This window comes from Zea mays, chromosome 2 (genome assembly GCF_902167145.1).
Source record: "Zea mays cultivar B73 chromosome 2, Zm-B73-REFERENCE-NAM-5.0, whole genome shotgun sequence".
NCBI classification, from domain to species: Eukaryota; Viridiplantae; Streptophyta; class Magnoliopsida; order Poales; family Poaceae; genus Zea; species Zea mays.
Window position 1 is genome coordinate 159,629,247 of NC_050097.1, and position 71,590 is coordinate 159,700,836.

At 49.9% G+C, this 71,590-nt stretch overlaps 1 protein-coding gene across 4 annotated transcripts; it reads left to right on the top strand.

Moving 5' to 3' along the window:
- Positions 1-7,711: 7,711 nt before the first annotated feature.
- LOC100304346 (E3 ubiquitin-protein ligase UPL1) lies at positions 7,712-37,447 on the top strand. Of its 4 annotated transcripts, none has more exons than XM_008670006.3 (16): positions 7,712-8,097; positions 12,513-12,608; positions 12,692-12,898; positions 13,044-20,876; positions 20,978-21,289; positions 22,415-22,613; positions 22,753-23,018; positions 23,102-23,394; positions 23,861-24,965; positions 25,047-25,193; positions 25,280-25,360; positions 25,454-25,679; positions 25,772-25,911; positions 26,062-26,168; positions 26,270-26,435; positions 37,113-37,447. In XM_008670006.3, the coding sequence occupies exons 1-15, from the start codon at positions 8,065-8,067 to the stop codon at positions 26,370-26,372; spliced, it is 11,148 nt and encodes a 3,715-aa protein (XP_008668228.1). In that variant the 5' UTR covers positions 7,712-8,064; the 3' UTR covers positions 26,373-26,435; positions 37,113-37,447. The 4 variants fall into 4 exon arrangements, with proteins under 4 accessions (XP_008668228.1, XP_008668230.1, XP_008668229.1 ...); XM_008670008.3 differs by having other exon boundaries at positions 23,174-23,394; positions 37,121-37,447; XM_008670007.4 differs by having other exon boundaries at positions 7,721-8,097; positions 13,047-20,876; positions 37,121-37,447.
- The last annotated feature ends 34,143 nt before the right edge of the window (positions 37,448-71,590 follow it).

A 71,590-nucleotide genomic window follows, 5' to 3' on the forward strand; every position in this document is an offset into this window, starting at 1 on the left:
CAACGAAACCGCAGACGAGCTGGCTAAGATAGCCTCGGGGCGAACGACAGTCCCCCCGGACGTCTTCTCCCGGGATCTGCATCAACCCTCCGTCAAGCTCGACGACACGCCCGGGCCCGAGGTACCCTCGGCTCAGCCCGAGGTACCCTCGGCTCAGCCCGAGGCACCCTCGGCCCAGCCCGAGGTACCCTCGGCCCCCGAGGGCGGGGCACTGAACGTCGAGGAAGGGCAGAGCGGGGCCACGCCAGATCAAGATTGGCAGGCCCCGTACCTGCAATATCTCCGTCGAGGAGAGCTACCCCTCGACCAAGTCGAGGCTCGGCGGGTAGCGCGACGCGCCAAGTCATTCGTCTTGCTGGGCGACGAAGAGGAGCTCTACCATCGCAGCCCCTCGGGCATCCTCCAGCGATGCATCTCCATCGCCGAAGGTCGGGAACTGCTGCAAGAAGTACACTCGGGGGCTTGCGGCCACCACGCAGCGCCCCGAGCCCTTGTCGGAAATGCTTTCCGGCAAGGCTTCTACTGGCCAACGGCGGTGGCTGACGCCACTAGAATTGTCCGCACCTGCGAAGGGTGCCAATTCTATGCGAAGCGGACGCACCTGCCCGCTCAGGCTCTACAGACAATACCCATCACCTGGCCCTTCGCTGTATGGGGTCTGGACCTCGTCGGTCCCTTGCAGAAGGCGCCCGGGGGCTACACGCACCTGCTGGTCGCCATCGACAAATTCTCCAAGTGGATCGAGGTTCGACCTCTGAACAACATCAGGTCCGAGCAGGCGGTGGCATTCTTCACCAACATCATCCATCGCTTCGGGGTCCCGAACTCCATCATCACCGACAACGGCACCCAGTTCACCGGCAAAAAATTCTTGGATTTTTGCGAGGATCACCATATCCGGGTGGACTGGGCCGCCGTGGCTCATCCCATGTCGAATGGGCAAGTAGAGCGTGCCAACGGCATGATTCTACAAGGGCTCAAGCCTCGGATCTACAACGACCTCAACAAGTTCGGCAAGCGATGGATGAAGGAACTCCCCTCGGTGGTCTGGAGCCTACGGACGATGCCGAGTCGTGCCACGGGCTTCACGCCATTTTTCCTGGTCTACGGGGCTGAAGCTATCTTGCCCACCGACCTGGAATACGGCTCCCCGAGGGCGAGGGCCTACACCGAACAAAGCAACCAGGCTAGCCGAGAGGAATCGCTGGACCAGCTGGAGGAAGCTCGGGACAGGGTCTTACTACACTCGGCGCGGTACCAACAGTCCCTGCGACGCTACCACGCCCGAGGGGTCCGGTCCCGAGAACTCCAAGTGGGCGACCTAGTGCTTCGGCTGCGGCAAGACGCCCGAGGGAGGCACAAGCTCACGCCCCCCTGGGAAGGGCCATTCGTCATCGCCAAAGTTCTGAAGCCCGGAACATACAAGCTGGCCAACAATCAAGGCGAGATCTACGGCAACGCTTGGAACATCAAACAGCTACGTCGCTTCTACCCTTAAGATGTTTTCAAGTTGTTCATATACCTCGCACCTACGCAAAGTTTAGTCGTCAAGGAAGGGTCGGCCTAGCCTCGGCAAAGCCCGACCCTCCCTCGGGGGCTAAAAGGAGGGAGACCCCCTCTGCGTTGAATTTTTCCTCGAAAAAGGATCTTTTTAGCAGGATTTCTTTCGTGCTTCTTGACTACTTCGGAAAGCGGATCCTGGAAACGACGAGGTACACGTAAGCAGCCAAGGCTGACCGAGCCGAGGGACTCCCACGCCTCCGGGATACGGATACCTCACTCATCACCTTCTGCGATAAGTAACTTGCGCTCGGATAAAGCGACTCCGTGGACCGAACAAGTCATCACGTTCGGAAGCTCTCCTGCCGAGGCAGTCCTTCAAGCTCTCTCGGCTAAGTCGGGGACAGGGCCTCGTGGGCGGGTGAAAGTACGCGTAAGCGGCAAGGCCGACCGAGCCGAGGGATTCCCACGCCTCTGGGATACGGATACCTCACTCGTCCCTTCCGCGAAAAGCAACTCTCGCTCACACAAACATCCCTGTTACCCACAGAGTCCAGATGCTCGAAACAAGAGGAAAAAAGACGCAGCTTCGCAAGCGCGGCGAGGGTGTGTCCTTCTGGCCTCGGCGGCCGCAGAAAGCACACGCTATAAGATGATCTGATCCTGCAGGCTCGGGTCTTCACGCTGAAGGGAGCCGTAGCACCCTCGGCATCGACGACGTCTTCAGCAAAGCCCGACCCAGCCTCGGGTGGCGCCGCGGTCCAGGGACTCCTCCGGGAATCCGGCCCGAGCAGACGGCTCAACCGGTTGCCCCTGGGGCCTCGGTCAACCGGCTTCCAAGGGCGCCAGCCCGACCCGAGGCCTTGACTGATCGACTTTGGCGTCGGCTCCGCTGACGGACAACACGGCTAGGCTCCGGCCAACCAGGTTCCCATTCTCGAGCCAACTCCGCCTCTGTTCATACTGATATCGCTACCCCTGGCCTCGGTCCACCGAAGGGCGGCCGAGGGGTCTCTTTAACTAAGCTAGAAGAGCCCCAGACAACAAGGCCGAACGGGCCGAGGGATTCCTACGCCTCCGGGATACGGATACCTCACCCGTCACCTTGACACGGGGCGACTCATGCTTAGTAAAGCGGTTCAGATAATCAACAGGCGAGACTTAGTGCTCGAAAATGAGGAAAAAACACGGCTCCGTGCTGAAATTACATACATGTTCAGGCCCCGACAGCCGCAATGAACAAAAAACACTGGCATTCGAGATGCCACTACCAACGGAACTCCGGTTCCCACCTCCGCAGGTACGAACAACCCCCCTCCGAGGGGGAAGGCCTGCGGAGTAACTGAAGAACGATGGGCGGCTCGCTGCCGCCCGTTCCAACCGCGACGGCAACCACCCCTGCCCTAGACAGCGAAGCGGCTTAGGCAGCAGCTTTGGGGCAGGTGTCACGGTAGAAGGGCTCCCCCCCGCTGAGGACGAGAACCAGCCATTCAGGCAGGGAGACGGAGACCCAGGGCCCCTAGCGCCCTACATATCCTGGCATGGCTGGAGGAAGTCTCCGTGGGGCTCAAGGACGCCCTTCACCCCCGGGCGCGGGGGGAAGAAAGGGGCAGCCGACCCACGCAGGGGCGGCCCCCCGACTCGCCTCATCTTCCATCTTGGCCTGGATGACGAAAATCCTTGAGGCCAAGGGAGGAGTAGAGGCCGCGTCCTGGCCCGCTTTCCCCACCGTCGAACTAGAGGTCACCATCTTGGGTGACCGCCGGTGGCGGGGTGTGGCCAGGCTGCGTGATGAAAATCCTTGAAGCCGAACGATGGCTGAGAGGTACCAACTCCCATGGAGTTGCGTTCCTCCAACGAGGAGGCGGAAAGGCGGCGGATACCCCACATCCGGGGGCTTGGAAGATGGGAAGACACGACGCTTAAGGGAGGAAGAAGACATGGTTGCCTTCCGAAAGGAGTCTCCCTCCTTTTAAAGGCAACTCTCCCTACGTGTGCCCCCAGGCGCCGCGGGCTGAGTCTTCTCCAACACACTCCAAGGCCCTCCCCTGCGACTCGGGGGCTGGGTCCCGCATGTCATGCAAGCCGGCTCAGGGCAGAAGAAGCCAAACCGCCGCGCGGGATGCGCACGACCGTCCAGCGGTTACAAGCGACCCCCCATTTTCGCCCAGACCAACGGGCAGAAGGGGCGGGCAGCCATGCAGGCGGCATGCAACCGCGCCAGATGGACGCGCTTCTCCGACTTCTGACACGCCAGCTTGGGAACCCAGGCCCACGCGTCGAGCAACCGGCGCGCCAGTTGCTGCATGCAAGCAACCGCACCGCCACTTGTGCCACCATCGCGCCTCTTCGGTTGCGGAGCCAATGTCGCGACTCGAGGCGACCCAACAGCGCCAGACTGGCGCGTCGGTCAAAGCGACCGAAAGTGGGCCGGCAGTAATAGCGGTGGCAGGCGGGCGGGCGCAGCGGTCACGTCGTCAGCCAGGCTCACGTCCCATCCTGGGACAGCAAGAGAGCCTCCTCTCAAGGCATGGAGACGGTGCACCCGTGACCCGTTCCTCGAACGGATCGCACGCGCGCGACGGCCGCCCCGCCAACCACTCGCCCCGTCGCATTAACTCCGTGGCGGGACACGCGGCGCCTCTGGCAGGAGGAGCGCGCGACGCTTCACCTTCGCCGTAATAACCGCGTCAGAAAAGGTACGCCACGTCGTCCAATTTCGTATCCTTTTCCGTTTTCCTCTTTCTCTATCTCTTGCAACAGGGACCGGGAAAGGGGGATACCCCGAAAGGGATCCTTCTCCGCGAAGGAACCAGGCTCTGAGCCCCCCATTACTGATCAGGGGTTCGAAGGCTGGCCCTCCGAAGGGTTCAACAGTCGCCTCAGATCGCGTGGGCCCGACACCCACTACTGGTCAGGGGTTCGAAGGCCAGCCCCCCGAAGGGCTCCATGGCCGCCTCAGGCTACTCGGGCTCCGCGCCCATTACTGATCAGGGGTTCGAAGGCTGGCCCCCGAAAGGTTCACAGTCGCCTCAGACACCGAGCGAGGGATAACCAGGGGTACGTTCGATACATAACCGAGGCTCGGGCTGCGCTCCCGAGGTACCCTAGGACATTTCCGAGACCAGCGGGAACGATCTTGTAACGGAATCCCATCGGAGGGAGGCATCGAGCCCTCGGACCCCGTCGCCAGGGGACCGGGTCCGGCAAATCACCCGCAGGTACTTTTGGGCGTGCCTCTGGGCCCCTAGCCGACCCCAACGAACGGGGCACGGACGTCCACTCGGATTACCCACTTGCAGCTCACCGGAGACACCATGTTCGGTGCCCATCGAGGGTAACATGGCGTACTCCCCCCCTCCTCCTTGCGGAAAGGCGACGTAGGGGCGTATGTAAAAAGTCGAGTCTGTCCCTGATCGTCCTCTCGCCCTGTGCAGAGGCTCGGGGGCTGCTCTCGCAAAAACCGGCTCCGGCCAAATCGTTGACAGCGTCAACATACCAGCCCGAGAGCTTGGGCCCCGACCGTGCACCCGGGCTACGGCCAGTTCGCATGAGGGAACGACCAGACCAGCCGAAGCGTTAAGCGAAGTATTAAGACCTCGAAGGAGTGTAACCACTCCTCCGAGGCCTCGGGGGCTACACCCGGCGGGTGCGCTCGCGCGCACCCACCGGAACGAAATGCAACCGAGAAAGGCTGGTCCCCTTGCAAAAAAGTGCGACAAAAGCCTCCAAGCGAGTGCTAACACTCCCTTCGAGGCTCGGGGGCTACTGTCGGGGACCATAATTAGGGGTACCCTCAAGACGCCTAATTCTCAGCTGGTAATCCCCATCAGCATAAAGCTGCAAAGGCCTGATGGGTACGATTAAGTCAGGGATCAGTCCACACGAGTGACTCGATCACGCTTCACCCGAGCCTAGCCTCGGCCAAGGGCAGCCGACCTCGAGAGACTTCCGTCTCGCCCGAGGCCCCCTTTTTATGGCGGACACATCACCGGCTCGCCCGAGGCCTTGGCTTCGCTCAGAAGCAACCTTGACTAAATCGCCACACCGACTGACCAAATTGCAGGGGCATTTAACGCAAAGGTGGCCTGACACCTCTATCCTGACACGCGCCCCCGGCAGAGCCGAAGTGACCGTCGTCACTCCACCGCTCCACTGGCCAGTCTGACAGAAGGACAGCGCCGCCTGCGCCACTCCGACTGTAGTGCCACTCGACAGAGTGAGTCTGACAGGCAGTCAGGCCTTGCCAAAGGCGCCACGGCGAACTCCGCTCCGCCCGACCCAGGGCTCGGACTCGGGCTAAGACCCGGAAGACGGCGAACTCCGCTCCGCCCGACCCTAGGGCTCGGACTTGGGCTAAGACCCGGAAGACGGCGAACTCCGCTCCGCCCGACCCCAGGGCTCGGACTCGGGCTAAGACCCGGAAGACGGCGAACTCCGCTCCGCCCGACCCCAGGGCTCGGACTCGGGCTAAGACCCGGAAGACGGCGAACTCCGCTCCGCCCGACCCCAGGGCTCGGACTCGGGCTAAGACCCGGAAGACGGCGAACTCCGCTCCGCCCGACCCCAGGGCTCGGACTCGGGCTAAGACCCGGAAGACGGCGAACTCCGCTCCGCCCGACCCCAGGGCTCGGACTCGGGCTAACACCCGGAAGACGACGAAACTCCGCTTCGCCCGACCCCAGGGCTCGGACTCCGCCCTGGCCTCGGCCGAACGACTTCCGCCTCGCCCGACCCCTTGGCTCGGGCTCGGCCACGGCAACGGAAGGCAGACTCAACCTCGGCTTCGGAGGAACCCCCACGTCGCCCTGCCTAGGGCACAGACCGCCACGTCAACAGGAAGCGCCATCATCATCCTACCCCGAATCGACTCGGGTCACGGAGAACAAGACCGGCGTCTCATCCGGCCAGCTCCGCCGGAGGGGCAATGATGGCGCTCCACAAGCTCTATGACGACGACGGCCCCCAGCTCTCTTACGGAAGCAGGACGACGTCAGCAGGGACTCGACCGCTCCAACAGCTGTCCCTCCGCCAGGCTCCGACGCACCTCCGACAGCCACGACATCACGCCAGCAGGGTGCCCAGATCTCTCCGGCTACCACATTGGCATGTACCTAGGGCGCTAGCTCTCCCTCCGCTAGACACGTAGCACTCTGCTACACCCCCATTGTACACCTGGATCCTCTCCTTACGACTATAAAAGGGAGGACCAGGGCCTTCTCAGAGAAGGTTGGCCGCGCGGGACCGAGGACGGGACAGGCGCTCTCTTGGGGCCGCTCGCTTCCCTCACCCGCGTGGACGCTTGTAACCCCCGTACTGCAAGCGCACCCGACCTGGACGCGGGACGAACACGAAGGCCGCGGGACTTCCACCTCTCTCACACTCGACTCCGACCACCTCGCCTCTCCCCCCTTCGCGCTCGCCCACGCGCTCGACCCATCTGGGCTGGGGCACACAGCACACTCACTCGTCGGCTTAGGGACCCCCCTGTCTCGAAACGCCGACAATGGTGTTGTACATCTCCGTATAAAATTACATTAATATCATAACCCTTACATACAAGGCCTATAGAATTTCTGGAGGGCATCTCTGTCTTTTCTCTTCTGAGACGTGTCATGTACATCCTCGTTCATTCGCTTTGCCTTACTAAGGCTTTAGCATCACGTCCTTGCTTCGCTTCAAACTCGAAGATCAAGTGTTGCTTCTCCTTTGGGTGATGGAGCTTGTCCTGATTTCTGCGACGGTCTCAAATCAACAGAGGTTATTATTTTAAGGACCTTCGGCACAACCTTCCTCCTCAACATATCCTTTACAAGAGTATTGTTTAAATTAAATTATTTAACTAATTTAACAAATGGTTGGATCGTTCTACCATGAATGCTAAAACTTATAAATTGGTTTGAAAAAGTTGATAAATCAACTTAAATTAGAGGAGAAATGAGTGACCGAAGACATGGAAAAGAAAGACAAGGAATGGTAGCAATTAGTTAGTTATATTTATGAGTTTTGTAATATTTATTTTTATGTCTAAGCTAAATAATGTTGTAACTATTTTTTAAGAATTTATGTAATTTATTTATATAACTATGTAATTGAATGTATTTTTATTTCAATAAAGTAATATATTTTATCTTAATTAAAATTCTATAAAAAGCTGATATGATATTATGTAGATATTCAGGAAGGTTAAAAGCTGATGACGTGGCGACGTACGGCATTGTGCAATGGAACGAGGCTGAGTAGTTTGGCCACCTTCACCGTCGCTGCGTCGCATAACCTCCCGTCGCGCGTGTAGCAACTAGCAACACCTCTTCTCCTTTTACTTCGCCTCGCCTCGCCATAACGACACGCGCATCTCCCTACCTCGATACGATTCTTCGTCTTCTCTTCCCCGCGATCGCGCCAGCGCCCCCGAAAAACCCTAACTACCTGGAGCCTCGACGGCACCTGCCGCAGGCGACGGCGAGCGACCCCAGGCGGTGGTAGACGGCGCAGCGGGTTGCCCCTTGTGGAGGCGGACGGCACGGCGCAGGTCCTTGCCTTCCCGGCTATGCGAATTGCGGTATGAAGCTCAAGCGGCGACGCGCGGTAGAAGTGGTACGTTGCCTGGGCCTCTCGGTTGCCCTACTCCTACTCGATCTATCTGCCGATCGCCTGATCGCGGCGGTCGTGAAGGCGGTTTAGGGTATTGCTCCCAGGTTTCTACTGGTGCGGCTTAAAGTTTGTAGTAGCAATTCTTGTTTCGTTTGGGCGATTAGGAAGTTCCGTGCCACGGTGCTTTTGGTTTTGGTGAATCGCTGGTGTCTGCAATCTTTTCAGCAGTAGTTTGTGATTACAAGATGTCTTAGATCTGCAGTTGGCCAAACCTCGTATGTGCATTAGTTAAACCTGAATTACGTTATTCTCGGGGGTTTTACCTGTTATGATGTTTATCGCTGCTGCTGGTGATTCCAGTCCTAGCGACAGATTACTTGATTGCAATGTATGGTTGCACATGATATGTCCCTGTCTAAGTATGGCACAAGCCCAGGATATTTTTCATTTTCGGGGATCATAGGGTTGCTTGTGTTTTATTCAGTGTCCGCAATCCTTGCAATAGTAGTTATGTCCTTATGTTTACAAGAAGAAAGTTCAAACCTTAGATATACGCTTCATATAACACAAACTCATCTGGTAGGCTTCATTTTTCTGACTATCAATATGTTTGATGCAATCTTGGTGGGGTTCTTTGCTTTTGACGTTTATCTGAGATTTGCAGTTGGCCAAACCTAGCATGCATAGATCTGGATTTCTTTCCTTTGCCTCTTTTCCTGCCTCGATGTTTGCAAAATTAAACAAGGGCATTTAGTTTAACAAACCAAGCTGTGTAATGCACATCTATTATTGTCAACATTCTAAGACTTCGATGAGAAATGTTTAGAGGCAAATATTTTCAAATGAGAAGAGTATGAGATGTATTTGTGCACTGATCCTTACTAGATCAAGAGAGTCCCAGCTGATCTTGTTGTTGACACCTTCTTCCATAAGCACACATATAGGCGCAGAAGGGGGTCCACAACAGCCTAGATCGCCTGGACCGGCTTTACTAGAAATCTAGCTTATCCAGCTATCAGTTAGTTTTATTTCCTAGTCAGTAGCAACTGAATCTGTTAGATGAGATCTATTAGATAGATCCAGTCGGCCACCTAGTCTATAAAGGATTGGATGGTAGTTTGTAATGGGGTCTCAAAGAAATAAAGTTTCCCCTTCCACGGGCAGGAACTGTCTTCGATGGTGGCGCCCACAGCCGCTGGTAGGGATGAAAACGGGATGGATACAGCCGGATACAGGGTCATCCCGTATCCTACCCTAATGTATTTCTCTCGGATACGGTACCGGATACGGGTAGTTAAAATTCGGGACGGATACAGGACGTGACCGAGTAATAATTCGGGCGGGTAAGAAATGGATAACGAATATTACTCGGGTAGATAACGGATATTTGTCGGGTAGTTCGCCTCGATAATATTAGTTGACTGTCCAACAAACAAATAAAATAAGAGATACATAATCATGTACATGATAGCTCAAATATAGAAAAATAAACCGATAAAATTTACATCTTGCAGTTCATAGTTAATAATCACAAGGTTACTATAGAATGAAAACGACCAGAAATGGTATTTATTCGATAATCAGTTTTAGTCGTTTTTCTTTGATTGCGAATAAATAGGATATAGAATATACTATACAAATTTGTATTTTTTTGTATTCTTGTTTTAACATTGAGCTTGTGAATCGCAATATATTAGTAAGAGCTAAAAGTAACAAAAATGGCAAAAAATATTAATTTAGTCACTTTTAGTTCTTTCTAGTGATCTTTACTCTTTAGCTTCTAAGTGATTGAAATTTAGTTAGGGGGTGTTTGGTTTGAGGAATTACTCCATCCAAGATGAGGTGATGCATCATGAGTCCATTACTTAAATTTGGTGGGATGACACCATTCCACATGTTAGTACCAACTAACTAACTATGAGGAAGAGGTTGTGATAGATCAACTCATTCCATTCCACAAACCAAACAAAAAAGTGAGAAGTGAGAAGATGATGAACTAACTTATTCCTCAAACCAAACACCCTATTACTTTTGCTGTAGCCTCTGGATCCAAACAAGCCCTTATTAAGATACATGAATAATAAAATAAATACAGACTCTGGCAGCCTAGTACATACTTAGGAAAGCTCCGTACATATTGCGTATGTGTTGTTCGATGGTGTCTGCAAAGCCATTTGCGTCGCGGAGAGCAAATGCTACTGCTGCGCTCCACGAGCACTAGCGCACTAGCACATACTGTATGTATTCTTGTTTTTAATCACAAGGTCATTACTGAATTGGCTTGGCTTTGGGCTGGGCAAGTTGCTAGCTGCTAGTGCTAGGTTCAGCACTTGAGCCAGCACTCCAGCAGGCTGCACGGCAAGAAGCCAACACCAAGACGGACCGCACCCTGCAGTGCATGTTGGAATAAGTCTCGTGGTTTGTGGGAAGGACAACATCAGTCTTTTTGGTCTTTGCTACAGGACAGCAGCCCTGCAATCTCTTTGGTCTTTGCTACAGGACAGCAGTCCTGCAGTCTGTTGGTCCTTGCTATAGGACAGCAGTCCTTTGGTCTTTGTTGCAGTTGGTCCTTACTACAGGACAACAGTCCTTTGGTCTTTGCTGCAGTATGGACAACAGCAGTCCTTGCTGCAGTGTGGTGTGGACGGCAGTTAGCATCTGCTTTTGTAAAGGTGTAGGACGCTGCAGCGTGGACAACAACAGTCCTTGCTGCAGTGTGTTGTGTACAACAGTTAGCATCTGCTTTTGTAAAGGTGTAGGACAACATCTAGTGTAGCCATAGTGTAGGACAGCACCTCAGAAGCATATGCTCGGCACTTCGGCAGCTCCTTGGGCTATAAGTATGTATCCCAACCCTTAGAAGAGTATGACATTGCGTAGTGTTTGAAGAAATAAACAGAAAATTGCTCCAACTCATAGTGTCATCCTCTGGATGAGAGTTAGAGTCCCTCTACTTATAATTGGTATCGGAGCCAAACTATCCTGCAACCTAAACATCTCTTGCTCATCTCCTTCCCGCGCCTCTCCCCACACTCAGTCGGCAGCAAGAGCTCCAACTGTTCCTTCCTCTCCTGCTCAGACGAGCAATCTTTCGTCTGAGACAACCCCTTCCACACGCAACGATCCCTCACTAGCCCACCATGTCCCTACGCTCGGTCACTTCGAGTGCGCGGTGCCAGCAGGAGGCCGAGGTCGCCGCGGCACAAGAACGCGAGCGAGCAATAGCGGCGAGGGCAGCACGGCTGGCGGCGGCGGAACTGGCAGCAGCGAGAGCGGAAGTAGAAGTAGCGGCGGCGGCAGATGCTGCACGTGCGGCGGCAGCAGAACTCGAGGCTCTACGCGGCAGTAGAGCCGGCAGCTCTGCTTCTGTCGACGACAACACTGACGAAGAGCTCAGGCTGGCGAGGGAAGCAGCGCGAGAGCAGGCGGCACAGTGGGCAGCCGCGCATCCCCATGGGGGCGCGCGTGGCGGCAGCCCAGATAGGCGCCGACGCGCCAACGGCGCTCCGGGCGAGGGCGCACGCGGCGGCAGCCCAGACGGGTGTAGACACGCCGGCGGTGCTCCCGGCGGCGGCGACCGAGTGGACGGAGATCGCGGCCTCTACAGGCGGCGCGACTCTCCCTCCCCGGATCAGTACCATGGTCACCACATGGCATATCCTTCCACCCCTCCCCACCCCACAGAGCCAAGGAGCCAACTGCGAACGCATGCGTCAGCAATGTTCCAGGCAGGGTCGGCGGAAGCAGCCTCCTCCGTGATGTGGGAAAGGAGTCCGAATTTCCCACAGAGAGATGTGAAAAACGGTTCCCACTGGTTGAAGTTGGGCCTCTGCAGCTCCAGGGTCACTGGGATGTGGTTCTTGACAGTGACTGTTGCATAGGGAGCAACGAGGACAGCAGGGGCAGGGAAGGAGCCCATGCTGCTGGAGGTGCTGGAGGAGGAGGAGAAGCTGGTGGCAGAGTTGATCGACATGGTGACCTAGGTGAGAGGGGCAGCACAGCAGAGGGGTGCGGTGGGGAGGGGCAGCACAGCAGAGAGGTGCGGTGGGGAGGGGTGGAAGGATCGGTTAAGCTGATACCATGTAGAATAAGCAGGGAAGGAGAGAATCACCACACACCCAATGTGGGTGGGGAGTCTTTCATATATATAGCCAATCAGGCATACATGGAAGGTGCCAATCAGGCATACATGGAAGGTGTCAATCAGGGATACATGGAAGATGCCAATCAGGCATACATGGAAAGAACAAACATAGTAGGCTATCACCTATACTAGGAAGCTATTCCTGGGTGCTATACATAGCAGCTAGCCTGTCTAATTGATTTACATATGATAATTAATCTAGCATGAATTAGCAGATCCTTTTTTCTTATCTCGTACTCGTACCTTTCACCAATGTATGCTGTTCTGTTTGCAGCCTCCAAGTATAAAATCTTTCATCAACAGTGTTACCACTGTTCCTCTTGAGGATGTAGAATTGCCGCTGAAGGATTTTGCATGGGAATTTGACAAGGTGCGTACATCATAGACTTTTTATGTATAACATCTTTGTGGTGATGTTATTAATTCTAATCTCTTGCTACCAAAATGATGTAGGGGGATTTTCATCACTGGTTGGACCTTTTCAATCATTTTGATTCTTTCTTTGAGAGTTATATCAAATCAAGGAAAGATTTGCATCTTGAAGATAATTTTCTTGATGTGGATCCCCCATTTCCTCGAGAAGCACTACTTCAAATTCTCCGTGTATCAAAACTTATATTGGAAAATTGTACAAATAGACACTTCTCTAGTTTTTTTGAGGTCAGCACTTTATGCGTGTCCTGTTTATCTGCAGTCATATTTGTTTTTCTCCTTTGTATTTATTTTATATAAGATAACAGCATAACTTTCTGGTTTCCTTCATTTCCAGTAGTGTACTGCTAATTTATGTATCTTTTTGTTACAGCAGCATCTGTCTGCCCTTCTAGCATCAACAGATGCGGATATTGTTGAAGCAAGCTTGCAGACATTAATGGCATTTGTAGACAAGTCAGTTGGGAAAAGCTCAATACGCAGTGCATCTCTCGCTTCAAAGTTATTTGCCTTATCTCAAGGCTGGGGTGGAAAAGAAGGTGGTCTTGGATTAGTAGCATGTTCTCTACCCAGTGTATCTGATCCAGTTTCCACTGAGGTTGGATCCACACTCCATTTTGAGTTCTATCGTGCTGCTGATAAATCAGAGAAATCCCAGTGTCTAGAGAAAGAGAACAAGTTGGAAGTAATTCATTTATCGAATGTCAATTCGTGCAAGGAGGCAGATCTTGAAATATTGGACAGGTTGGTCAAGGATTACAGTGTGCCACAAGCTTTAAGGTTTCTTCTTCTTACAAGACTGAGATTTGCAAGGGCTTTTGACTCTTTAACATGTCGACACCAGTATATCTGTATCCGCTTGTATGCTTTTATTGTTCTTGTCCAAGCAGGCCATGATCTGGAAGTTGTATCAACATTTTTGAACAATGAACCAGAATTCATTGATGAGCTGTTATCACTACTTAGCTATGAGGATGAGATACCCGAAAAGATTCGGATACTGGGAGTCCTTTCATTAGTCGCACTGTGCCAAGATCGACCTCACCAGCCTACTGTATTGTCCTCGGTAACTTCTGGTGGTCATCGGGGTATCCTTCCTATTCTCATGCAGAATACAGTGGATTCTATCATCAATGGTTCTATGAAATGGTCCATAATATTTGCTGAAGCACTTCTTTCGCTTGTATCTATGCTGGTATCATCAACACCAGGTTCTCTAGCTCTACAAGAAGCAGGTTTTATACCAACTATTTTGCCTCTTCTCAAAGACACAAACACGCAACATTTACATCTAGTTAGTAAGGCAGTGCATGTTATTGAGAGCTTCCTGGATTATCACAATCCTTCTTCAGCAGTGTTCAGAGATCTAGGTGGACTAGATGACACTATTGCTCGTCTTAAGCTAGAAGTATCTCAAGTTGAGGTTGATTCAAAACTAATTGACCATTCTACCAATGAAGGAAACGAGGTTGAAAGTTATCCACCTGTGCAAGATATACAACCTTCATGTTCTGAATCCTTGATTTTGTATCATAGGAAGAACTTAATAAAAGTTTTATTACGTACAATATCTCTGGCAACATATGTGCCTGGTAGTTCTGCTCGTGTTGATGGTTCAGAAGAGAATGTGTTACCTCCATGTTTATGTGCGATTTTTAAGAGAGGCAAGGACTTCGGTGGTGGTGTTTTCTCACTTGCTGCAAATGTTATGAGTGATCTCATACATAAAGATCCAACATGCTATACTGTTCTTGATTCAGCTGGTTTGCCACAAGCATTTCTTGATGCCATAATGTGTGGTGGACTTTACAACTCCGATGCAGTCTCATGTATACCACAGTGTTTGGATGCATTGTGCCTGAACAATAATGGTCTTCAATTGGTAAAGGACCGGAATGCTTTAAGATGTTTTGTGAAAATCTTTACGTCTAGATCATATATGAAAGCTCTTAGTGGTGACACAGCGGGAGCTTTATCAAGTGGACTTGATGAATTAATGCGTCATGCACCATCATTACGATCCTCTGGAGTTAGCATGTTTATTGAAATCTTGAACACTATTTTTAAAGTGTGGTGTGGTGTAGACTCTATCCCCTATAAGGAATCTGATAATTACTCTGCAGTTATTCCCATGGATACTGATGTGGTGGTTGCTACCTCACAGAGTGAGGGTGTACCTCCTGAGGTAGGATGCTCAGGCGAAACAGTTGATGCTCCTTTAGATGCTGTAACATCATCATCCATTGAGTTATTTCTTCCTGAGTGCATATGCAATGTTGCTCGCCTGCTTGAAACTGTTCTGCAAAATGCTGATATATGTAGGCTATTTATTGAGAAAAAAGGCATAGAAGCTGTTCTTCAACTGTTTAAGTTGCCATCAATACCTGTATCTGTCTCAATTGGTCAGAGTATTTCTGTTGCATTCAAAAACTTCTCACCTCAGCATTCTGTTTCTCTTGCACGAGCAGTGTGCTCATTCTTTAGAGACCACCTTAAAATAACCAATGAACTGTTGGGTTCGATCTCTGGAACTATGCTGGTTGGTAGTGAACCTGCAAAGCAATCAGCTCTTCTGAAGCCACTTTCTACCCTTGAAGGGCTTTTGTCTATTGCCAATTTTCTCCTGAAGGGAACTACCATTATGGTCTCAGAACTGGCTTTTGCTGATGCCGAGATATTGAAGGAATTGGGGAAGGTTTATATTGAAGTCACATGGCAGATATCTTTACTCAGTGATTCTAAGGTGGATACGCAAGATGCAGATCAAGATGATTTGGCTGAGGAAGCTTCAATTTCTGAAAGGGATAGTGATGATGACACAAATACAGCACCACTTTCAAGATATATGAATCCTGTTTCAGCAAGGGCTTCTATATCACCGTGGAGCATGGAGCAAGATTTTGTATCAACTGTGCGATCTGTTTCCCACATGCACCACCATGGTCGACACTCATTATCAAGGATAAGTGGGCGCCTAAATGGAGTGTTGAATGCAACAAGTACTGATTTGGATGGTCCTTGTTTTCCAGCAGAGACATCAAGGCGTCATGATGCTCTAAAGAGAATCCCTGATGATGTTGTTTCTGAACTTCTGAAGAAATTTTGTTGTACCATGCGTTCCTTCCTTTCTACCCTTGTCAAAGGATTACCGGCTCATCGTCGGCCTGACTCTAACCTTAACCCAAATTCGAGAAGTCTTGTGACTGCACTAGCTCAATTTTTCCTTAGTGCTCTTGGTTTCTCTGGGCATTCTACTGCTGGTTTTGAGATGTCTTTATCTGTGAAATGCCGTTACCTTGGAAAGGTTGTGGAAGACATGGCTGTGCTTACATTTGACAGTAGACGTCGCTTATGCAATTCTGCACTCGTTAATAGCTTCTATGTTAATGGAACATTCAAGGATGTTCTAACGACCTTTGAAGCAACCAGTCAGCTACTGTGGACACTTCCTTTCTCTGTCCTTGCTGCTGCCACAGATCAAGGTTCCTCTATTAATGAGAAGGTGTCTCACAATTCCTGGCTGCTGGATACGTTACAGAGTTACTGTAAATTTCTGGAATATTATGTGAACTCCACGTTCTTATTGTCTCCATCCTCTTCTCATAATCGGCTTCTTGTCCAGCCTATTGTAACTGAGCTGTCAATTAATCTATTCCCTGTGCCTTCAGATCCAGAATCATTTGCGCGCATGCTCCAATCTCAAGTTCTTGATGCAGTTCTTCCTGTTTGGAATCATACAATGTTTCCTGTGTGCAACCCAGCTTTTGTTACCTCCCTGGTGTCAATTATGAACAATATATGCTCTGTTGTTGGAGATATGAAGCAAAGCCGCAGTAGTGTTGGAGTTGCCAATCAGCGTGTTACTGGCCCCCCTCTTGATGAATCTGCTATTGCTACAATTGTTGAAATGGGATTTTCAAGGGCTAGGGCAGAAGAATCTCTTAGAAGTGTGAGAACTAACAGCGTGGAGATGGCAACAGATTGGTTATTCAACCATCCAGAAGATTCTGTCCAGGAAGATGTGCAGCTTGCACAAGCGTTAGCTTTGTCACTTGGAAGCTCCATTGAAACACCCAAGGAGGATGGAAGCAATAAGAATGATACAGTCATTGCTGAAGAAAAAGGTGTATTTGTGCTTCCTTTGGATGACATCCTTACTGTATCGACCAAGCTTTTCCAGTCTAGTGATTCCACCTTGGCTTTCCCATTGACTGACCTTCTAGCGACACTGTGCAACCGGAATAAGAGCGAATACTGCAAGCGAGTAGTATTGTATCTTTTTGAGCAGTTAAGACATTTTTCGTCAGATGCCACGGATATGGGTGCTTTGTATTCTGTTGCTCATGTGCTGGCTTTGCTTCTGAGTGAAGACAGTGGCATACGTGAAACTAGTGCTGAAAATGGTGTCATCTCCCAAGTTCTTAACATATTAGGAAGTCTTAAATCAAGGACAGACCAGACAGATCATACTTGGAATTCTATCAGTGCTCTGTTGCTTATATTGTATAACATGCTACAATTTAATCCAAAACTCAGTATGGAAACAATGGATGGTATATCCAAGTCAATTTCTGATGCATCCAGTGCTGACAGCGAGGAAAATCCATTACCAACTGCTGAACATAGAACTGAAATTATTGATTCAGCAGATGATGCAAGTGCAAATGTTTTTAAAAAGATTTTAGGGAAATCTACTGGCTATTTGAATGATCAAGAGAGCCAAAAGGCACTGGTTTTCTGCTGTGAATTCATTAAGCTATGTGTGCCTGCAACAGTTATGCATGCTGTGCTTCAGCTCAGTGCTCGCTTGACAAAAACACACGCGCTTGCTGCTCTATTCTTTGAAAGTGGTGGGTTAGCATCTCTCTTAAATCTCCCAGGCACTTGCATCTTTCCTGGCTTTGAGACCTTAGCATCTGCTATTGTGCGGCACCTCATTGAGGATCCCCAGACCTTGCAGAGTGCCATGGAATTGGAGATACGACAGTCATTAAGTAACCATGGCAGTCGTACTCCAAGCTCATTTCTTACAAATATGGCACCACTGATATCTAGAGATCCTGTGATCTTCATGAAGGCTGCAACTTCAGTCTGCCAATTGGATTATTCAGGAGGGAGATTGAATGTAGTCTTGTTGAAGGACAAGGAGAAAGACAGAGAGAAACAGAATGTTCCTGTAACAGAAAGTGGTGTGCCATGTAATGAGCCTGTTCGGGTGACTGCTGAGGTTAAGACGGTTGATACACCAAACAGATGTTCACGGAACCACAAAAAGGTTCCTGCTAGTCTTCCTCAAGTGATTGATCAGCTTCTTGAGATCATCATGAGCTATCCATCTGCAAGCAAAGAACATGGGTTTGATGGTTATTCCCTGTTGACTCCAATGGATGTTGATGAACCAAATACAAAGGGCAAATCTAAAGTTGGTGATGGCCAAGAACTGGATGGTGATGCTTTCTCTGAGAGGTCTGCCTTGCTATCAAAGTTTGCATTTGTCCTTAAGTTGATGAGTGAAATACTCCTTATGTATGTGCATGCAGTAGGGATAATTCTGAGACGGGATACAGAGATATCAGTGTCACGAAGTTGCGCTCAAGGTGCTGGACACAGTGGTTTACTGCATCATATATTCTATCTGCTACTTCCTCTACCTTCAGTCAAAATTGCTGATACCTCAGATGATTGGATTGGTAATTTGTCTGAGAGAGCTTCCTGGTTCTTGGTAGCTTTATGCTGCAGATCTGCTGAAGGTCGTAGAAGGGTTGTTTCTGAAATTGTAAAGGCACTTAACCAATTCATTGGTTCAGCAAGCAACACCTCCAGAGGATCTTTAATACCTGACAGAAAAGTTTTGGCTTTCTCTGAGCTTGTGAATTCCATATTGTCAAGGAATAGTCAGAGCAATTTGCCTGTTCTTGGCTGCTCACCTGATATTGCAAAACCTATGGTAGATGGTGGAATGGTGCAATCTCTTTCTGTTTTGCTGAAAGTAATTGATCTTGACCACCCAGATGCTGTAAGGGTTGTCAACCTGATATTGAAGGCTTTGGATAGCCTCACTAGGACTGCTTACACCACCGATCAAGTCCTCAATTCAGATCGATTTACCAAGAACAGATTACCAGGGTCACATGAACAAACACATGAAGCTGATGACATTGTAATCCCTGAACAAACTACATACGATTCACATCATCATACTAATGACATCGAATCTGCAAGTCAGCAAGCTCAAGAACTGTCTCATGTTGGTGGAAATAATAACGAAAACCTTGACCAACCTGCTGAACAAGAAATGGGAGTTGATCTAGCAGACAATAGTACTTCTAATGGCAATCCTCCAACAAGAGCTGTGCAGTTCATGCGGGAAGAACCTATTGAAGGTAATGTAATGGCTCCTAGTACTGATATTGGTTTGGCTTTCTCAATGCAACATCAAGTTGATGGAATGGGTGTGGAAGACGAGGATCTTGGGGAGGAAAGTGAGGACGAAGAAGATGAGGAAATAGCAGCTGAGGGAGCTGGTTTGATGTCCATAGCTGACACAGATATCGAGGACCAGGAGAACAATGCAATTGGTGATGATTACAATGATGACCTTATGGATGAAGAAGATGACGACTTTCTTGAGAACCATGTTATAGAAGTAAGATGGAGGGAGAGCTTAACTCGAATGGATTATGATCATCATCTGAGATTTTCCAGGGGTCGTGCAGACTCCAGTGGTTTTATTGATATATCTTCTGAGTCATTTCATGGTGTGGGGACAGTTGATTCATTTAATCTGCATCGTTCGTTTGGTCTTGAACGGCGGCGCCAAATCGGAAGTAGGTCGCTTCTTGATCGACCAAGGACCGATGTGAATGCCTTTCTTCATCCACTGCTTGTCAGGCCAGCACAGTCTAGGGAGGGAACTAATTCAGCGTGGCCCTCTGGAGGAACTTCCTCAAGAGATTTTCACATGCTGTCTTTTGACATCCCCTCGTACATGTTAGATGCTGGCTTTTCACCAGAAACTGCTCCCCCAGTGTTTGGTGAACGTGTTGTCAGTACTGCTCCACCACCTTTGATAGATTTCTCACTTGGTATGGATTCCCTTAGAATTAGGCGGGGCCCTGGAGATAATTTGTGGACCGATGATGGTCAACCACAGGCAGGTAATCATGCAGCTGCTATTGCCCAGGCAGTGGAGGATCATTTTGTGTCACAGTTAACTGTGGCTAATAATTCAAATAGTGCTCCTCAGGTGCGGCCTGAACAGACTGGCAACGGTGCGAATGCGCACTCAGAGTTACCAGATACAGGAAATGCTGAACCTGTTACAACCGATCCACTTTCTCAACCTGTTGGTCGGCATCAGCTAGTTTGTACTGTTAACCAAGGACCTGTCCCTGCTAATGATGTCCTCTGTCCTACAGATGTGCACGTAAATCAGCACCTTGTTGATTCCATTTATGATAGCCGCGTTGTAGAACCGGTGCAGCAAACAGCAGCCGGTGATCCTAACACTATACCTCAGAGTGATGAAATGATGTGTATTGCTGGTACACAGCTTGGTGGTCATCCTGAAAGAGATTCCTTGTCTGGTAATGGAAGTTATGGTAATATTATGCAAAATGAGATTGAAGCACCTCAACAAGTTCACTTGGGTAATGATCCTAGGGAACCCCCATCTGATCTGGAGTCAAGTTGCCATGCACTTGTCACTTCTGCAAGTGCTGCTCCTGAGCTGAGTGATGCTCATGTAGATTCTTCAGCAGTCAATGCTGATGTTGACATGAACATCGTTGATATTGCTGAAAATGAAGTTGGGAACTCAGCTCCTGCTTCTGATGGCAATGATTTGTCTTCTAGGAGATATGAAGATGCTCTTCAAGAGCCTCAGACAGTGCAAACTAATGCTATTAATGAGGCCTCCAGCGCTAATGAAATTGATCCCACATTTCTTGAAGCATTGCCTGAGGATCTTCGGGCAGAAGTCCTTGCTTCTCAGCAGAACCGTTCTGCCCCAGCTGCTTCCTATACTCCCCCAGCTGCAGAAGAAATAGATCCTGAGTTTTTGGCTGCTCTTCCACCAGACATACAGGCTGAGGTTCTAGCCCAGCAGCGAGCACAGAGGATTGCCCACTCTCAACCAGCTGGACAGCCAGTAGATATGGATAATGCTTCAATTATAGCAACTTTCCCTCCTGATTTACGTGAAGAGGTAATGCTTCGATTTTAGCAAATTTCCAATCCTTACTTCCTTACTTGCATGATCGGGAGGTAAGGTTTAATTTACATACATGGACCTGTTTTACTGCACAGGTGCTTTTGACCTCATCAGAAGCTGTTCTGTCTGCCCTTCCTTCAGCTTTACTTGCTGAAGCTCAAATGCTACGGGACAGAGAGTTGAGTCGCTATCGTGCTAGAGGGAGCCTTTTTGGTGGAAGCTACAGGCTTGGAGGGAGGAGGCTGCCAACTGATAATCAGACAGTTATAGACAGAGCTGTTGGTGTTACTGTGGGTAGAAGGGTTATTTCTACTACATGCAGTTCAAAGGGTAAAGATGTGGAGGGGACCCCACTTCTAGACTCAGAAGCTCTTCGGGCACTTATTCGCCTTCTGCAGCTTGCTCCAGTAATGTTTACACTGTGCATATGCTCTACTATCTAGAATAACAATTTTTTCTTGAATATGCTGTAGTTTTATTATGCAGTATAATATTGCACGCACATATATTTAGTTGCATAGTGCAATTCTCACATTGTAAACTTGTAATCTTCTGCTAATTCTAAAGGGAATAGGGTGGTGTTCGGTATTGTTCTATAGTTTTATGATTTAATGTAATATCACATGCATATGCATGTATAATTGTATATTTACTTGCATAGTACAAACCTCATCTTGTAAAATTGTAATGCGGTACTAGTTTCCAAAATGTTAAATGAAATGATAGACCTGCATGGTGGGGACTGCTATACACCCCTGTAAAATTCTAAATGCAAACTCAGAGGATTTCTTGATGCATTTTCTGATCACTATGGTTACAGAAATGAGAGCAGGCAGCCGCAAAAACTTATTTGCTGAAATATCTGTTAAATATATTGATTGTGAAGCTTTGATGTGTCAAACTGTCCATTCACATAAGTTATGAACTTGTAAAATTAAATGTTGTGGGAATGAGTTTTGTACCTATAACCCCCCCCCCCTCCCCACTGTGCTTCTGCTTTGGTATTTTTTCTCTACATTTTACTTGCTCAAGACAATAAGAACAATGGGCAACCATGTCTCTGCTTGTTTATTACATTATGGAAATCTCATCATCTATGAAACAATCTGTACATTGAATTGAGATGTATGGTATATATAAACCTATATATATGTCTATGGATAATAGCATATTATTGGAAGCTTTGCATATATTATCTTGTGTGAACATCCAAGAAACACTTAAACCATGTAATTCAAAGAAACATATGAAATCTGATGTTTAAATTCCTTCTTAGACTAATAAGAGAACTTAGTGGATTGATAATATATGTCCTGTTCTTTTTATTTTTTAATGTGGATTTTTTTTGATTGTTATGCAAAACGAATCCCTGGTCAGAATTTGTGGACATGCACAAAGAATGACTTTTGCAAATACGACTTCAATAAAGATGAATTGAAATTGCGACTAATTGTGACTTGCTTTTCCTTGTTACTAGGGTTTTGTCCGTATTTTCTTCAGTTAAACTGATTAACTATTGCACAATTTTGCAGCCACTCAGCAGAGGCCTTCTTCAAAGGCTTATGTCCAATTTATGTGCACATAGTGTCACACGTGTCACCTTGGTTGGCCATCTGCTCAACATGATTAAACCTGAATATGAGGGGCTTAGCGTATCTGATTGCATGGCTACATATAGATTACATGGATGTCATTGGAACATTGTTTATGCACAATCTTGCTCTGCAAATGGTAATATTCTCTATTTTATCTCCTTTTATTATTGGTTATATAATCTTTTCTCTATTTCCTTTTTCGTTCACTGTTATATTATTCAACAATGTTATTGTGTACTTAAGCCATCTTATATGCTTGCACTTCATTTCTCCAGGTGTACCACCACTTGTAACACGCCGACTTCTTGAAATATTGACATATCTTGCTTCAGCTAGTCCTTCTGTTGTGGATCTTTTGATCTATTTCAATCCTTCAGCTAGTCCAAACTGTTTGACATTACAGCACAATAAAGAGACATCTCAAGAAAGTTCAATGCAGAATATGATGCCACCATATTCAAAGGCTTATACACCTATTATATTGCTTCTTAAGCTTCTAAATAAACCCTTATTTCTGCGGAGTCGAGTATACCTTGAGAAGGTATTTATCAGCACTTGTTTTAGTGTATGGTAGCTTTTGGTTCTCTTCAAATATTTCTCATACCTTTTCATTTTGTACTCCAGGTGTTGTATTTGCTTGAAGTAGTTATTAACAATGCTGCATCCCAAGTTGATTGTCCACCTCACTCTGTACAGATAACTAACAATTCAGATATTGAATTCGTTGATGGGACACCATATCAAACACAGGTGGAACCATCTACTTTGGAACAAGGTCATATCCCGGATAATAACCAAAGTAGAGATGTTGAGGTCCCACCATCTTGTGCTAAACTGGATGTTAATGTGCATGCAATCCTTACCCAACTTCCTGATGCTGAATTGCATAATCTGTGCAATATTCTTGCACTTGAGGGGTTAGTGTTTGCCTTACCCTTCTATTTTATTTACTTAATTTTGGATAGCTTCTACAAATGATGATTGACTACAAAGGTTGAGTGTTCATGTACCTATTGTATATTTGTTTCTTAGCTTTGATGATCTAATTAGAATGTTACTCCAGGGGCACATTGTTTTCCTTCCATCTCTTGTGGAATTTGTTTCTTGTATCCATAACAGTGGCCACCATTTGTTTTCTAGATTAATGTATGCAGCAAAACTTGTCCATGTGCAGTAATTTGAAACTAATTGATATGCTTTATATAAATGGTACCTTTTGCTGCTCGAATACTCGAAAAAGTTATTGTTTGAGTGTAAATCTGATGTGTGATATGTGGAATGTTCATTCTTAATTCATAGTTTAGATATTTGAAAATTTTGAAAAATGCCCTTTTCTCAGAGCTATAGACAAATATGCTTATGTTTTGTTGTTGAAATATTCAGTCTTCCAGATAAAGTGTACTCACTTGCGGCAGAGGTGGTGAAAAAATTGGCTAGTGTTGCAGCATCGCATCGGAAATTCTTTTCCATTGAGTTAGCTGGTGTTGCTCAGAGTTTAAGTTCTTCTGCCGTTGAGGAGCTTGTAACCCTGAAGAACACTCAAATGCTTGGGCTCAGTACTTGCTCTATGGCTGGAGCTGCGATTTTGCGGATACTGCAAGTCCTATCTACACTAACTTCGTGTGTGATGGATAGTAGACATGAGCAAGATTTAGGACAGGAAGAGCAGTCTTTTTTGTGGGATCTGAATGCTGGTCTTCAACCTTTGTGGCAAGAGTTAAGTGATTGTATAAGTGCCACAGAGGCAAAACTTGTACACAATTCATCATTCGCTTCCCATGCCCCATCGGTGGATGCTTTAGCAGTTAGTGCTTCATCATCTGTTTCTTCACCGCTTCCTCCAGGCACTCAGCGCTTGTTGCCGTTCATAGAATCATTCTTTGTCCTATGTGAGAAGCTTCAAACAAATCAACCAGTTGCACAATCAGATTACACTGTTATTGCCCCTGAAGTAAAAGAATCTGCTGGAAGTTCATCTTCACCTTCACTGAAGACTGGTGGAACTTGCAATGTTACTTTTATAAGGATTGCTGAAAAGCATCGACGGCTGCTCAACGTTTTCATTAGACAAAACCCAAGCATACTGGAGAAGTCACTTTCTATGATGTTGAAAGTGCCAAGGCTGATAGATTTTGACAACAAACGTGCTTACTTTCGGTCACGTATCAGACAGCAGCATGATCAGCACCTTCCAGCTCCTCTACACATTAGTGTTCGCAGGGCTTATGTTTTGGATGACTCATATAATCAGTTGAGATTACGTCGTACCCAGGATCTCAAAGGTCGTTTGACTGTGCAATTTCAAGGGGAAGAGGGCATAGATGCAGGAGGACTAACTAGGGAGTGGTATCAACTGCTCTCTAGAGTTATTTTTGACAAAGGAACTCTTCTTTTCACTACAGTTGGAAACAATGCGACTTTCCAGCCTAATCCAAACTCAGATTTTCAAACGGAGCACCTTTCTTACTTCAAGTTTGTTGGTCGAGTGGTAATTTCTTGACAATATCCACGATAGTTCAATACTGCATCATTTGTTTTCCCTTCTTCTGAGGCTTAGTTATTTTCACAGGTTGCTAAAGCGTTATTTGATGGCCAATTGTTGGACGTCCACTTCACCCGTTCATTTTACAAACATATCTTAGGTGCTAAAGTAACATATCATGATATAGAGGCTATTGATCCTGATTACTACAGAAATTTGAAGTGGATGCTGGAGGTCTGGATTCAATTTCTGCAGTTTCATATTTATTAATTTATTTATGTGGATCTATGCAGATCCTTAATCATGTGTTTTTTGAACAGAATGATGTAAGTGACCTTCCCTATTTAACATTTAGCATGGATCCTGATGAGGAAAAACATATTCTCTATGAGAAGACCGAGGTATTGAAAAGCCATCACGGGTTTTAGCCGAAACCTTTTCTGCTTGCGTCAGCTATTATCTTAGCTGTGCAGTTTAACAAATTTTCAATTCAGGTTACCGATTATGAGCTAAAACCGGGTGGAAGAAACATCAGGGTTACTGAGGAAACAAAACAAGAATATGTTGACCTTGTAGCTGAACATATACTGACCACAGCAATTCGTCCTCAAATCAATGGTTTCCTTGAAGGCTTCACAGAGTTAGTTCCAAGGGATCTAATATCGCTATTCAATGATAAAGAACTTGAACTGCTGATCAGTGGTCTTCCTGAAATTGACTGTAAGTGGGTTTTATCTGTCAGGAATAATTCATCGTCTTTATTGCCTAAGTTATTTATTTCCTTCCATCTTGTTGTGTTGTTTTCCCTGCAGTGGATGATCTGAAGGCCAACACGGAATATATAGGATATTCAGCTGCATCTCCTGTTATCCAGTGGTTCTGGGAAGTTGTTAGAGCATTCAGCAAGGAGGACATGGCGAGACTACTACAGTTCGTTACCGGAACATCTAAGGTCAAAAGCCGCTTCACTCTTAATTTTGATGCATTTTAAAATAAAACTTCAGTGCAACTATAGTTTCACCTTAGAAGTGTCGCAAATCTTGAACAATATATTTTGCTCTATAACTTCAATCAATAACACACACAGAATTTATTTCTATAGGTACCATTGGAGGGTTTCAAAGCGCTACAAGGTATCTCTGGCCCCCAGAGATTTCAGATTTACAAGGCGTATGGATCTCCTGGTCGACTTCCATCTGCTCATACCTGGTAACATATCAACACTTAATTTACTGCCTTCGACTTGTGTACCTCTTTATGCTATTGTCTGCTCGTTTGGTAATTGGGTTAAGTGCACGTTAAATACACAGCTTTAACCAGTTGGATTTACCGGAATATACCTCAAAGGAGCAATTAGAAGAACGACTGCTTCTTGCCATTCATGAAGCTAGTGAAGGTTTTGGCTTTGGTTGATTGGTTCCTCGGGAGGTTGTAAAGCGTGCACTGGGTCATTGGTTTTCTGCTTGACATGTACAGGTATGGAAGTGATTATTTCTTTGCCACTAATATTAATCATACACCCTATATGTTTATTTCACAGTGTTTTCAAGTTTCTATTTTCAGTATTACAAATCTAACTAATCCAAATTGATATAGTTTCCTTCAATGCAATTGAAAACGTACTCAATAATTTATGTTGCTTTATTTAAAGACTGCTATACAAGGTTGTTTCCTTCAATGCAATTGGAAATCACTCAATAATTTATGCTGCTTTATTTAAAGAGCTGCTATACAAGATGTCACACCCGGCTTCAGAAGGCAAACCGAATGTAGACCATGTACGTGACAGGATCGGAACTTATGTACACAACGATTACATAAATGACTTGTCATCGCATAATGCTTCGAATAATCATAGAGTAAGTAATATTATTACAGACCAGAGTCATTAACATCATATAGATCAAAGTGCAAAAAAAAGAAATGTAGCCAACGTAAATAAACCCTCCACAGACAGCTGATTGGGGGAGATCTCAAACCTAGTCTTAATGTTTGATGAAGTCTTGGAACTCTTGGGGATCGACAATAGCAACTCCTTTATCACCTGAGCATGGGTTGCACCAAGGGTAACTTGTTGTTTGTATGAAAGCAAGTGTGATTACACAACGTACTCAACAAGCGTCCCATTTGGCTAAATTGGACTAGCTTTATGTGGGGTTAGGCCTACAGCAGTTGCTTTTAAGTTAACAAGTCATTATTATCATTAGCATAAGTCAAGTTTTAGCATCATCCGATGATTGTTAACCCATGAAACATAATTTCCTTCGAGAAGCATCATCACCAATGTCGTCATCGTAACCATCATATCTCAGATCACCTGTAAACTCTAATAAAATAGAGCTTCCAATGCTGCTCTTAACCGTGAGCACGATTGATATAACAATTTCTCAACCCTCTACAGAAGTTACACACTTTACTTATGAGCCATAGCTAGACCCGTATCCACTTTCGAGGTGAATGGCTAGGGATTCACTACGAAACCTTTACAAAGATTCCCTAAAGGTATAGCCGCCCATTAGGTTTTCCTAAAGGGATCCCTCACGTGGACATGGGGAGCACCTAGGGGTGATCCATCATCATCACTCCACCGCTACGCCTTGGAGTGACCCTTAGGTACAGGAGATGGGGAGTGTTAGATTACTCGTCTAGGGCTTGGGGTCTTCCCCATGTAATTACCTTCTCACCCCTTTGTACTGGGCCAGGCCCAACTACCTAAGTCTATTAATTCCACACCCAACCCTGATTAGGGTTAGGGTTTCCATTCCAACTTGGTACCAGAGCCAAATTAATTTTTTTCCAGCCACCTCCCTCTCGGGCGCCGTCAGCCTCGCCCTCTCCTCCCTCCAGCCGCCGCCACCCACCCGGCTCTCTCTCCTCTCTCCCTGCCGACTGCCGTGTGCACCCGAGCGTCCCCGCTGGAGCCGCGCACCCTGCCCTGCGTCTCCCGCATCGAGCCGACGCTCTCCCCCGACCCGGCCGCGCCCAGGCGCTGCACCCGAAGCCCCTGCGCGCCAGCGACTGAAGCACCGCCCCAGCCGCGCATTCAGGCCACCAGCCGCGCGCCGCCCGGTGGAGCCCCTCCAGTCGCGCCCGCGCCGTCGGCTCCGCCTCCTCCGCGCCCCTACGCCGCCGACGCGCGCCCCCCGTCCCTCTGCGCGTTAGGTCCGACCATCCTCTTCCTCGGCCGCGCCTCTCCCTGCTCGAGCTTGGTCGACGTCGACCTGCCTCTCTCGTCCATCGTGCCCTGGAGCTCGCGTCGGGACTTCGCCGTGCGCTGCCACGAGCTTGCTGTCGACCCCGCCAGACTCCACTCTGCTCCGGCACCGCACGCCGTGGTCAGCGCCAGGCGCCCTGTACTCCGCGTGTAGCCGCCAGGAGCATCCCTGCACCTGCTGCCTCACGCGCCCCTGCCCAGCTGCTCGACGCTGCCCCGCGCTAGGCTCTGCCGCGCCGACCGAGCAGCCAGGAGGACCGACCGCGCCCAAAACCCGTCAGTCGGACTGTCGTTCGCGTCGCACCCTGTGCGCTCGGCCGCCTGCTGACCCCGCCCGCCGAGCGCGCCCCTTCCCCGCCGCGACCCCGGCGCCCCATCACCATCACCCGCTCCTCGCGGCGGTCGCTGCGGCGTCGCTTCTCGCCGTGCTCTACCTGCCCCGGCCGGTGCTGCTGCTCGTGCTCTCCCTGGCCTCGCTTTCCACCCTGCTCCTCCATGCCGCGCCCAGGCGCCCTGCTGCGCGCGCCCTACCAGCGTTGTCTCCTCCCACACCGGTTCCATGGCGTCACCCCCGCCATACATGAGCTTTACCTCACCGCCGCTCTCGTGACTGTGCGTGTCCTCCACGACGGCCAGCTCATCCGGGGCATGTTCGTGTCCTTCGATCCAGTATGGAACCCTATTCTTCGGGACTGCGTCGAGGTCCACCCTCAGGCGGGCCGTCACGTGCCTGGACTGCTTGTCTTCCTACGTGCTGCGATCGCCTCCCTAGCGGTTGAGCCCGTGCCATCTCCCTCCCTTCCTAGTGCCTCTGTCGGGGCACCTTCTTTGGCCCTCTCCGCTCACACCGTTCCTTCGCCACTACCACCTCCCCGAATCACCACCGATTGGGTGGTTGACTCCGGGGCCTCCTTCCACACTACCCCCACCACTAGTTCGTTACTCCCCACTCCCATCCACCCCACCCCTCACATACTTCCTCCATCGTCGTCGGCAACGGTTCCACCCTCCCGGTCACCTCAGTAGGTACATCGGTTCTTCCAGGACCATTCTGCCTTAACGACGTCCTTGTTGCTCCCGGACTGACTCATCCCCTCCTCTCGGTTCGTCGCTTCACTAGTGACAACCAGTGCTCTATGGAGTTCGATCCCTGGGGTCTCACCATACGCCACCTTCCCACACATGCTGTGCTCGCTCGCTGTGATAGCTCCGACCCCCTCTATTCTCTTCACTTGCCCTCCACTCCCCACACCAGAGTAGCCTCATCTCCTTCACTTACTACTACCACCACATCACATGCTCTTGCTACTACCACCACCTCCTCCGCCATTTGGCACCGTCGCCTCGGGCACCCTGGACCTGACGTCATGTCCCAGCTTTCCGGCCACTCAGACATATCATTTACTCGGGGCTCTTCTGAGCGCCTCTGTCATGCTTGTCAGCTCGGCCGTCACTCCCGTCTTCCTTTTTTCACTTCCACGTCCAGGGCTGTTCAAGCCTTTGATCTTGTCCACTATGATCTCTGGACGTCTCCTGTCCTTAGCCTCTCCGGCTACAAATACTACCTGGTCATTCTGGATGACTACTCCCATTTCCTTTGGACTTTCCCCCTTCGGCTGAAGTCCGACACGTTTACCACCCTCACTCACTTCTTCGCCTGGGTATCCACTTAGTTCCGGCGCCCGGTCCGTGTCCTGCAGTGCGACAATGGCCGCGAGTTCGACAACAACGCCTCCCGTTCTTTCTTCCTCACTCACGGCGTCCAGTTGCGTCTCTCGTGTCCCTACACCTCTGCTCAGAACGGCCGGGCCGAGCGCATGATTCACACCACCACCAACATGATCCGCTGCCTTCTCTTTCAGGCGTCTGTCCCTGCCACCTACTGGGCAGAGGCCCTTCATACCGCCACGCATCTCCTCAACCGTCTTCCCTCGAAGGCGGTGAGCCACCCTAAACCTCACTTCGCCCTGTACGGCACAACCCCTTCCTACGACCACCTGCGCGTGTTCGGCTGTGCCTGCTACCCTAACATTTCCGCTACCGCCCCTAACAAGCTTTCTCCTCGCTCCACTCGTCGCCTCTTCCTCGGCTACTCCCCTGACCACAAGGGGTATCGGTGCCTGGACCTCACCTCCCACCGCATCATCATCTCTCGTCACGTCGTCTTCGACGAAGATATGTTTCCCGTTGCAGGCTCCACCCCACCCACCGATCTTGACTCCCTCCTCGAGTCCGATCCGGTTCCCCCCCACCCTCGGTGCCTCGTCTTGCGTCGTTACCTGCTCCCCGTGCAGCCACGACGCCACAGCTCGCGCCCATTCCCGTGCCACGCGCGGCCCCGTCGACCCCACCTGCGCCACACGCGGCCACGTCGATCATGCCTGCGCCATGCGCGGCCCCATCGATCCTGCCTGCGCCACGCGCGACCCCGTCGATCCTGCCTGCGCCACGCGCGGCCCCGTCGACCCCGCCTGCGCCACGCGCGGCCCCGTCGACCCCGGCTCGCTTCGCCAACCCCGCGCTCGTCTACCACCGTCGCGGCCACGCCACTACCTCGGCGCCCCCGACTCGGGCCCGCCGACGAGCGCGCCCCCCGACTCAGGCCCGTCGACGAGCGCGACCCGCTTCGCCGACCTCGCCGTCGTATATCACCGCCGCGAGCCGGCCACACCCGCCGCTCACGACGTTCCGGCGGTCCGCTCTGAGCCGTCCGTATACCACCCGGTCGCCATCCACCGCGACCCCGGACACGTCCACCCGATGGTGACTCGGCGCACCGCTGGCGTTCTTCGCCCCGTCGACCGGCTGATCCTTGCAGCTGATACGTCCAGCACTCCACCCGACGCTTCCCCGGTGCCCTCCTCCGTTCGCACTGCCCTCGCCGACCCACATTGGTGTCGTGCTATGGAGGAGTACGCGGCCCTCTTGGCCAACCACACCTGGGACCTGGTGCCGTGTCCACCAGGCACCAACGTGGTCACCGGCAAGTGGCTATTTCGCCACAAGCTGACCTCGGACGGCTCCCTCGATCGCTATAAGGCCCGTTGGGTCCTTCGTGGCTTCACACAGCGCCCCGGAGTGGACAATGACGAGACCTTCAGCCCTGTCGTCAAGTTCGCCACTGTTCGCATCGTCCTCGCCCTCTCCCGCGACTGGGCGATCCATCAACTCGATGTCAAGAATGCCTTCCTCCATGGCACTCTGACGGAGACTGTCTACTGCAGCCAGCCCACCGGTTTCATCGATGCTGACCGTCCGGATCTGGTCTGTCGGCTGAACCGGTCCCTGTACGGCCTCAAGCAGGCGCCACGGGCATGGTACAGTCGCTTCGCCTCCTACCTGGCCTCCATCGGCTTCGCCGAGGCCAAGTCGGACATGTCCCTGTTCATCTACCGGCGCGGCGACGGCACCGTCTACCTCCTGCTCTACATCGACGACATTGTGCTCACGGCATCCACCGCCGACCTTCTACATCGCACGATAGCCGCCCTTCAGCGGGAGTTCGCGATGAAGGACCTGGGGCCCCTACACCACTTCCTCGGCATCACCGCCGAGCGCCGGCCTCAGGGTCTCTTCCTCCACCAGCGCCAGTACGCCATCGACATCCTGGAGCGGGCTGGCATGTCTGACTGCAAGCCTTGCTCCACGCTTGTCGACACTCAGGCGAAGCTCTCTGAGGACGCCGGGCCTTCGGTCGCCGACGCGACGTCCTACCGGAGCCTGACCGGCGCGCTCCAGTACCTCACCTTCTCCAGGCCCGACATCGCATACGCCGTCCAGCAGGTGTGCCTGCATATGCACACTCCGCGAGAGCCCCATCTCACCGCGCTCAAGCGGATTCTGCGCTACCTCCGCGGCTCCCTCGACTACGGCCTCCTTCTCCGACCATCCCGGACGTCGGAGCTCGTGGTCTACACCGACGCTGACTGGGCTGGCTGTCCCGACACGCGTCGGTCCACCTCCGGTTACGCCGTGTTCCTGGGCGGCAACCTCGTCTCTTGGGCCGCCAAGCGACAGCTCGTCGTCTCTCGCTCCAGCGCTGAGGCCGAGTACCGTGCCGTGGCCAACGGCGTGGCAGAGGCCTCCTGGCTGCGCCAGCTCCTCCACGAGCTCCACAGTCTCCTCTAGCGCGCCACCCTCGTCTACTGCGACAACGTTAGCGCGGTCTACCTCTCCACCAACCCCGTGCAGCATCAGCGCACGAAGCATGTGGAGATCGACCTGCACTTCGTCCGCGAGCGCGTCGCTGCCGGTGACGTTCGAGTTCTCAGCGTCCCCACCACGCTGCAGTTCGCCGACATCTTCACCAAGGGGTTACCGTCGAGTGTATTTTTAGACTTTTGATCCAGTCTCAACATCTGTACAGGATAGAGTTGTGACTGCGGGGGGGTGTTAGATTACTCGTCTAGGGTTTGGGGTCTTCCCCATGTAATTACCTTCTCACCCCTTTGTAATGGGCTAGGCCCAACTACCTAAGTCTATTAATTCCACACCCAACCCTGATTAGGGTTAGGGTTTCCATTCCAACTGGGAGGAAACCAGCGTCGGAGAGAGGTTGGTAGTGGTCGTCGGGCCTGGAGTAGGCACCGATGTGGGGTTGTGGGGGGTAGAGGCACCAGTGGTGGAGGGGAGAGGAGGCGAGAGTCTAGGGGGCAAGGTGTAGGCCTCTCTGAATTTTAAGTATAAAGCAAAGAAAATGTATATCCCAAAATTCAGGGTGTTACAGACGGGAACTCCTGTTGTGTAAGCAAACTTTAGGTGTAAGCGTGCAAGCGGGCCTTCTGGACCTTTAGATCGTGATCCAACTATAGATACAATCGTATTTTGTTAGGGAGGTTTTTGGTAAAGCTACGCGAGCTGGTGGTGGTGAGTTTAAGTGTTAAATGTGACATATGGTTGGGTCACTATCTTAAGGTTCAATCACGATCTAAAGGTCCGGGTGGCTCGTTTGCACGCTTGCACATAAGGGTTGCTTGCATAGTAGTCGTTCCTGGTATAGAAACCTTGAGTTTACCACATCGTTCTTAATGGCATTTTATTTTTTGAAGACTGGTTCCACTTATTGGTTGTTCATAAAAACTTGGACCAAAAAAAGGGGATAATTTTTTGTGCTAGATACATGCAAAATATTAGTAATTGGTCAACTTGCGCTCCTTGTGGGGGCTTAGCGTGGTCGTTCCGGTATGTGTCTGGTCGTTCTTATAGCGTGTGTGGCGCGGCTATCTAGTTGTGGATGTTTGTCCTTATTGGCCTTGTAATAGGGGTCGACAAATCTTGTCCCCCTACCTATTTTTTCTCTTTAATGAAATGACACGCAACTCTCTTGCGTTTGTTCAAAACAAATTTGTTGCAAGGTTTCAAATTCAATAGGAAGCTGGACCAACGATTTTCTAACAACACATCATTATTGAAATAGCAATGGTAAGGTAATATGCTGAATTGAATTGAAACAACCATCTATAGATAAAGCTTTCCTCCTTAGTGTACCCTCTCATTAAAATGGACCAAATCAAATTAGTAACTAAGTAGGACTATTACAGACTAGTTTGCTTGTAGCTGCTAGTCTATCACAAACTAGGAGATGAGTATTTCCTTAATTCAAGAGAGCTTTCACAATGGTCAAGTCACCCTTTCTTATACACAAATGGAGTTGTATTACATCTCATAAAACAAATAGAAGAAAAACAATCTAACAATACTCTAGTCAGACTTAATTCCTTGGCAATCCTTCTGGAAGCAAATGAACACTTGGTGTTGTTGTGGGAACTCCCCCAAATATTCAGAACTTCTTTATACAATGTTGGTGAGTATGCATGGCTGGTGCTATGTCCCCCATGAGCTCCTCACAAGGTCGCTCTCAGGGTTAACAATTTTGTTTGAGATCATTCGAATTTCGTTTTGTTGACCAAAATTTGACTTTTGTATTTATATTTTTTTGAATCAAAATCCATTAAACCCAAACCGAAATTCGTTTTTCGCTTAGTAGCGAAAACAAAAAAAAACACCGGATTTCGGCGATTTCGAGCGAGAAAGTGAACGGTGACATTTTGGCTTGGTGTATTTTGAATTGGATAGCCCTAATTCAACAGTTGTGGATGCTTTGGAACTCCATGGCTGTGGTATGATGCTTCAGACAATGTTTTTAGTGTCACTCTCCCTAGTTGGATTCAAATCCTAGTGGGCACCAAAGATTCCCACACTACTACACTAGGTTGTTGCATTTCTCGGTTTATTCGTTTCTTTTTAGTTGATTGATTAGTTTTTGTTAGACTATGTAATTAGGATGATCATGCTTGCCATTGTGCCCATTGTGCCTTGGTGTTTATGGTAGTTGATCATAGATTAGGCAAGGATCTTCATTGATTGTGTGCCTTCTGTAAACATTAGACGATCCTTGCCTATTTATTGTACACCCCTTGTAGCTCTACCATCAATCCAATATCTGGTAGCTCATATTCTATCAGCTTAGATCTGCTCCATGGCTGACCACGGTGCTACTGCCCTCCAGACGCAGGGTGTTGAGGCCGAACAGGCCACCGCCGAGGTCGATCAGACTACCTCCACCCAGGAGGAGCAGGCAGCCTACGCGAAGCCCTCTCCAAGGATCGAGCCACCGTCACCACCACTCACGTCTAGGTGTTGTAATGGATCACGATCCAAATGCTCCTTCACAATATGTTAGGGCCCTTAAAAAATTTTAGTTCAAAAATGAATAGGAATAAAGCCCGATCCTAATCCAATTCGATCATTAAATTTTATAGTGTAAAATCTAGAGCTCATTACCACCTCTACTCACGCCCGTGAGCGTGTTGCTGTGCTTGTGTGGGAGGAGGCTGCCCTCGCCGCCCTAGAGTGGCAATTGAAGAATGCTAAGGAGGACGACGACTACTGCATCCCCAACACCATCGGCATGTACAAGGCTGTCGAGGTGGCCAATCTCCACGTGCAGGCAGTTGCTGTCTAGAACATCCGCTCCCTCGTCATGATTGTTCTAGATCCCCATCCACCCACTACACGCACACTTGATCTCATGCTACTGATGCTTCGTTGTTACGCCTGCGACGATCAAGGTCTCGACGTCGTCTCCAACACCCCTTCCTGGTACAGGCACGACGACATCGTGTCTTGGCTCTTTGGCACCATCATCGTTGAGCTTTAGGTGATTGTTCGCGGGCTCCGCGAGCCTAGGGAGACGGCATGCCACGCCTGCCTTGCCATCGAGGCCTAGTTCCTCGGCAATCGCAAGACTCGCGTTCACCTCGATGTCCAGTTCCGGGTCATCCAGTAAGGCGAGCTCAACGCCAACGACTACTGTCGTAAGATGAAGAACATGGGGTGACACCTCGCGCATAAGATGAAGAACATGGGGCTACACCTTGCGCGCCCTCGACGAGGACGTCTTCGATCGCGCTCTCGTCCTCAACCTTTTCCAAAGCTTGAACATGAAGTCGGCCATCTCAAGACCTTCAAGCGCACGGTGTTACCCTTTCACGCCGTTCGTAACGACCTCCTGCTGGAGATCACCCTAGACACCTCGGGACCTGGCTTGGCCTCCGCTTTGTATAGCGCTACTTCTGGCTCTGGTAGCTCGTAGTAGTGCCCGCCCACCTCCAACTCTTGCCGCCATTCCTGCTGGTGCTAGCGCCAGGCGCAACAAGGGGCGCGACAGAGGCTGCAGAGGCGGCAACGACGCCTACAAGGCAACAACGACAGCTTTGGAGGCAACATCAGTGGCCACACCTTTGGTGCCCCTGACAAGGCACCTGCTCCCTCCTGGCCCTCCTACAACCTCTGGAACGGTCACATCACCATGTGGTCTGCCCTGATGAATAGTGGGAGGTTCAGCAGCAACAACATCCCCAGCAGGCCTTCTTCGCCGCATTCTGGGCGACCAGCCGCAGTGGACACTGCCTCTAGCCCTAGGTGTTTGTGGTTACAACGTAACCGGGTAGTCTTTCATGGTGATCCTCCTGCCATCAGCAAGGTGCAGAGAAACTTCTTGGATGAGATGGCATGCTGGGTTCTAGCTGGAGCTAAACATCTTGGAAGTTTAGGCTTAGCTGAAGCCCTTAGTGTGATCGGGTCAAGTACCTAAGTTGTTTTTAGCTATAAGTGTGTGAGTTATCTTGGGGTTCTTGCGTTGCAGGTTCCTCCCTTCTTGTAGGATGTTCTGTTCTCCTCTCTAATATATTATAATGTGCAGCTCTCCTACGCGTTTAAGGAAAAAAAATCAATGATTGTGCTTTTCTGGCTTATTACTTATAATGGTGATGCTGCTATTATCTACACAAATGAGATAAATGGTTTATAGTTTATTGCTATTCTCTCTCAAATTACCTCCTGTTTTCTATAATATGGAATGCATGGAGTATAATTTGAACACATGAGTTACCAGCCATTCTTTTGACACAATGGTTTGTACTTGTTGCCATCTAAAATTTCCCCAGTTCTACTTTTTGGATCTGCAACAGTTTATACATGAAATGTTTTGGTGAACTATCAGCAACATGTTTTCCATAGTGAATGACATAGCATTCAAGATATCTTCTGCATGCTGTTCTTATGAAATAACACGAGCAACATCCTTGGCATAATGGACATAATCGTCGAATGGCTCACCTATTTTAAATCTGTTGACATTAAGATATTAAAATGAGTTGTTCAACCTTTTCATTTGTATTCTAATCTGCATCTATCTAAAATGTTGACCCCACTGGTCAAGTTACGTTTGTGATAGCGGCCCTGGAACTGGAAGTGGTGGTGTCGTTCTATCATTTTCTTCTATATAGATATTATTTGATAGTTCTAAAGGTTCTGAATGGAACGTGTACTGTAACATTTTGTATTTCGCTTGTATCTGCAGTGGTTAAAAACTATCAATTGAAAAATATTGGGATTATTTCTTCTGCTTGATATTTCAATATTTAATTGCTGGTTAGTTTTGCAGATTTTGAAGGCAATTGAGATGGTCAGTGCTATGCATAACATAGATCGATCCATTGGTCTTTTTAGGAGTGCTCATGCTGCAGTAGGGATCTAATTTATTATTCCGGATAGTCGATGAGTATGTCGATCGGGTTGGGTACAGTAGTAGAGCTCTGCGACAAGAGCGCTGATACAACTAGCTTCCTTTTGCCTTCTAATTAAAAGGTTGAATGTAAATTCGTTTAATGCTGATACCAGTTCTGATGATTTTTGTACTGGTTCCTCCGATTCTGGAGGCCAGTGCAATTTCTGCAAATAAATAAGCCTTCTGGTGAAGCAATGGTTCTTATCGGTGCGCGTTCTCATAAAGCTAAAGTGTTCAGCATTTTCTCTTTATTATCTTGGGCGGAAGAGGTTACGGTTCGTTATGTTTGAATCACATTATGAATTCGTATCCTTTATTTGGTATTTTTTTTGTCGAGAGGAACTCTATTTGTTGTTTATTCGGCGCTTTTCTTCGAAGATGGGACATGAGATGAAAGTAAATTGGATGCATAATAAAGGGTCCAAGTGAGAAATGGTAAAAAAAATGCTTAGGCAAGTTCGGGCTCGAATCGGCTCGTGGTGGCTCGGTATTTAGAACTAGCTTTAGCTGAGCCTGTTTTTTTGCTCGAAAAGAGCGAGCCCACGAGCTGGTTAATGGTTTGACCTAATAATAATTTGTGGTTAATGGTTCGACTCAATAATAATTTGTTATATAAAATTTTAATTAGTATATATTATAAGTATTAAATAGACGATTAGTTCATGTTTTTTATTACTATACAAAAGTAACATATATTTTTATATCATATAGTAATATATTTATTTTACTAATCTCAAATATGCTACATCAGTTATTTTTAAGATTTTATTTTATATTTTGTAGAATGATTTTACGTTTATGGTAAGGCTCGATGAGCTGGATGAGTTGGCCTGTGAGCCAAAGTTTTAGCCTCGCCAGAAGAGTGCCCTGCTATCATTTAGGTGTTGTTTAGTTCATATATTTGTAACGTCACAAGTAACAACTAATGTTAAATCATGTTTGTTCAAATCCAATCGTAATCAGATATCACACTAGAAACCGACACGGTGTATACTTACTTATTATCGCTGCCACTTGAGTGTAAATCATTACCGTTGTCATTTACGTTACAATTCGTGAATCAAACAACACCTTAATTCTATGTGTCGGCGTTTCGGACCCGGGGGATCCTCAACCGGACCGACCAGTGAATTTGTCGCTGCGTGTCCCAGCCCAGATGGGTTGGTACGAGATGGAACACAAAAAAGGGGGAGATGTATTATCCCGCGTCGGGGGGTGCCGCTCGTAGTAGGGGTTACAAGCGTCGCGAGAGAGAGAGAGAGGGAGCCTGTTCGTTAGCTCGTCCCTCCGTGCGAACCCTCCTCCAGGAAGGCCCTGGACCTCCCTTTTATAGATGCAAGGAGAGGGTCCAGATGTACAATGGGGGTGTAGCTAGGCGCTAACGTGTTCGGCAGAGAGGTGCCTGAGCCCTGTGTACATGCCAACGTGGCTGTCGGGGGAGAGCTTGAGCTCTGTATGCATGATAGCGTGGCCGTCGGAGAAGTGCTTGAGCCCTGTAGAAGCACAGCTGGCGGTGCGGCTGGGACCCTGCTGACGTCTTCTTGCTTCCATAGGGGGCTGAGAACCACCGACGTCATGGACGCACGCGGGGAGCCATCATTACCCGTTACCGAGGTAAGCTAGATGGGACGCTGGTCTTGTCCCTTGTAGCCTGAGCTAGCTAGGAGTAGGGTAATGATGTTTCCCCTGTGGCGCGGTCGGTCCGAACCCAGGGTCGGGCAAGGCGGAGACTTCTCCTGAGGCCGAGGCCGGGGTCGGGCGAGGACGCGATTCCTCCGAGGCCGAGGCAGAGTTCGAGTCTTGGGGTCGGGCGAGGCGGAGATCTCCTCCCGAGGCCGGGCCTGAGGTCGGGCGAGGCGGAGCTTCCTGTTGTGCCCGAGGCTGAACTCGGGTGTTGTCAGCCCCTCCCGGGTGGTTGGCACAGCTGTCGGAGCGGGGCGAACGACGCTATTTTCCTGTCAGATCGGTCAGTAAAGGGGGCGAAGTGACTGCGGTCACTTCGGCCTGGCCGACTGAGGCGCGTGTGTCAGGATACGGCGTCAGGCGATCCTCGCATTGAATGCACCTGCGATGCGGTCGGTTGGTGAGGCGGTTTGGCCAAGGTTGCTTCACAACGAAGCCTGCCCGAGCCGGGCTTCGGGAGAGCCAAGGGTGTGCTCACTGCCTGAGGAGGCCCTCGGGCGAGGCGTGAATTCATCCGGGACTACTGTTCCCGCCCGAGACTGGGCTCGGGTGAGATCGCGCCCTTTGGGTAGACGAAGCCTTGACTTGAACCGTGCCCATCAGTCCTTACGGGTTGTCCTGATGGTGTTTACCAGCCGTGTTTAGGAGTGTTGGGGGTACCCCTAATTACGGTACCCGACAGTAGCACCCGAGCCTCGAAGGGAGTGTTTGTACTCGCTTGGAGGCTTTGCCGCATTTTTGGTGAGGGGATCGGCCTTCCTCGGTTATACTTTGTTCCAGTGGGTGCGCGCGAGCACACCCGCCGGGTGTAGCCCCCGAGGCCTCAGAGGAGTGGTTTGACTCCTCTGAGTTCTTAATGCTTTTCGTGATGCCCCGGTCGGCCTGGTTGTTCCCTCATGCGGCCGGGCCGTAGCCCGGGTGCATGGTCAGGTTCCGAGTTTTCAAGCTGGTTTGTTGACGCTGTCAACAGTTTCGCCGTAGCCGGGTGCGAGAGCAGCCCCCGAGCCTCTGCACGGAGCGAGAGGACGATCAAGGACTGTCTCGACTTTTATTATACGCCCCTTCGTCGCCTTTCTGCAAGGAGGAAGGGGGGGGGGGGGAAGCGCCATGTTGCCCTCGGAGGGCGCCGAACATGGTGTTTCCAATGAGTTGCTAACGGGTGATCCGAGTGGACGTTCGTGCCCCGTTCGTTAGGGGTCGTCTAGTGGCCCAGAGGCGCGCTCCAAAAGTACCTGCAGGTGATTCGCTGGACCCGGCCCCTTTTTGATAGGGTCGGAGGGCTCGATGCCTCCCTCCGGTGGGATTCCATTACAAATCGTTCCCGCTGGTCTCGGAAATGTCCTAGGGTACCTCGGGAGCGTAGCCCGAGCCTCGGCCATGTAACGGACGTACCCAGAGTCATCCCTCACTCTGCGTGCTCTGGGGCGGCTATCGAACCCTTCCGAGGGGCCAACCTTCGAACCCCTGATCAGTAATGGGCGCGGAGCCCGAGTGCTCTGGGGCGGCTGTTGAAACCCTTCAGAGGGGCCAGCCTTCGAACCCCTGATCAGTAGGAGGGCTCGGGGCCCGCTTCCTTCACCGAGAAGGATCCCTTTCGAAACATCCCCTTTCCCGGTCCCTGTGGCAAGAGAGACAAAGAGGAAGCGGAAAAGGATACAAATTTAAATAAGGTGGCACACCTTTTTTGACGCGGTCATCATGGCGGAGGTGAAACGACGCCCGACTCTCCTGCCAGAGACGTCGCTTGCTCTGCCAGGGAGTTAATGCGACGGGACGGGCGATTCGCGGGGCGTCCGTTGCGTGCGCGAGCCGTTCGAGGAACGGAACACGGGTGCGTCGTCTTCACACCGTGGGAGAGGGCTCTCCTGCCGCTTCAGGAGGGGACACAAACCTGCCGGTGATTTGACCGCTGCTTCCGCCCGTCTCGTCGCTGCAATTACTGCCGACCCACTTTTGGCCATGCCGACCACCGTGCCTATCCATGCGGCTGACTGACCCATAAACCGAATGCGAACCATGTACGTGCCAGGATCAGAAATTCACGTACACGGCGATTACATAAATGACTCATCATAGCACAATGCTTCGAATAACAATAAAGATAAGTAATAATATGAAAGACTAGAGTCATTTACATAATATAATCAAAGTACAGAGAACAGAAACGAAGCCAACGTAAATAAACCCACCACAGGCAGCTGACTGGGGGAGGTCGCTAGCCTAATCCTCGAACTCGTCGAAGTCCTGGAACTCCTGGAGATTCGCCTCGACGCCTTCTTCTTTACCTGAGCATAGATTGCACCAAAGGCAACCTGGTGTTTTGTGAAAGCAAGGGTGAGTACACATCAACGTACTCAGCAAATGTCCCGTTTGGCTGTAGTGGACTAGCTTTATTTGGGGTTAAGGTCAAGCAGCTGCTTTTAGTTGGTCAGGTTATTATTACTATTTGAGAGCCAGGTTTTAACATTAACCCAAGTTATTAACCCAAAGTATCCTTTCCAAACGGAAGGAATACCACTTACCATTACCATAGTCATAACCATCATCCTTGTCACCACCTGTAAACCAACCATCTCTGATCAAGTACTCTAATCAAAGAGGATCCCAAGGCCGCTCATAACCGTGAGCACGACTGATATATCAGTTTCTAACCCTCTGCAGAGGTCGCACACTTTACCCATGAGCCGTGATTCCCATTTTGCCCGGGGATCATGACTCCCCATTGATCACTTCCTAGGTGGTCCGGCAGGGTATCACTACGTAGCCTTTACAAAGATTCCCTAGAGGTCATAGCTGCCCGTTAGGTTTCTCCAGTTTGATAAACACAATACCTCTCCCCGCAGGAGGGTGACTAAAAGACAAAACGAAAGAACCTCGGCACTCAGCCTCGGCAGAGCAAGCACTGTGCCTGGACCCCATTGACGGCACGACGGCGAAGCAACTACACTTCTAGTTCCTCTAATTAATTAGCTAAGGGCACCCCATTCCACCCTCATGGTTGCACTGTTATCCCGGGTGGTCTCTCAACGAACAGGTCCTTACGGAGAGGTACTCAGGAAACAGCTTGAGCCCCCTAGAGTATCACAAGATCAACAATATAATCAGGATAACAGTATCATAAATAGTCACATCATGTTCATTGATTAAGTTAAGGCAATAGCAGAATGCTAACCATAACAGCCCATAAGGTCAGCAAGGATAAAGTAAAGTGTAAAGCTAGTCAATCCTTAGGTTTCAAGTAAGTAATGCGGGATGGTAAGTTATAAGTGGATAGGACATAATGGGTCAGAGGACACTTGCCTTCACCAAACAGATGCTCAAGATCTTCAGCCTCATAGAACTCAGAGAGCTTGATCACATGGTCGCCAACGCTTGATCTTCGATCCCTCGAAACTTGGAGATGGATCGCATTCTAATCACAACGCGGAGCGAAGACGAACATACACAAGCAAGCAAACACATATATGCATAAGAACATTACACCATACAAATACAAACATAATAAAACATGCAAAACGAAATAGAGCGCGTTACTACAGTCACGCGAGAAAAAAGAAGTGTCGAACTCGAAGCGTCGTTCCGGAAGATATCGCGTTTACGCTAAATAAATATTAAGTAAAACATTTAATTCGATATTATCAAATATAAATTATAACTGCTATTTAGTTCTGATTAAATCTGTTACGCTAACAGCTGTCAAATAAATAAGTAATTTAATTAACACAAGAGATTCTAAGCGATGCGAATTGACGATGCACGAAACAGCACGACAGCGTGCGAACGACGCGCGGACAGGCGCGACATCGCACGCTGACGACACACGAAACAGCGCGCGCGACGAGCGCGAACGAGCACGCCATCACGTGCGGAACAACACGCGCGACAGACGAGGAAAACTAAATAAGTGACACGTTTATACTAAACAAATATTAAATAAATAGAAAGTAGTTAAGTTAATATTTACCATGTTAATATTATAAAAGCGCAAATTGAACATTACACATTTAATCTAACTGAGATATTAATCTAATAAATATTAGTCGAGCAAACCTTAGGTTGATTATCTAAAATATATGACCTGACGAATTAACCTTATTAACATGAGTGTTTATAAGCGAAAATAATTTATTATCACACGTAGACGCCGCACGACACACGAAACAACACGAACGACGCGCGAACAACGCAACGACGGCGAGCGCCACATGTGTGAATAGCGCACGCGACAGGCGAGAAATACTAAATAGGTGTCACGTTTATACTAAACAAGTATTCAATTCGAACTCATTTGAGTTGACATTAATCACATTAACTTGTACATGTATTTATAAAAGTGTAACTTAAAACAAAACTATAAACTAGTTTTAATTATATTGCTATTTTAATAACCAACGGATAAGCTGACAATTAATTAAATACATAGAACATGTGTCGTTTTTAATACGTAGTTGACGTTTTTATAAAGTTGGTGCAACATAATTTAGTCTAAATGGATTTGCCACGCGAAATAGATTGAGTAAATGACTAATCGTGGCTTTAAAGTCATGTGTCGTATTTTCATTGGCTGGCCGCATGCAGCGGAGAAATAATAGAGATATATTGCATGCCGCTCATATGCATGCGCATGGGACCCAGGTGGTTTTTTTCATTTTCCTATGCGTGGACTGTACTTTGGAGATTTTGCTGAGCCGCATGCAGGTGGGCCCATAGACAGCGGTTTCTTCTTTCTGTGTGCTTGATGGCTTGCAACTGTAAATGACGGAGAGGCTCGCCGGCGACCGGGGCTACATCGGTGTGGCAAGAAAGGGCTAGGCCGGGGAACGCACAGGATGGGAGCGGCCCACGCTCCCTGATTGAGGCTTGACGCGCTTGCCGCATGCCAGCAGGGGTCGACCGCGGCCAGAGCACTCGCAAACGCACAGGGATAGGTGCAGACTGCAACAACCATGCCGCGGCGTAGGGGCACAGTGCACGGGTTGGGCGCGGTGCTACGGCGAGGCAAAGCCTGCGGTGGCTCGGCATGGATCGCCGAGTAACTTCCCGACTTGGAGGCGAGGTGTGCGGTGTGGCTATCAACGGCGTGGCGAGGATGAGCGAGACAGTGCACACAACGACTCGACAGGGAGGGAACGACAGAGCTTACCAGTCAAGGCGACATCGGCGGGCGTGCTGCGCAAGGTGTTTCGGCGAGGCATGTCTACGGCGGAGCCCCGACGAGGAGGGTCGTCACGGTATGCGCAGCGTGGATTGTGTGTAGTGGGGGGAGTTGCTACTGGGCTTGAAGGAGCATCAGTTGCCGAAGACGCATCTAGTGGCGGAGGAAATGGAGCCGAGCAGTTATAGGAGGGAGGGGATAGAGATGACGTGCGGGACCCGCAATACAGTGCTACAAGCGGCTAACGCGCGGGCTACGACCAAGGATGGCTGGCCACTGCCCCTGCTCCCGCGCGCCGTGCGTGCGCACATTGGTGCTGGGTGGCCGAGCAGGCCGATCGCATGGGCTAGTGCCTAGTGGCATAAGGAAAAATGTCTTTTTTATTGTTTCTTTATATGCATAGATATATATAATTATATATATATATATATGAATATATTTATTTATAATAGATCATGCGGAACTAATTAAAATTCAATATTTTTTCCTCCCTACGAACGTGAACAACTCCAAGATTAATTTTAGCAAACCAATACTGAGTTTCGGCATAAAGTGTAACACACATATTTATTTAAAATAACACCCATAAATACTAGGTTAACTTCCCCTTTAATGAGGAAAGTGAAAAGCTAAGATAAAAAAAATAAAAAAGGAAGGAAAGGTAATAACTGAATTTTTAGAGTAAAGATAAGAAAATTTTGTTTCCCCCAAATTTAGGGTGTTACATTATTCATTCACGTTGCACCGAATTCGGAGTTACTCAGTCTCACAGAAGGCCGAATTTGGAGCCTGTTAAAACTTTTATTTCTCGGAACAAATGCAAACTCAAAAATCATTCTCGACTTATAAATCTCGTTTAAAGCTCATTTAATCAAGCGCTCGACAGTTGCTAGTCGAGCTGAGTCCGAATCCAATTTCTCGATATTCGATCTATGTCCAAAAATTAATCCGACTCCGTACTCCCACACGGAATACTCAGTACGTCGTCCTCTAATTATTTCTTACTCGACTCGGCCAAATATCTCATGTCCGAACCGAATTCAAAACCCCGTATCGACAGCGATTTTAAATTATCACACTTCGCCTTCTCCGACTACAAATCCGAAAGCCGGTCGTATCTCGAGGCGATTTATTTTCGAATCACGCGTAGGTAATTAGTTTTGAGCGAAATCAAATTAGACTCTCGACCGAATTAATCGCTCAACCTTCCGTTCATCCGAACTCTTTTCGCTCTGTTTTTCCGTAGCGACGAATTCCGCGAGAGCATTTTTATTCCGGAAAATAAATTAGCGCAGCCCGATAACGTGTTTGGGCCAGCCCAGCCCGGCCCATTTGGCCCATGAGAAAACCCTAACCCTAGTGCCCCTCTATAAATAGCAGCCCTCTCCTAGCAAGTGGAGGCATTTTTGCACTCTCACCCCTCAAAAAATTTCAGCCGCCACTCTCTCAGCCAGTAGTCTTCTTCCTCCCCTTGCCGACGCTCCTGCCATGGACGCCCAGCCCTCCCCCTGTTTCTCCCTGCTTGGCCAGCAGCCACGGCCATGGCGTCCTGAGCCGATGTGCTCGGCGCCCTTCTTCACCCCCTGGTCGGCCTCCTTTGCACAACAACCTCTTCTCTCTGTTTCCTGTACGTGCGCAGGGGCAGAAACTCCATGGCCGCCGAGCTCCATTCCTCCAAGCAGCAGCTCCCTCCCATGGACAGCGTCCCTCCCCTGCGCAGTCGTTCCAAGCTCCCTGTGCCTTCTTCTTCCATGGGCGTGGGCACCCCTTTTCCCCCCTGGCCGAGCTTGACCACGCGAGCCCTTCTGCTCCGGCCATGGCGCAGGGCCCTTCCCTGGTTCGAGCTCGAGCTGGTGAGCCACCGTCGCCCATGGCCAACGCCCTGCTCAGGTGATGGATCTCGCGCTCCCTGTGCCACATCTCCAGCCACTTCTTCCACTAGCGCGCAGCACCCCTCCTCCCTCTCTGCTCGTGCGCAGGAAGCCCCTCAAGCGCAGGGGACCTCGGGTCTCCAATGGCTGCGAGCTCCACCCCCCTGGCCGCCATTTCCCCACTTCTCTTGCTGCAGGATGCGCAGAGCTGCCCCATGGCGCTCGGCTCCCTATCCCAGGATGCCCCGTGGTCGCCCCCCTTCTTCCCCATGGAAGCCGAAGCCCCTCACTGCCTTCTCATCTCCCTTGGTTGCCAAGCCCAACAATGGCGCCCAGATTTTTCCAGTCATCTCCCATGGCCGACACCCACTGTTCCTCCTTTCCTGTTTCCCCATGGCAGCAACAGGAAACAGCCCCAGGGGTGACGCCCCTCCCTGCATCTCCCCCTGTTTTCCCCCACTCGATCCCTTCCATGGATGAAGTAGCGCAGCTGCGAGGTTCGCCTCGTCGCACTCATCGTCGGGCTCCAATCGGGTGTACGCAGCCCCGACATCTTCGCCCGCCGTGTGCTCGCTGTTTTGCGCAGCCCCCAATCGCGCCGTCGAAACTCGTGGTGAGAAAGCCCCCCGCTGTTCTCGCTATTTTTTAGCGTTTGTAATGTTCGATGGTCTGTCGCCAACAAATGTGTGTGTTTTCACAGCTAACGGTCGACGTCGCGCTTCGCGCCCTGCCCATTCGACGAAACGCCGAGCCTTGTGGACAGTCCATGCGGCTAAATCCCGACTCGTTCAGGTTGAATCCATGTGACTGACTTACTTGCACATTTGTCATTGTCCTATAGATATATACATGTATGTGAATATGTTGTATGCGAATTAAAACTCATGGAGGAGAAAGTGGTACGCGTAGATGTGGTTGCGATTGGAATGTCAATAAGTGTATATGTGGCTGCGATAGTTCTTTTGTACGTCGTCGGGATTGGTCGCGGATGTATTAATTGTTTGCTAAAGCACTTCGTCATAAAGTAGTGTGTTAGTTGTGGTAAATTAAATAAAGTGTAAAACATACTTAGTAATTTCCATAGTCGGCTAATGAGTTAGTCTATGTTAAATATATCTTATGTATTCATCGTGGCGTAGGATAGCGTGGGTTGAAAATATAAATTATGTGACATGTGATTCGTGTTTTAAGGACGAGAGGTGCGAATAATCGGTTAGAGTTTCACTTGTCTAGTCGATAAATGTGGTCATAAATAATCGTGCTCGACATAAATGTTTGGTCGTTGTATCACTCCCTCTATGTTTATAAGTCGAGCCAAAATGCGGGATACTAGTGGTACGCTAGGCGGTGTCCAAATAAATTAACCGATCGATGTGGTAGTGGTCGTGCATGATTTATTGTTAGTGAGTAGTTGGAATTCCGAGCTATATGAGGATTATGTTAAAAACTAGTAGGCGGTGTGTAACTGCGTTCGTATGGTGAATAATATGTCGGTAGGTATTGTTGATGCCAGTAGCAAATGTAGTCTTATGGAGTTTTACGCCATGTGTAATTGCCTCTATGTTAGATCCCAAAAATGTGCCATTTTAAGTGACCGGTGTAGTAACAACTTTAAGTTGAGCAATGATTAGGAAAAGCTGATTAATCTGCTCCAACCCATGTTTTTGAGTTGTGATGTCTAAAATGGTTCGCTAAGTCCAATACTGCGATTAACCAACTCATGTTAAGTAGGAGTCGATTTCGTTAAGTGATTGTCATATACATGTTGTGTCTCGGATTTCGATAATAATAGACTAGCCGACGCGTGTGATGTATGGCGGCCTATATTGTTTCTCTAGTTAGCCGAATTGTTAGATGACTTGGTTAAGCTCGTAATCACGGTGGATTGCTTGTTGTGGTCTAAATGTGTATGGTTACGGTCGCGGGTAAAAAGTAGTAGTGCTCATGTGATGTCTAATTTAAAACGCCAGTGTTGGGTGATTATCGTGGAGAATGCGTTGTTAATTGGTTGTAGTAATTTTAGTGCACAAATGATTTGAATAAAATTTGCAAGTCGAATTGTTGGTTCTAATCTGATTGTCTTAACTCGAACAAATAGTAAAGCGTTAGAGTAATTCAAGTCTCTCGAACGCGGAGATTCTTGAATTATATAGAGCTGAAATTTATTAATTTCTGTTTTGGGCTGCACGCACTGTTTTAGTTGTGCTGTAGGTTTGAGGAACTAAATCATGTTTTCTGTAGATATGTGCTATAGAAAAGTGGTAGATAACTCTATCATCTTACTTGTGTTAAAATTTGACAGCCATAGGTCTGACAGTTTAGGAGTTATGATTTTTACAAATTCAGTGACTGAATCTGTCCAAATTCTGTACAGATTTCAGAAACTGCATTGTTTGCCTAATGTAATGTTAGAATCAGTCCTTGTCGATTATAAGAAAGTTGTAGATGCCTTTTTGATCTTGCTTGTGTTAAAATTTCATAACCACATGCCTGATAGTTTAAGAGTTATGAATTTTATAAACTGCTTGCTGTGTTCTGTCCACCGTCAGAACAGATTTCGAAAATTGTGTTGTTTGATTTAGTAAACATTGAATCACCCCTTGGTGATTATAAAAGTTGTGTAGTTATTTTTCTAAGCTTTTCAAAAAGTCTTAGATCACTCTTTTTGGTGGTCTGAAGATTTAGTTACATGTGTTTGAAGTGTGAAGACTGAATCTGTCCAGTTTTGGACAGCACAGCCTTCATAGTATATTTTACCCTTGATACATGCTAAACCAGCCAGGGATGTTTATAAATAATTTGTAGAACATTTAATTAGCTTTCCAGAAAGTCTAGGATCACTTTGTTTGGATGTCTGAATCTTTTGTTGTGAATTTTTGAAGCTGCAAGTCTGAATCTGTCCAAATCTGGACAAAGCTGCTGTGTTTGCACAATTCGACCTTGCTAAGTGTTTAATCGTGCTGTGATGACAATACCAATGTTGTGGAGCACTTTGTAAGCTTTTCAGAAAGTCCTAGTTTGATATTTTTGGACTAACAATTGAAGAGTTATGATTAAAACAAGCAACTGCTGTATTGCTGTCCAAAAATTCTGCTAGTGCTCATTTGATTGTTAGTTCACCCGTTTGGCTAAAAATGTTTGGTTAGCACTTAAACAAATGTAGACTTGCCATGACTAAGCTTAATATTGCCTAAGTGTCCTATTTTATATGTTTCTTCTCTAGTTGATTGTGATATAGGAGTTCATAGACATGAATGCCTAGGTCCTATTCAAACTTACGTTGTATTGGTTGCTCTTGTACGGTCAATAGAAGAACAAATGAACGGTTAAGGTAAGCGTAGTAAATGCGTGTACTTGTGATGTCGTGGTCATGTTGCGTAAATATACAAAATGTTTGTCATCTTTTTGTGGTGTTAACGTTGTGTGCTCGATGATATGTAGTTAGCTAACGCTAGTGTGTGTAGTTGCTTGTGATGTCTCGCTACTTAGTGTTTAATTCGCTAGCGTGTACTTAAAGTATCTTGTGCTATTTCATTATATTCATACATATGCATCTTGCACCTCATATAGGACCGAGAGGTGATGATCGTGCAAGTGGTGTGGTGCCAACCACAAGATGCCGTTGGTGGACGACCTGAAGAATGGACTTAACCAGTGGATGCTCGCCAAGCGAGTACCTCCCCCAGCAAACACTATCTAAGTGTCAAATTAAAGGCAAGCCCCGGTTTTATGCATAACCGTTATATATGCTATTTTACTGCACTTAATGTTTGTAGGCTTGTACTGTGCACTTAAGTGTAGGAGTTGCCTGAAACCCTAGTTGCATGAACTCAGGATTCCCTTTGATATGGATACTAGTATGCTAGGTCGAGTAGCTGCTTTACTAATTAGGGATCTCGGTAGAAGTCGAGTGATTTTTCTAGCACTCGCGCGAGGTCAGGAATTGGTTGTATCCATTTTGATATCATAATGATGATGGTCTGTGGACAACGGTCCATGGGGATGCGTTGTCTACGAGACGGAAATTGGAATAAGGATTAAGGTGTGGTACCGTGTGTCAAGCGTTTGAACGTACTAAACACATACCGAGAAATATGGTAAATCGGTAAGCCTAGTACCTGAGTGAACCTGCCCGCAGACTTTACCCCTCACGCGACCTGAGACGTGGTCTCCCATTCCGGTTATGGTGGGTACAAGTGCGGTCACTGCACGACGGCAGTCGGGGTCAGTGAGGCATTGTACGCCAAGGCGGTGAGCCCTGATCTGTTGCCAGGGAATCGATGGGGACGGTTGATATGTGTGTGGACGGAGTGCCCCTACATGTCGTGTGTTTAGGTTTACCTTGCAAGGATAAAAACTCGATTCGAATCGTCTGCTTCTCGCAGCTAATGAGACTGCTTGATCCATGCTGCTACATTGAGTAACAAGTGGAAATGTGGTGACTGGCAAAAAGATGTTGATTGATAAAATGTTTGATACCATGTATGACTAGCTAGGTACACATCTAGTAAAAAGGATCATACTAAAACTTGGAAAGATAAAACTTGATTTTAGACTCAGCTAGTGCTTTTGGCAAACCAAACCCCTCAGCCAAACAGCTGCATGTCTAGAGGTAGAGGAGTAGACTCCTCACACCGGGTAAGTCTAGCTGAGTATTAGTATACTCAGCCTTGCTTGTGGCACAATTTTTGCAGGTACTCTGTAGGATGAGTTGTGGCTGGTGTGACTTGGCCTCCATCCCTGCCACCGGGATAGATGGTCGAGTGGGTTACTGCTTCCGCAGGAGAGGACCAGGAGGAGTAGCGTGGCCAGGCTTCGCCATGTTACTCGGTTCTTCTTCGTTAGTTATTTCCGCTGCATTAAAATTTATGGTTATTATTTCTGAAACTCCGATAATGTAATCACTAATGATACTTATTAAATTATGGTATTATGTTTTATTGTATTTCTCTGTGCCTCACCTTCGAGTGAGCTAGTGGTATTCGATCCTGGATAAGTGGCTTTATCGGACTAGATCCGAGGGACTGACGGGTTATTCCTATTTAAGTGTGGTCTAGCCTCTAAGGCGGGACTTAGGCACTTAAGTTGGAATAATTCGGGCGGTTCCGCCACAGCTGGTATCGGAGCGAATACCATTACAGAGAAGTCAATAAGTCATGATTTCCAACCTTTTCTAAAGTAAAACATGCTTAGAAACCAATGTTGGATAGATCGTCAGGACGTTAAGGATAGATCTAGGACGTGAAGCCTTAGGAAATAGATGGGTAGCTAGGTGGCTATGTATATAGGCCATAAAGGCTACTACTACTATTAATAAGGATGCTATAGCAAGCACCCAAAAAAAATTAGTTAGGTCTGAGAAGACGACTAGAATGAGCATGCATCATGATTGTCGCATTATAATTGTCTCTTGTGCATCAACATGCTTCTCTCACCTTTATTCCAAGAATAAGAAATTGTGAATAATGTGTTGTATTGCTATGAACTGCAAAAAAATGCCTTACCTCGTGTCAGATTGGTAAGTCTTGTTAGGTCGTGCTATATGTTTCTCTTGTCTTGCTAGCTAGGTGGTATTGTAATTGTTCAACCCTCTTTGCCAATAAAAAAATTGTTGCCTGTTTTGCCCATAAAAGACCTCCTTCCCCAAACAACCTAGTGGGTCCCTAGTAAAACCTTAAAAAAAATTATCATGTGCTTGTTTTGATGTTTCTAGCCCTTGTGAGTTTTACACTTGAATTCACACCTGCACAGTTTGTAGACCCCCATAGCTTGACCGCTAGGCCAACCCAAGTCCCCTTGTGCACTTGTTGTATCAAAAAAAATTGTTGTTGGTTTCTAGTTGCGCAAACCCTATCAAGGCCATGTTTCTTTCCATAAATCCTTGCCCCTAAAACTTCATAGCATTTCTGTCGATCGTCCTAGCTGACCCTGTTTGCCTGCCTCTCCTTTCGCCTGGATCCGGTAATCATTTTCCTTGAGAATCATGTTGTGGCTTAATCATCCAAATCTCTGGACCCCTTAATGATCCTGCCCTATTATCTAGGTATCTGCTATAACCTGTTCTCAAGTATCAGATGTTAATCTTGCCTAAATCTCTCATTTCTGGTCATTCTCATACCCCCTTCTCTGAGGATCATGACGTTGTTTTATCAATTTATCTCTAAGCAGTGTATCCATTTGGTTCAATGGATTAGGCTGTTGACTTTAATTCTCTCATGTCTCTAAAAGCTCATCAATCTTGATCTCATGGTCGGTTCATCCTCATAGTCAAATCTCATGTAAATCTCTGATCTGATAATCTCCAGGTTGATCATAAAATAATTCTCTGAGTTGAAGAAAATCCTCATGTGATGCTCTTTTGCCAACAATCTCTGCTTCAGCTCCGGTCACATTCTTATTTTCTGAGCCATACTCTCATGGGCTCCATCTATTTATGCTATGTGGAATTCTCATTGGTTACATTTGGTAATGGTGTTATGACTAACGACCGATGGTGCCGTGACGAGACCGAGAGCCTACTATGGTGCACACATGGTTGAGCTGCTCGGCACGCGTTGGTATCGCGATCAATAGTCGTGATCCATTACGAGACTATACTGATGTGCTATCTTTTGGGAACATTCTCTCAGAGTGATCGCTGCGTTTTGTCTCAACATGCCGCGATATTCTATCCAAATCTATCTTCATTATCTTGTCAGATCGCATCTCATAATTTTGCATCTATCTCCAGCCTGGGAGTTACATGTTTCTCCACCCTTAAGAGTCCTTGTTCGAATCTCGGGACGAGATTCTTTTTAAGGGGGGAAGGCTGTGACACCCCAGGTGTCAGTTTCGTGTTACGTCGCGAGATTTGTCTTAATCTCGGATGCTCAATAAAAATTTCTATTTCTCGCTCGCCTATGTCCCTGATTATCCAGATTATTCATTCACGTTGCACCGAATTCGGAGTTACTCAGTCTCACAGAAGGCCGAATTTGGAGCCTGTTAAAACTTTTATTTCTCGGAACAAATGCAAACTCAAAAATCATTCTCGACTTATAAATCTCGTTTAAAGCTCATTTAATCAAGCGCTCGACAGTTGCTAGTCGAGTTGAGTCTGAATCCAATTTCTCGATGTTCGATCTATGTCCAAAAATTAATCCGACTCCGTACTCCCACACGGAATACTCAGTACGTCGTCCTCTAATTATTTCTTACTCGACTCGGCCAAATATCTCATGTCCGAACCGAATTCAAAACCCCGTATCGACAGCGATTTTAAATTATCACACTTCGCCTTCTCCGACTACAAATCCGAAAGCCGGTCGTATCTCGAGGCGATTTATTTTCGAATCACGCGTAGGTAATTAGTTTTGAGCGAAATCAAATTAGACTCTCGACCGAATTAATCGCTCAACCTTCCGTTCATCCGAACTCTTTTCGCTCTGTTTTTCCGTAGCGACGAATTCCGCGAGAGCATTTTTATTCCGGAAAATAAATTAGCGCAGCCCGATAACGTGTTTGGGCCAGCCCAGCCCGGCCCATTTGGCCCATGAGAAAACCCTAACCCTAGTGCCCCTCTATAAATAGCAGCCCTCTCCTAGCAAGTGGAGGCATTTTTGCACTCCCACCCCTCAAAAAATTTCAGCCGCCACTCTCTCAGCCAGCAGTCTTCTTCCTCCCCTTGCCGACGCTCCTGCCATGGACGCCCAGCCCTCCCCCTGTTTCTCCCTGCTTGGCCAGCAGCCACGACCATGGCGTCCTGAGCCGATGTGCTCGGTGCCCTTCTTCACCCCCTGGTCGGCCTCCTTTGCACAACAGCCTCTTCTCTCTGTTTCCTGTACGTGCGCAGGGGCAGAAACTCCATGGCCGCCGAGCTCCATTCCTCCAAGCAGCAGCTCCCTCCAATGGACAGCGTCCCTCCCCTGCGCAGTCGTTCCAAGCTCCCTGTGCCTTCTTCTTCCATGGGCGCGGGCACCCCTTTTCCCCCCTGGCCGAGCTCGACCACGCGAGCCCTTCCGCTCCGGCCATGGCGCAGGGCCCTTCCCTGGTTCGAGCTCGAGCTGGTGAGCCGCCGTCGCCCATGGCCAACGCCCTGCTCAGGTGATGGATCTCGCGCTCCCTGTGCCACATCTCCAGCCACTTCTTCCACTAGCGCGCAACACCCCTCCTCCCTCTCTGCTCGTGCGCAGGAAGCCCCTCAAGCGCAGGGGACCTCGGCTCTCCAATGGCTGCGAGCTCCACCCCCCTGGCCGCCATTTCCCCACTTCTCTTGCTGCAGGATGCGCAGAGCTGCCCCATGGCGCTCGGCTCCCTATCCCAGGATGCCCCGTGGTCGCCCCCCTTCTTCCCCATGGAAGCCGAAGCCTCTCACTGCCTTCTCATCTCCCTTGGTTGCCAAGCCCAACAATGGCGCCCAGATTTTTCCAGTCATCTCCCATGGCCGACACCCACTGTTCCTCCTTTCCTGTTTCCCCATGGCAGCAACAGGAAACAGCCCCAGGGGTGACGCCCCTCCCTGCATCTCCCCCTGTTTTTCCCCCACTCGATCCCTTCCATGGATGAAGTAGCGCAGCTGCGAGGTTCGCCTCGTCGCACTCATCGTCGGGCTCCAATCGGGTGTACGCAGCCCCGACGTCTTCGCCCGCCGTGTGCTCGCTGTTTTGCGCAGCCCCCAATCGCGCCGTCGAAACTCGTGGTGAGAAACCCCCCCGCTGTTCTCGCTATTTTTTTAGCGTTTGTAATGTTCGATGGTCTGTCGCCAACAAACGTGTGTGTTTTCACAGCTAACGGTCGACGTCGCGCTTCTCGCCCTGCCCATTCGATGAAACGCCGAGCCTTGTGGACAGTCCATGCGGCTAAATCCCGACTCGTTCAGGTTGAATCCATGTGACTGACTTACTTGCACATTTGTCATTGTCCTATAGATATATACATGTATGTGAATATGTTGTATGCGAATTAAAACTCATGGAGGAGAAAGTGGTACGCGTAGATGTGGTTGCGATTGGAATGTCAATAAGTGTATATGTGGCTGCGATAGTTCTTTTGTACGTCGTCGGGATTGGTCGCGGATGTATTAATTGTTTGCTAAAGCACTTCGTCATAAAGTAGTGTGTTAGTTGTGGTAAATTAAATAAAGCGTAAAACATACTTAGTAATTTCCATAGTCGGCTAATGAGTTAGTCTATGTTAAATATATCTTATGTATTCATCGTGGCGTAGGATAGCGTGGGTTGAAAATATAAATTATGTGACATGTGATTCGTGTTTTAAGGACGAGAGGTGCGAATAATCGGTTAGAGTTTCACTTGTCTAGTCGATAAATGTGGTCATAAATAATCGTGCTCGACATAAATGTTTGGTCGTTGTATCACTCCCTCTATGTTTATAAGTCGAGCCAAAATGCGGGATACTAGTGGTACGCTAGACGGTGTCCAAATAAATTAACCGATCGATGTGGTAGTGGCCGTGCATGATTTATTGTTAGTGAGTAGTTGGAATTCCGAGCTATATGAGGATTATGTTAAAAACTAGTAGGCGGTGTGTAACTGCGTTCGTATGGTGAATAATAGGTCGGTAGGTATTGTTGATGCCAGTAGCAAATGTAGTCTTATGGAGTTTTACGCCATGTGTAATTGCCTCTATGTTAGATCCCAAAAATGTGCCATTTTAAGTGACCGGTGTAGTAACAACTTTAAGTTGAGCAATGATTAGGAAAAGCTGATTAATCTGCTCCAACCCATGTTTTTGAGTTGTGATGTCTAAAATGGTTCGCTAAGTCCAATACTGCGATTAACCAACTCATGTTAAGTAGGAGTCGATTTCGTTAAGTGATTGTCATATACATGTTGTGTCTCGGATTTCGATAATAATAGACTAGCCGACGCGTGTGATGTATGGCGGCCTATATTGTTTCTCTAGTTAGCCGAATTGTTAGATGACTTGGTTAAGCTCGTAATCACGGTGGATTGCTTGTTGTGGTCTAAATGTGTATGGTTACGGTCGCGGGTAAAAAGTAGTAGTGCTCATGTGATGTCTAATTTAAAACACCAGTGTTGGGTGATTATCGTGGAGAATGCGTTGTTAATTGGTTGTAGTAATTTTAGTGCACAAATGATTTGAATAAAATTTGCAAGTCGAATTGTTGGTTCTAATCTGATTGTCTTAACTCGAACAAATAGTAAAGCGTTAGAGTAATTCAAGTCTCTCGAACGCGGAGATTCTTGAATTATATAGAGCTGAAATTTATTAATCGTGCTGTGATGACAATACCAATGTTGTGGAGCACTTTGTAAGCTTTCCAGAAAGTCCTAGTTTGATATTTTTGGACTAACAATTGAAGAGTTATGATTAAAACAAGCAACTGCTGTATTGCTGTCCAAAAATTCTGCTAGTGCTCATTTGATTGTTAGTTCACCCGTTTGGCTAAAAATGTTTGGTTAGCACTTAAACAAATGTAGACTTGCCATGACTAAGCTTAATATTGCCTAAGTGTCCTATTTTATATGTTTCTTCTCTAGTTGATTGTGATATAGGAGTTCATAGACATGAATGCCTAGGTCCTATTCAAACTTACGTTGTATTGGTTGCTCTTGTACGGTCAATAGAAGAACAAATGAACGGTTAAGGTAAGCGTAGTAAATGCGTGTACTTGTGATGTCGTGGTCATGTTGCGTAAATATACAAAATGTTTGTCATCTTTTTGTGGTGTTAACGTTGTGTGCTCGATGATATGTAGTTAGCTAACGCTAGTGTGTGTAGTTGCTTGTGATGTCTCGCTACTTAGTGTTTAATTCGCTAGCGTGTACTTAAAGTATCTTGTGCTATTTCATTATATTCATACATATGCATCTTGCACCTCATATAGGACCGAGAGGTGATGATCGTGCAAGTGGTGTGGTGCCAACCACAAGATGCCGTTGGTGGACGACCTGAAGAATGGACTTAACCAGTGGATGCTCGCCAAGCGAGTACCTCCCCCAGCAAACACTATCTAAGTGTCAAATTAAAGGCAAGCCCCGGTTTTATGCATAACCGTTATATATGCTATTTTACTGCACTTAATGTTTGTAGGCTTGTACTGTGCACTTAAGTGTAGGAGTTGCCTGAAACCCTAGTTGCATGAACTCAGGATTCCCTTTGATATGGATACTAGTATGCTAGGTCGAGTAGCTGCTTTACTAATTAGGGATCTCGGTAGAAGTCGAGTGATTTTTCTAGCACTCGCGCGAGGTCAGGAATTGGTTGTATCCATTTTGATATCATAATGATGATGGTCTGTGGACAACGGTCCATGGGGATGCGTTGTCTACGAGACGGAAATTGGAATAAGGATTAAGGTGTGGTACCGTGTGTCAAGCGTTTGAACGTACTAAACACATACCGAGAAATATGGTAAATCGGTAAGCCTAGTACCTGAGTGAACCTGCCCGCAGACTTTACCCCTCACGCGACCTGAGACGTGGTCTCCCATTCCGGTTATGGTGGGTACAAGTGCGGTCACTACACGATGGCAGTCGGGGTCAGTGAGGCATTGTACGCCAAGGCGGTGAGCCCTGATCTGTTGCCAGGGAATCGATGGGGACGGTTGATATGTGTGGGGACGGAGTGCCCCTACATGTCGTGTGTTTAGGTTTACCTTGCAAGGATAAAAACTCGATTCGAATCGTCTGCTTCTCGCAGCTAATGAGACTGCTTGATCCATGCTGCTACATTGAGTAACAAGTGGAAATGTGGTGACTGGCAAAAAGATGTTGATTGATAAAATGTTTGATACCATGTATGACTAGCTAGGTACACATCTAGTAAAAAGGATCATACTAAAACTTGGAAAGATAAAACTTGATTTTAGACTCAGCTAGTGCTTTTGGCAAACCAAACCCCTCAGCCAAACAGCTGCATGTCTAGAGGTAGAGGAGTAGACTCCTCACACCGGGTAAGTCTAGCTGAGTATTAGTATACTCAGCCTTGCTTGTGGCACAATTTTTGCAGGTACTCTGTAGGATGAGTTGTGGCTGGTGTGACTTGGCCTCCATCCCTGCCACCGGGATAGATGGTCGAGTGGGTTACTGCTTCCGTAGGAGAGGACCAGGAGGAGTAGCGTGGCCAGGCTTCGCCATGTTACTCGGTTCTTCTTCGTTAGTTATTTCCGCTGCATTAAAATTTATGGTTATTATTTCTGAAACTCCGATAATGTAATCACTAATGATACTTATTAAATTGTGGTATTATGTTTTATTGTATTTCTCTGTGCCTCACCTTCGAGTGAGCTAGTGGTATTCGATCCTGGATAAGTGGCTTTATTGGACTAGATCCGAGGGACTGACGGGTTATTCCTATTTAAGTGTGGTCTAGCCTCTAAGGCGGGACTTAGGCACTTAAGTTGGAATAATTCGGGCGGTTCCGCCACAGGGGGAGCGCTTGTAACTGCGGGACGGTTATATGCTTCGCGTGCGGCGGTTCGCCTTCTTCGCACTTCGGATCAGCTCGCATGACGTGTGGGACCCAGCCCCCGTGTCGTAGGGGGAGGAACCCTGGAGCACGTCGGTGGAGACTTCGCCCGTGACGCTTGGGGATGCAGTGGGGGGAGCCGCCTTTAAAAGGGGGGCGATCTCCTGGGCAGTAGCCATGCCTTCGCACTCCCTTCATGCATTGTGCCCTTCCACCTTTCGAGCCCCCAGATGGGGCGCACCGGCGTTGCCTTCTCCTTGCTTGTTGTTGGAGGAGTGCGACCTCGTGGGGGTTGGCGCCCTTCAGCCATCGCTCGGCTTCAAGGATTTTCATCACGCAGCCCGGCTGCAATCCCTCACCAATGGTCATCCAGGATGATGACCACCAGCTTCATGGTGGGGAGAAGCAAGCCGGACTGCGGCCTCTGCCCCGCCCTCAGCTTCAAGGATGTTCATCATCCGTGCTGGGGAGGGGGGTGCGCCGAGTCGGGGCCTGCCTCCGCGCAGGCAGCGACCTGCTCCTTCCCTCAGTGATCGGGGGAGAAGGTCGTTCGTCGTTCGTGGTGCTGGCAGCTTCCGCGTGTCCGGCCCTCTGGCCTGGGCGGCTCTGGCGCTGCTTCCGGTGCCACCTCCTACCGCTGGGGCGGAGCGTGGCCGCCCGTCCACCGCACAGGTGTCGGTCGCGCCGCACGCGGGCCGGCCGCGTCCAGGTCCTTCCTGTGCCGCCGGTTGTACCGGGGGGTCGCAGAACACGTCGTACGCCACGAGGGCGGCGTTCGTGTTCTGGGACGGTCCCATTCTCGTTCCTGCGGCGAGGACGGGAGCGAGGACCTGCCGGTGCGCTTTGGGGCGGCCGCGGTACGCCGGTGCGGTGTTGGTGGGCAGGTGGCTGCTGTCGTCGGTGCTGGGGTGGTGGTCGCCATAGGTGAGGCTTCCCCTTGCACAAGCGATTACCTCCGCCGACGAGGCCGTCAGCGCCACCTGCACTCCGGACCTCCGGCTCTTTGGCTTTAATGGCTGGTTCTCATCCTTCGCGGGCGAGGGCCTTTTCGCAGCAGCGTTTGCCCTGAGGCCATCGCTGCGGCTGTCTAGCCGCCGAAGACGGAGGTCGTTGTCGCTACTGCTGTAGCGGTCGCCGGCGAGCCACCCGGAGTTTGTTGTCCCGCAGGCCCTCCGGTGTGGAGGTTGTTCATACCTGCGGGAATGGAACCGGAGTCCCGTTTGTAATGGTACCCAATGTATGGGTGTTTACTGGGTTTTTGTGTGAGCAAAATGTATCTGCTTTAAGTACTTAGACATTTGTCGTAGGTCGGGAGAACCGCCGAGGGTTCTGCCGACGCCTAAGTCTACGTAGCATAGTTACCCCAAGTATATGTGTTTGTTCTTTGTGGCTGTCGAGGCCTGAACATTTGGGTATTCGTGTATAAAGCTGCGTTTCTTCCTCATTTCGAGCACTAGGACTTGCCTGTCGGTTAGCCGAACCACTTAACCGAGCGTGAGTTGCCTTTCACGGAAGGTGACGAGTGAGGTTTCTGTATCCCGGAGGCGTAGGAGTCCCTTGGCTCGGTCGGCCTTGCCGTTCAAAAGCCTCTCTTGCTTGGTTTTAGAACCATCGGCTGCTCTGCGACGAGCTGAAGCCGGCGGCAGCGGTATCGGCTTGGACAGAGGCGGAGTCGGCTCGAAAAGAGGCTTCGTTGGCTCGGGAGCATGTGGCTTCCCAGGCCGAGGAGGTGCAGCAGCGGCAGCTGGAGCTTGGCTAGGTCATCCGCGAGCGGGACCAATCCCGGAGTCACGCTGCCGAGGCCGTGAGCCGGGCTGAGGTCCTCGGGGGACAGCTGGCTGAGGCTACGGAGAGCCTGGCCGCGGGGGCTCGTGCGCGGTGCTGGCGTCCTCCCTTGAGGTGGAGATCCTTCCGCCCGTGCCATCGTCGGAAGCCGGGCCAGATTCCGCCGAGGGTGGAAACGGTGCCGAGGGTGCTGCTGCTCCCCCTGCCGATGTCCGATCCTACAGGAACAGTTTGTCTATAGTATGCGTATGTTTTTTGCGGCCGCTGAGGCCTAAACACTTGTCGTGTTATAAAGTTGCGTTTTCTTTTCCTCTTGTTTCGAGCATCATGACTTGTTCATCGGTAGCAGAATCGCTTATCCGAGCGAGACTTACTTTTCGCGGAAGGTGATGAGTGAGGTATCCGTATCCCGGAGGCATATGAGTCCCTCGGCTCGGTCGGCCTTGCCGCTTACGTGCACTCTCATTCGGTTGTAGGATTCTGTTATCGATATAGTCGAGAAGGCACGAAAGTCGTTTTCTACCCGAGCGTTAGGACTTGTTCGGTAGCAGGATCACTTATCCGAGCGTGAGTTACTTTTCGCGGAAGGTGATGAGTGAGGTATCTGTATCTCGGAGGCGTAGGAGTCCCTCGGCTCGGTCGGCCTTGCCGCTTACGTGTACTCTCGTCGTTTTCAGGATCTCGCTATCGATACGGAAGTCGAAAGCATGAAAGTCGTTTTGGTAGAAAACTTTTCCGAGGAAAATTTTGACGCAGAGGGGGTTCCCCCCTTCTAGCCCCCGAGGGAGGATCGGGCTTTGCCGAGGCAAGGCTGATCCTTCCTTAACGGTTAGACTTTATGTAAAGAAAACGAGGTACATAACGACTTGAAACATTTTAAGGGTAGAAGCGACGTAGCTGTTGGATGTTCCAAGCGTTGCTGTAGACCTCGCCTTGATCGTTGGCCAGCTTGTATGTCCCGGGCTTCAAAACCTCGGCAATGATGAACGGCCCTTCCCAGGGAGGAGTAAGCTTGTGGCGTCCTCGGGCGTCTTGTCGCAGCCGAAGCACCAAGTCTCCCACTTGGAAGCCTCGGGGCTGAACCCTTCGGGCGTGGTAGCGTCGCAGAGACTGCTGATACCACGCCGAGTGTAGTAAGGCCACGACTCGAGCTTCTTCGAGCTGGTCCAGTGAGTCCTCTCGGCTGGTCTGGTTGCTTCGGTCGTCGTACGCCTTTGTCCTCGCGGAACCGTATTCTAAGTCCATGGGGAGGACGGCCTCAGCCCCATAGACTAGAAAAAATGGTGAGAAACCCGTGGCTCGGCTCGGCGTCGCCCTCAGACTCCAGACCACCGAGGGTAGCTCTTTCATCCACCGCTTGCCGAACTTGTTGAGGTCGTTGTAGATCCTCGGTTTAAGTCCCTGCAAAATCATACTGTTTGCACGCTCCACCTGCCCATTCGTCATGGGGTGAGCTACGGCGGCCCAGTCCACATGGATGTGGTGGTCCTCGCAGAAGTCCAGGAATTTCTTCCCGGTGAACTGCGTGCCATTGTCGGTGATGTTGGAGTTTGGGACCCCAAAGCGATGGATGATGTTGGTGAAGAACGCCACCGCCTGCTCGGACCTGATGCTGGTCAAGGGTCGGACCTCGATCCACTTGGAGAATTTGTCGATGGCGACCAGCAGGTGCGAGAAGCCCCTGGGTGCCTTCTGCAAGGGACCGACGAGGTCCAGACCCCATACGGCGAATGACCAGGTGATGGGTATCGTCTGCAGGGCCTGAGCGGGCAGGTGCGTCTGCCTTGCGTAGAATTGACACCCTTGGCAGGAGCGTACAATCCTAGTGGCGTCGGCCACTGCAGTTGGCCAGTAGAAACCTTGTCGGAAGGCGTTTCCCACGAGGGCTCGAGGTGCTGTGTGGTGACCGCAAGCCCCTGAGTGTATTTCTTGCAGCAGCTCTTGCCCTTGGGCGACGGATATGCATTGTTGGAGAATGCCCGAGGGGCTGCGGTGATAGAGCTCCTTTTCATCTCCCAGTAAGACGAACGACTTGGTGCGATGAGCCAGTCGCTGAGCTTCGGCCTTGTCGAGGGGTAGCTCTCCTCGGAGGAGATATTCCAGGTACGGGGTCTGCCAGTTCGGGTTTGGCGTGACCCCATTCCGCTCTCCCTCGATGAGCAGGGCCTCACCCTCGGGGGCCGAGGCCCCCTCGGGCTCGGCCGAGGGTACCTCGGGCTGTGCTGAGGCCTCCTCGGGCTCGGGCGTGTCGTCGATCTTGACAGATGGTTGATGTAGGTCTCTGGAGAAGACGTCCGGGGGAACCATCATCCGCCCCGAGGCTATTTTCGCCAGCTCGTCCGCAGTCTCGTTGTACCGTCGAGTGATGTGGTTGAGCTCCAGCCCGTAGAACTTGTCTTCCAGGCGCCGAACTTCGTCGCAGTAGGCCTCCATCTTTCGGTCGCGGCAGTGGGAGTTCTTCATGACTTGGTCAATGACAAGCTGCGAGTCGCCACGAACGTCGAGGCGCCGAACCCCTAGCTCGACGGCGATGCGCAGCCCGTTAACCAAAGCCTCGTACTCGGCCATGTTGTTTGACGCCGGGAAATGGAGGCGTATCACATAGCGAAGATGCTTTCCGAGGGGTGAAACAAAGAGCAAGCCAGCGCCTGCTCCTGTTTTCATGAGCGACCCATCGAAGTACATGGTCCAAAGTTTGGCCTGGATCGGAGCTGTTGGCAATCGGGTGTCGGCCCATTCAGCCAGGAAGTCTGCCAAGACTTGAGATTTGATGGCCTTCCGAGGGGTGAATGAAAGCGTTTCGCTCATGAGCTCCACCTCCCACTTTGCTATCCTACCCGAGGCCTCACAGCACTGGATGATCTCCCCCAGGGGGAAGCATGACACCACAGTCACCGGATGAGACTCGAAGTAGTGTCGCAACTTTCGCCGTGTCAGAATTACTGCGTAGAGTAGCTTCTGAATTTATGGGTAGCGGATCTTGGTCTCAGATAGCACTTCGCTGATGAAGTAGACCGGCCTCTGGACGAGCAGTGCATGCCCTTCTTCTCGTCTCTCGACTATGATCACGGCGCTGACCACCTGAGTGGTTGCGGCTACGTAGATCAAGAGGTCTTCTCCCGCAGCGGAGGGCACCAAGATGGGCACATTGGTAAGGAGTGCCTTAAGGTTTCCGAGGGCTTCTTCGGCCTCGGGGGTCCAAGTGAAGCGCTCGGACTTCCTTAAAAGTCGGTACAAGGGCAAGCCTTTCTCGCCGAGGCGCGAGATGAAGCGGCTCAGAGCCGCAAGGCATCTCATGACCCTTTGTACTCCTTTCAAATCTTTGATCGGCCCCATGTTGGTGATGGCCGTGATCTTCTCTGGGTTGGCTTCGATTCCTCGCTCGGAGACGATGAACCCCAGGAGCATGCCTCGGGGGACTCCGAAGACACACTTCTCGGGATTGAGTTTTACGCTCTTCGTTCTCAGACACTTGAACGTCGTCTCAAGGTCAGAGAGGAGGTCAGAGGCTTTCTTCGTCTTGACAACGATGTCATCGACGTAAGCCTCGACCGTTCGACCGATGTGCTCTCTGAACACGTGGTTCATCCACCTTTGGTATGTTGCACCTGCATTCCTCAAGCCAAATGTAATAGTAGTATAACAATACATGCCAAAAGGTGTGATGAAAGAAGTCGTGAGCTGGTCGGACTCTTTCATCTTAATTTGGTGATAACCTGAATAGGCGTCGAGGAATGACAGGGTTTCGCACCCAACAGTGGAGTCCACAATTTGGTTGATGCGAGGTAGAGGGTAGGGAACCTTCGGACATGCTTTGTTCAACCCAGTGTAGTCAACGCACATCCGCCATTTCCCACCTTTCTTTTTCACAAGCACAGGATTAGCTAACCATTCAGGATGGAATATCTCTTTGATGAACCCTGCAGCCATCAGCTTGTGAACCTCCTCGCCTATGGCTCTGCACTTTTCTTCGTCGAAACGGCGTAGATGCTGCTTCATGGGTCAGGCCCCAGCTCGGATGTCCAGTGAGTGCTCGGTGACATCCCTCGGTATGCCGGGCATGTCCGAGGGACTCCACGCAAAAACTTCGACGATTGCACGGAGAAAGTCGACGATCACTACTTCCTATTTGGGGTCGAGCTCGGATCCGATCCTGACTTGCTTGCCATCGTTGTTGCTGGGGTCGAGAGGGACGGACTTGACCGTCTCAGCTAGCTCGAAGTTGCTGGCGTGTCGCTTCGCATCTGGCGCCTCCTTGGAGAGGCGCTCTAGGTCGGCGATGAGGGCCTCGGATTCGGCGAGGGCCTCAGCGTACTCCACGCACTCCACGTTGCATTCGTACGCGTGGCAGTACGTGGATCCGACGGTGATGACTCCGTTGGGGCCCGGCATCTTGAGCTTGAGGTATGTGTAGTTGGGGACGACCATGAACTTGGCGTAGCACGACCTTCCCAACACCGTGTGGTAGGTACCTCGGAACCCGACCACCTCGAACGTGAGGGTTTCCTTTCGGAAGTTGGAGGGAGTCCCGAAGCAGACGGGCAAATCGAGTTGTCCAAGGGGCAGGACGCGCTTTCCGGGGATGATCCCGTGAAAGGGTGCCGCGCCGGCCCGGATCGTAGACAAATCGATCCCCAAGATTTCGAGGGTCTCGGCGTAGATGATGTTGAGGCCGCTGCTTCCGTCCATGAGGACCTTGGTGAGCCTGGCGTTGCCGATGACGGGATCGACAACGAGCGGGTACCTTCCTAGGCTCGGCACGCAGTCGGGGTGGTCGCTTTGGTCGAAGGTGATGGGCTTGTCGGACCAGTCTAGGTAGACTGGCGCTGCCACCTTCACCGAGCAGACCTCCCGGCGCTCCTGCTTGCGGTGCCGAGCCGAGGCGTTCGCCACTTGCCCAGCGTAGATCATGAAACAACCGTGGATCTCGGGGAACTCCTCTTCCTTGTCGCCCTCTTTCTTGTTGTTGCCTTGGCCTTTGCCATCTTCCGTCGGGGGCCTGGCCTTATGGAAGTAGCGCCGGAGCATGACGCATTCCTCAAGGGTGTGCTTGATGGGACCTTGGTGATAGGGGCACGACTCCTTGAGCATCTTGTCGAACAGGTTGGCCCCTCCGGGAGGCTTCTGAGGGTTCCTGTGCTCGGCGGCAGCGACAAGATCTACGTCAGCGGCGTCGCGCTTTGCCTGTGACTTCTTCTTGGCCTTCTTCTTCGTGCCCCGCTGGGCGGACGCCTCGGGGACGTCTTCCTGCTGCCTTCCCTGAGGCTGCTTGTCCTTCCGGAAGATGGCTTCGACCGCCTCCTGACCAGAGACGAACTTGGTGGCGATGTCCATCAACTCGCTCGCTTTGGTGGGAGTCTTGCGCCCCAGTTTGCTCACCAGGTCTCGACAAGTGGTGCCGGCGAGGAACGCCCCGATGACGACTGAGTCGGTAATGTTGGGCAGCTCGGTGCGCTGCTTCGAAAACCTCTGGATGTACTCTCGCAGGGACTCCCCTGGCTACTGGCGGCAGCTTCGGAGATCCTAGGAGTTTCTAGGGCGTACGTACGTGCCTTGGAAGTTTCCTGCGAAGGCCTTGACCAGGTCGTCCCAGTTGGAGATCTGCGCAGGAGGCAGATGCTCCAGCCAGGCCCGGGCGGCATCGGAGAGGAACGGGGGGAGGTTGCGGATGATGAGGTTGTCGTCATCCGTCCCTCCTAGCTGGCAGGCCAGCCGATAGTCCGCAAGCCACAACTCCGACCTCGTCTCCCCTGAGTACTTGGTGATAGTAGTCGGGGCTCGGAACCGGGCCGGGAACGGCGCCCGTCGTATGGCCCGGCTGAAGGCTTGCGGACCTGGTGGTTCGGGCGAAGGACTTCGATCCTCCCCACTGTCATAGCGTCCTCCGCGCCTGGGGTGGTAGCCTCAGCGCATCTTCTCGTCAAGGCGGGCTCGACAGTCGCGGCGGTGCTGCGCGTCACCGAGGCGGTCCGGGGCCGCTGGCGTCCCGTCCCTTGTGCGCTCGATGTGGACCGAGGCCTCTCGCATGTGTCGGGAGGGCGTTGCGCGATGCTCCGAGGGGCACCCTCGCCTTCGGGAGGCAGAGCTCTCGGCTTGTCGGACCGCAGCGTGCTCTAGGAGATTCTTGAGTTCGCCCTAGACACGCCGCCCCTCAGTGGTGGATGGCTCCGACATCATTCGGAGCAGCATCGCTGCTGCAATCAGGTTCTGGCCGGCCTCGCTGACGGCCGGGGGCAGCGCTGCCCTAACATTGTCAACGATACGACGCTGTACTTCCTGGGCCCAATGACGCGCTTCTCCGGCTAGTGCCTGACCTGTCCACTCCTGCTCGATGTTTTGCCGGAGCTGCACAAGTCGCCCTGCTTCCTCATCGAGCTTGGCCTGCATCTCATGGATTTGCTCGAGCTGTGTGTCCTGACCCCCCGTAGGGACTAGGACCACAGCTAGCTCCCGCGGGATGTCAACGCGAGACGCAGGCCCAGGGTCATTCTCCGGCATACCGAGGTGGTTGCCTTCATCGAGATCCCCCAGATCAACGTGGAAACATTCACGACTCGGGCCATAACCCTCGTCGTCAAGGCTATGGCCATCATTAGAGCAACCAGAGAGGCAGTAGTCACATGCGGTCATGAAGTCTCGCATGGCTCTGGGATTACTGAGCCCGGAGAAATCCCAACCGGAGTCGGGACCATCGTCTTCCTCGGAACCCGGGGGCCCGTAGGTTGAGACGGCCGTCAGTCGGTCCCAGGTTGACCACATATGGTATCCCGGGAGATCAGGATATGCCCTAGCAAAAGCGCTCACCGAAGCGGGGTCGCTTGGTGGATCGAAGCTGAATCGAAAGAGTATAGGGTGGAAAACGGACGATACCTCTTGGTCGATGGACGGTGGTTAAGTCGCGTCGGAGCGCACCGTCATCTCAGGTACAAGGGTAACGCCCAACAAGTCCTTCGCGAGGGTGCTGGCGTCGTCAGTCCGCTTGGTGTTGGCGTATGGCGGGGAAGCGACACCCGTTGTTGTCTCAGGTGCGAGGACAACGCCCGACATGTCCCCCGCTGGGGCGCCAGTGTCGTTGACTCGCTCTGGCGTGACAGCCGACGAGGTGCTGCCTCCTGCCTGGCCACGGTTGCCCCGTCTCCTCCTCCTACGGCGAGGAGGGTGACGAGGCAAACCCATATGCTCCTCTTCCGCCATGGGGGGGAAGACATCGTCGAGTTCGCCGCCGCCGGGCGAGCTGACGACCGTCGTTGTTGTCGTGCTGCGCGGGAAGGAGTACCATGTCGTAGCTGCCGTCGAGGGACATGAACTCGAGACTCCCGAAGCAGAGCATCGTCCCGGGCTGAAGAGGTTGCTGAAGACTCCCCATCTAGAACTCAACGGGAAAGTGATGGTTAACATGCAACATCCCCTACCTGGCGCGCCAACTGTCGGCGTTTCGGACCCAGGGGATCCTCAACCGGACTGACCAGTGAATTTGTCGTTGTGTGTCCCAGCCCAGATGGGTTAGCGCGAGATGGAACACAAAAAAGGGGGAGATGTATTATCCCGCGCCGGGGGTGCCGCTCGTAGTAGGGGTTACAAGCGTCGCGAGAGAGAGAGGGAGCATGTTCTTTAGCTCGTCCCTCCGTGCGAACCCTCCTCCAGGAAGGCCCTGGACCTCCCTTTTATAGATGCAAGGAGAGGGTCCAGATGTACAATGGGGGGTGTAGCTAGGCGCTAACGTGTCCGGCAGAGAGGTGCCTGAGCCCTGTGTACATGACAACATGGCTGTCGGGGGAGAGCTTGAGCCCTGTATGCGTGATAGCGCGGCCGTCGGAGAAGTGCCTGAGCCCTGTAGAAGCACAGCTGGCGGTGTGGCTGGGACCCTGCTGATGTCTCCTTACTTCCGTAGGGGGCTGAGAACCACTGACGTCATGGACGCACGCGGGGAGCCATCATTACCCGTTACCGGGGTAAGCTAGATGGGACGCAGGTCTTGTCCCTTGTAGCCTGAGCTAGCTAGGAGTAGGGTAATGATGTTTCCCCTGTGGCGCGGTCGGTCCGAGCTCAGGATCGGGCGAGGCGGAGACTTCTCCTGAGGCCGAGGCCGGGGTCGGGCGAGGACACGATTCCTCCGAGGCCGATGCAGAGTCCAAGTCCTGGGGTCGGGCAAGGCAGAGATCTCCTCCCGAGGCTGGGGCCTGAGGTCGGGCGAGGCAGAGCTTCCTGTTGCGCCCGAGGCTGAACTCGGCTGTTGTCAGCCCCTCCCGGGTGGTTGGCACAGCAGTCAGAGCGGGGCGAACGACGCTGTTTTCCTGTCAGATCGGTCAGTAAAGGGGGTGAAGTGACTGCGGTCACTTTGGCTTGGCCGATTGAGGCGCGTGTGTCAGGATACGGCGTCAGGCGATCCTCGCATTGAATGCGCCTGCAATGCGGTCGGTTGGTGAGGCGGTTTGGCCAAGGTTGCTTCACTACGAAGCCTGCCCGAGCCGGGCTTCGGGAGAGCCGAGGGTGTGCTTACTGCTTGAGGAGGCCCTCGGGCGAGGCATGAATTCGTCCGGGACTACTGTTCCCACCCGAGGGTGGGCTCAGGCGAGATTGCGCCCTTTGGGTAGACAAAGCCTTGACTTGAACCGTGCCCATCAGTCCTTACGGTTTGTCCTGATGGTGTTTACCAGCTGTGTTTAGGAGTGTTGGGGGTACCCCTAATTACGGTACCCGACACTATGTATTCTATGTTGTCGACAAGCTTTATACCATTGACCTTCAGACACCGATAAGCCTCTAAATGATAAGATGTTGCATTAAAAACACATGTTCTAGGTCGCACGGGTATGTTTCATGTGTTTCAGAGGTAAGTGTTTCATCTTAATGTAAGAAGGTAGATCTAGATGTTTGATATTTTGTACTAGCTATACAACTAAGAGGGGGATTGAATTAGACAATCCAATTCTTGTTTAAAAGCCATGTGGAATCAGAGCCTTCTCCACATTCATGGCCTCTCAGCCTATGTGCAAGCGACATGTGCGCACAACTCAGACGCGAAAGTTTCTTCAATTGATTTTGTTCTCCAAAGCAGCTCTAAACCTTAGTCGCGCCCGTGTGCTAGCCGTTCCCAACCCTAGCCATGCAGCGCACAACCCCGCTCGGCCACTCCAGCGCGGCGCTTCTCATCTTCCTGGGCTAGGCAGGCTAGCCGTTCACCCCTAGCTCGCTTCCCCTCTACCCGGCGCCCCGCCTAGGCCCAGGCTAGCCACCATCGATCGGTGGATCACCCCTCGCCCATGATTTCGTATCTCGGTCGGTCCGCCGACCCCCGAGATGGGGTGAGTCATCCAAGTGGCCGTGGAGGCTAGGTGAAGACGGAGAGGGCCTCGTCGGGGGTGCTGTGATGACCCAGGATTGAAGAAGGCTATGCCACGGATGCGTGAAGGGCACTTGGGTGCAGCCAAGTTATGCAGAAAGAGTAATTCAGACGTGGTGTTGAGAGGGCCGTATGGGTCGTGTAATGGAGTTTGGCGACCGTGCTGGCCTGCTAAGGGGAGTACTTAAGCACTATAATAATGCGACTTGAAGACTAAGAAAGAAATAGAACAGAAATACCCAGCCACACACCATATCTTCGTCCTTAGCTCTAGCTAGAACTTGTGCAAGGTCTCACATCTACAGCTTCTTGGGCGAGCCGAGGCCACGTGATATCACAAGTGGTATCAAAGCCTTCCAATCCTCGGCGTCATAGGGAGCATATTGCGTCATCCTCAACAACGTCTTCATTGCGGCGATCAGGACCTTCCTGCGGGGTTCATTCGCCGACTCTCAGCGCTTGGCGTCACGTCTTTGCTGCTCGGCAACCTTCGACGGGCGGTCGATTTGGTGTCTCGATGGTGAAGTGGAAGCATGGGGTTGGTGGCAGTAGAAACAGGGGCCTGCAATCTACTTGATGAATTGCTTGGGTGTCGTTCACTCGACTGGGTCTTCGGCGCTGACGCAGTCTCTGTCTTCGCATGGCAAACTCCAAGAAGACGGGTGATGAGAGGTGGGAGAAGATGATGAAGAGGTTGGACCGATTGGGAGGTAGACTGGAGGCGATGATGGTGGGTCAGCATCGATTTCTGGAGCTGGCGGACCGCGTGGCCGCAGTGGCAAGGAAGGCAGAGGAACACAAGCAAGTGGAGAGGTATGTGCCGTGCGAGCAGCTTTGGATGGGTTGATAGGGAAACTAGGGGCAAGGCAAGGGACAAAACAATCGAGTCATCCAAGCATTCTAGGGCAAGTGGATGTGGCTGCAAAGAGGGGTGAAGCTGTGAGCAAGGTTGTAGATGATGAATGGAAGCTTCGTTTCAACTCAGGTGTTCCATTGCAATAGCGCGAATAGGAAGTTGTGCCTAATGACCCATGGGTGTTTGTTGGAATGTTATAGCCAGCATGTATGCATCATGTGTTCAGTGAAGTGGGTCTAAAAGTGGCATGGGATGAGGAGATGCAATATGAAACTTACATGTAGGAAGGGTTACTGAAGCAACTTGCTCGAGGTGGAGAAGATTTAGAAGAATCGAATAGGAATGATGCTTTTGGTGAAGAAGAGGCTAGAAGGCCTGACTCGTCGAGTGAGGCAACCGCGGTGGATAAGAATGATAGAAGCATGGAGGGGTTTCTTCTTGCTAGTGCTAGCAATGTGTTTGAGGAATTTCCTAGCCAGGTGGTGTGGGATGAGGATGATTCTTCTGATGCAACCATAGAGTCTACAACTGTTTTGGTTAAAAGTTGCAATGATCCTAAGGTAGATGAAGTGGTGATTGTCATGCAGAAACAGTTCACAAAGCCCAATGAAGGAATTGTGAAAGAGCAAGAGCCTTTCAATGTTGAGCGGTCTACTTACTCATCAGTCATGGAGGATTCACCAATCCTGGGTGTCTTTGAGAAGAAGTATGGTGCCTCAGTTGCAGATTGTGAGGACTTGGTTGAATTCTCACCTGTAAGGGAGATGATTGGTGAGGATATTTCTGTTACTGATGATCTGGAAGTGACCATCAATGAGAAGGCCATCAAGGAGGATGGTTTTGTTACCACAGGTGAGGCTGATCCTACTTCCAAGGTGATTTTTCTAATGGCAGCAGGAGAAGATGAGGAATGTGAAAGTCGCCTAAAGGGGTGGGTGAATAGGAGAATCCTGAAAATTGTAAACTTTGAACACGAACTTCACAAGGGGTTAGGATTAGAAATAAGTAATAATGAAATTAGAGTGCGGAAGAGAGTTCTTCTTGCTATGAGTTGCTCAATCAATCCGGATAACTTTGGAAGCAAACTCAAAAATATTGCAAGCAAGAGAACTTAGAGAGAGGGGAGAGGAAGAATCAAATCGTAAGGTAATGATCAACACAAATGAATACAACAATTTGTTTCCCAAGGTTCGGTTCCAAAGAACTTACTCTCCATTGAGGA

Excerpts from the sequence above, each read along its gene's own strand:
- LOC100304346 (XM_008670006.3), top strand. The coding sequence starts at position 8,065 with ATGAAGCTCAAGCGGCGACGCGCGGTAGAAGTG. Across the intron at positions 21,290-22,414 it reads GCCTTCTGCAGCTTGCTCCA|CCACTCAGCAGAGGCCTTCT; the intron begins GTAATGTTTACA and ends ACAATTTTGCAG. Across the intron at positions 24,966-25,046 it reads TCAAGTTTGTTGGTCGAGTG|GTTGCTAAAGCGTTATTTGA; the intron begins GTAATTTCTTGA and ends TTATTTTCACAG.